General features: G+C 37.0%; 2 protein-coding genes and 1 long non-coding RNA gene across 3 annotated transcripts; all 3 read right to left on the bottom strand.

Moving 5' to 3' along the window:
- Positions 1 to 33,239: 33,239 nt before the first annotated feature.
- LOC142162038 (uncharacterized) lies at positions 33,240 to 34,985 on the bottom strand. The gene is made up of 3 exons (XR_012693720.1): positions 34,729 to 34,985; positions 34,315 to 34,371; positions 33,240 to 33,465 (listed from the first exon to the last, which is right to left on the bottom strand). It is a non-coding gene; the product is annotated as an uncharacterized LOC142162038 (long non-coding RNA).
- Positions 34,986 to 35,613: 628 nt separating this feature from the next.
- On the bottom strand, positions 35,614 to 40,467 carry LOC142164566 (uncharacterized). Its single transcript, XM_075222399.1, has 8 exons — positions 39,132 to 40,467; positions 38,919 to 39,020; positions 38,642 to 38,768; positions 37,402 to 37,657; positions 37,143 to 37,308; positions 36,494 to 36,977; positions 36,085 to 36,259; positions 35,614 to 35,997 (listed from the first exon to the last, which is right to left on the bottom strand). The coding sequence occupies exons 1-8, from the start codon at positions 40,465 to 40,467 to the stop codon at positions 35,614 to 35,616; spliced, it is 3,030 nt and encodes a 1,009-aa protein (XP_075078500.1).
- A 5,918-nt stretch (positions 40,468 to 46,385) lies between these two features.
- LOC107796030 (delta(8)-fatty-acid desaturase-like) lies at positions 46,386 to 48,491 on the bottom strand. Its single transcript, XM_016618748.2, has one exon. It carries the CDS (start codon positions 48,096 to 48,098, stop codon positions 46,779 to 46,781), a length of 1,320 nt encoding a protein of 439 aa, XP_016474234.1. The 5' UTR covers positions 48,099 to 48,491; the 3' UTR covers positions 46,386 to 46,778.
- Positions 48,492 to 72,089: the final 23,598 nt, after the last annotated feature.

Below are 72,089 nucleotides of genomic sequence, written 5' to 3'. Positions count from 1 at the left end.
GCTAGACTCGGTGGTAGTGCAAGTCTCTAAGCCACCTCTCCAACCCTCTCAAGAATCTCAAAAGGCCCGAAATACCTAGGACTCAACTAGACCTATTTCCCGAACCTCATAACACCCTTCATAGGCGAAAACTAGTGCAAGACTCGCTCCCCATCCATAAATGCAACATCGCGAACATTCCGATCCGTATAACCCGGTGCAAGTCGATCCTGAATCAATTTAACCTTTTCCAAAGCATCTTGAACCAAGTTTGTACCCATTAGCCTAGCCTCTCCTAGCTCGAACCAATCCACTAGAGACCGACACCGTCTACCATATAAAGCCTTATACGGGGTCATCTGAATGCTCGACTAATAGCTGTTATTGTAGGAAAACTCCGCAAGTGGAAATAATTGATCCTAAGAACCCCAAAACTCCATCACACATGTACGGATCATATCCTCCAATATCTGAATAGAGCGTTCGGACTGCCCGTCCGTCTGAGGGTGAAATGATGTGCTCAACTCCACCCGAGTAACTAACTCATGTTGTAAGACCCTCCAGAACTGCAATGTAAACTGCGTACTCTGGTCAGAGATGATGGATATCGGCACGCCATGAAGCCTGACAATCTCTCAGACATAAACTCGAGCCAACTGCTCAGAAAAATAAATACTCATCACTAGGATGAAATGAGCTGACTTGGTCAACCTATCTACAATCACCCAAACTGCATCGAACTTTCTCTGAGTCTGTGGGAGCCCAACAACAAAATCCATAGTGATCCGCTCCCATTTCCACTCCAAAATCTCTAGCTTCTGAAGCAATCCACCTGGTCGTTGATGCTCATACTTCACCTGCTGATAATTTAGGCACCGAGCTACATACTCCACTATGTCCTTCTTCATTCTCCTCCACCAATAATGCTGCCTCGAGTCCTGATACATATTCGCGGAACCTGGATGAATAGAGTACCGCGAACTGTGAGCCTCCTAGAGAATCAACTCTAGCAACACATAAACATTAGTCCCACATAGCCTGCCGTGCTTCTTCAATGCACCGTCATCTCCAATAGTGACCTCTTTAGCATATACATGATGAACTGTGTCCTTAAAGAAAAACAGATAGGGGTCATCATACTAATGCTCCCTGATACGATCATAAAGAGAAGACTGAGAAACCAAACAAGCCAAAACTCAACTCGGTCTAGAAGAATCCAATCCAACAAACTGGTTGGCCAAGGCCTGAACATCCAATGTCAATGGCCTCTACTGTTGGTAGATATGCTAGGCTGCCCAAACTCTCCGCCCTACGACTCAGGGCATCGGCACCACATTGGCCTTCTTGGGATAGTATAGAATGGTGATATCATAGTCCTTAAGCAATTCTGACAACCTCCGTTGATGCAAGTTAAGATCTTTCTATTTGAACATATGTTGCAGACTCCGATGATCGGTGTAGAGCTCACAAGGGACATCATACAAATAGTGCCACCAAATCTTCAAGGCATGAACAATAGCTGCTAACTCAAGGTCGTGGACAAGATAGTTCTTCGCATGCATCTTTAGTTGTCTAGATGCATAGGCAATCACCCTACAGTCCTGCATCAACACCGCATCGAGACCAATACGCAATGCATTACAATTTATAGTATAAGACCTCGAACTTGTTGGCAATACCAATACTAGGGCTTAGTCAAGGCAGTCTTGAGCTTTTGAAAGATCTCCTCACACTCTTCTGTCCACCTAAATGGAGCACCCTTATGGGTCAGCTGAGTCATAGGTGCTGCAATAGATGAGAAACCCTCTACAAATCGACGGTAATACCCCGCCAAATCAAGAACACTCTGGATCTCTATAGCTAAGGACGGTCTGTGCCAACTATGCACTACTTCAACCTTCTTCGGATCCACCTTGATCCCCTCACTCGACACTAATGACCCAAAAATGTCACTGAATCTAGCCAGAACTCACACTTTGAAATTTTGCATTTAACTTCTTTTCTCTCAAGGTCTGGAGCACAGTCCTCCGGTGTTGCCCATGATCCTCCCGACTCCGGGAGTACACCAAAATGTCATCAATAAACACAATGACAAATGAGTCAAGATAGGGCCGGAATACATTGTGCATCAAGTGCATAAATGTTGCTGGGGCGTTGGTCAGCCCAAATGACATCACAAGGAACTCGTAGTGATCATACCGAGTCTTGAAAGCAGTCTTCGGGATATTTGGCACCCGAATCTTCAACTGATGATAGCCTGAACGCAAGTCGATCTTGAAAAACTCTCTGGAACACTGTAACTAATCAAATAGGTCATCAATACGAGGTAATGGATACCTGTTCTTCACTATAACCTTGTTCAACTAGCAATAATCAATACACATACGCATAAAATCATCTTTCTTCTTCACAAACAATATTGGAGCACCCCAATGCGTCACACTGGGCTAAATGATGCCCTTATCAAGCAACTCTTGTAACTGCTCCTTTAAGTACTTCAACTTAGACGGAACCATACGATATGGAGGAATAGAGATGGGCTGAGTGCCCAGTAACAAATGAATACAAAACTCGATATCTCTGTCGAGCGGCATGCCCGGAAGATCTGCTGGAAATACATCTGGATAATCCCTCACTACTGGAACTGACTCCACTGTAGGAGTATTAACACTAAAATCTCTCACATAAGCTAGATATGCATCACACCCCTTCTCAACCATCCACTGAGCCTTTAGAAATGACATGACCCTGCTAGGAACATAATCCAATTCACCCATCCACTCTAACCGTGGCAAACCTGGCATAGCCAATATCACAGTCTTGGCATGACAATCTAGAATAGCATGATAGGGCGACAACCAGTCCATGCCTAAGATCACATCAAAGTCTACCATTCTGAGAAACAATAGATAAACTCTGGTCTCAAAACCACTAAGAACAACTAAACATGACCGATACACACGGTCAATAACAATAGAATCTCTTACAGGTGTAGACACAGAGACAAGAGAACTTAAAGAATCACGGGATACACCTAAATACGGAGCAAAGTAGGATAACACATATAAATAAATGGAGCCTGGATCAAATAAGACTGATGAATCTCTATGACAGATTGGAACAATACCTATAATGATAGAGTCGGACGCAACTGCCTCTGTACGAGAAGGAAGAGTATAATATCTAGCCTGGCCTCCCCTTCTAGAGCGACCTCTACCTGCCCGACCTCCACCTCGAGCTGGCTGAGCAGGTAGAATTGTAGTTGGTGTTGTAACCATAGCCTGAGGACCTGATGGAGCACAAGGAGCCTGATTAGTCTGTGGAGGTGCACCTCTCCTAAGTCTGGGATAATCCCTCATCATATGCCAAGTGTCACCACACTCAAAATAAGCTCTCGGAGGACGTGGCTGCTTGGGCTGGCTCGGGCCAGATCAGCTGGACTGACCGCTGAAAGCACCCCATGTTAGAGGTGCGCTAGACAATGGTGGTGCATAATAGGGAGCCTGGGGCCTAGGAGAGGCCGGAATACCATTGGCGGTTGGAAGTGCTGAATGAACAGGGTGACTCACATAGCCCCAACCTAGATGAGCTGCAATTGGGGCACGAGTACCACTATATATACCAGACACTCGAGACCTCTTAGCCTCTCTCTCCTCTCTCTCCCGAGTCAACATACCCTCCAATCTCCTAGCAATACCTACTACCTGCTGGTATGTAATGTACATCTCCAACTCTCGGGCCATGATAAATTTGATGCTGGGGTTGATCCCCTTGATAAATCGATGGACCCACTCTTGAACAGTAGAAACCAAGGTTGGTGCATGCCTAGCTAAATCACTTAACCTGACCGTATACTCCGACACGGTCATAGAATCTTGGCGCACCTGCTCAAACTCTATGCGCCATACATCTCTCAGACTCTAGGGAACATACTCCCTCAAGAACATATCTGAGAACTGAGTCCAAATGATTGAAGTTGCCTCGATCAGGCCGCTCCCCTAAGCTGCCACCATTGATAGGCCGCTCCCCTAAGCTGGAACACGATGAAAGCAACCCCACTAGACTTTGCAATACCCATAGTACCGAGGATAAGGTGGCACTCCTCAAGAAAACCTTGGGCATCCTCTGACGCCAAGCCACTGAAAGTAGGAGGGTGGTACTTCTTGTACCTCTCGAGCCTAAGCTGCTCCCCATCAAAAACTACAGCCTTAATGTCGGGGTGAACTGGGGCAACCGGCTGTACTGGTATGACCTCTAGAACCTGGTCGACCTGAACCATCTGCTCTCGTGTACGGGCGGCAGGCGTTTGTGCTCCTTCCCTGGCCTGAGATGTGGCAAGAGCAAGTGGGATCAACCCTTCCTGAGCAAAAGTGTCGAACATGCTCAGAAACTAGGCGAGAGTCTCCTGAAGAGCTAGTGCAATAACAGGCATCTCAGAGGCCTGGGCTCCAACTGGAGCTACTAGTGGCTCCTCTATAGCAGCTCGTGCGGGTGCTCTGGCTGTACCACGTGGACGTCCTCAGCCTCTACCCGGCCCCGACCTCTAGCGGCTCTAGCAGGAGGCGTGAGTGTTTGGCCATCTGATCCAGTTGTACGTGTCCTCACCATCTGTGAGAGAATATAAAGACATAAATTTAGAATCTTGAAGTCAACAATTTCGCTCGACAAGGAATCAATGAAGTGAAGCTTTTCCTAACAGTTTCATAGCCTCCCAAAGATAAGTGCAGACGTCTCCGTACTGATTCATGAGACTCTACTAAACCTGCTTGTGAATCATAACACCTATAAACCTAGAGCTCGGATACCAACTTGTCACGACCCAAGTTTCCCTTTGTAGGATGTCAAGACGGCACCTATTCTCTAAGACTAGGTAAGCCTAGCAGATATGCGGAAATAACTGAAATAATGACTAAAACTCAACATCAACAGATATATATATATATATATATATATATATATATATATATATAAATTAAAACTGTCACTCAGCATGTACAAATACAAATCTGCAACTTAGAGTATAAACAACTCCCAAACCCCGGTAGATATAAGTCACAAGCTCTAAAGGAAAATACTAAATATCTCTATACATTAGAGTCTAATGAGGATAAGGAAAAATAGCATAATAAGGATAGAGGGGGACTCCGAGATCTGCAGATGCTAGTAGATATACCTTGAAGTCTCCACGTACGGGCTAACTCACGGATATCTGGTATGGTAGGAAGTTCCCGGATCTGCACAAAAAGTTGTGCAGAAGCGTACTATGAGTACACCACAACGGTACCCAGTAAGTGCCAAGCCTAACCTTGGTAGAGTAGTGACGAGGTTAGGTAAGAGCCCTACTGGAATATAAGAAATAAGGTAGAAGATAAAAGAAAAGATACAATAGAATGGCAAGGAAATGAAACAACAAGAATGTACGTAAAGCAACAACACGGGAATCAAAGAAGACAAATACAACACGTAAGGAAGCAAGAATTTTACAAGTTAAGGAACAACAACACAACAACAAACAATACAACAACTAGAGGAAACAACAACTGCACGGCAGAAATCTCGTGCCAAATAACACTCCGCACGGCAGAAACCTTGTTCCACAATAACAATCCGCACGGCAGAAATATCGTACCAGATAATACTCCGCATGGAAGAAACCTCGTGCCACAATAGCACTTCTTATGGCAGAAACTTTGTGCTACATTAACAATCCGCATGGCAGAAATCTCGTGCCAAATAATACTCCACACTGCAGAAACCGCGTGCCACAATAACAATTCGCACAATAGAAACCTCGTGCCACAATAATAATCCGTACGGCAGAAACCTCGTGCCATAATAACAAACAATCATCTCAACAAAAAATCATGGAAACCAAAACATAACAACTGAAATAATGATATTTCAAGGATGGCAATTTCGAGTAAGGAATCACACAGTTCAATAGTGAATATTTAAACAAGAAAGCAAGTAATTCAACTAAGCATGTAAAATGAGAGCAAACCCTCGATTTTGATATTTAAGTTCTGATGCCCAGTTATTTACACTACACGATCGCGAAATAAACCTCGCAATCGCGAAGAAGAAAGCAAGGCTGCCCCTAGAAATGGTCCACGCGAACGCGGCTGGCACCACGCGAACGCGGAATAAACGAACTCCCAGGACTACACAGTCGCGAACACGCCCACGCGATCGCGAAGCACAACTGTGCTGAACCCTCTGCCTCAACACCTTGTACGCGAACACGATCCTACCTACGCGTTCGCGAAGAACAAGCTTCACCACTGCCGCGACCGCGACCTAACTATACGAAAACGAAGAGCAAAAATCTAGCTGCCCCAAACAAGTATTTGTGATCGTGCACCTACTCACGTGAATAGAAGAAAACCAGAACTGGATACCAGCAAACCTTCAGCAGTCTTCTAAGTCCAATTTTCACCCCGTTAGCTATCCGAAATCCACTTGAGGCCCCGGGGACCTCAACCAAATATACCAACAAGTCCTAAAACATCATACGAACTTAGTCAAGCCTTCAAATCATATCAAACAACGCTAAAATCATGAATTGCGCATCGATTCAAGCCTAATGAACTTTTAAACTTCTAACTTCTACATCTGATGCCGAAACCTATCGAATCAAGTCTGATTGACCTCAAATTTTGCACACAAGTCACATTTGATATTACAGACCTACTACAACTTTCGAAATCGGAATCCGACCCCAATATCAAAAAATTTCACTCCCGATCAAACTTTCCAAAAATCTTCCAACTTTTCAACTTTCGCCAATTAACGCCGAAATGACCTACGGGCCTCCAACTCAACATCCGAAAACTCTCCTAAGACCAAAATCACCATACGGAGCTATTGGAACAATCAAAACTCCATTCCGGAGTAGTCTTCACACAAGTCAAACTACGGTCAACTCTTACAACTTAAACTTCAAACTTAGGGACGATGTGTCACATTTCACTCCGAAACTCTCCTGAACCCGACACCAAGCACCCCGACGAGTCAAGTAACCACAAAATAAAACAGAGGAAGCAATAAATAGGGGATCGGGGCTCATACTCTCACAACGACCGGCCTGGTCGTTGCAATATATATATAAATCTCATGTTATATGTTTTAATTTGATTGAGCTTAAAAATATAAAAAAATAATTTTAAATTTTATGAGCTTAAACTAAAGGTGTGATAGAATTGGCACAATTTAAACATATCTTAGCTAGGTGTCTAATAGGGTAAAGTTAATTGAGTTGAGGTTCTTATGCTGAAAAAATTTGACAACTTTGAGGGCTACCTATTTATGTATTTGGTCTGACGCAAAATAATCAAGATCCCATTTGTGGGAATACACTGAATTTTGTTGTTGTTTGCCTAATATAAAATAAATATAAATATTATAATAGAATCCTTAGAACCTTTAAAACCCTAAAGTCAAGTTCAAATAAACACAAGTCATTACAATTCGTATAAAACGGTAAATAACGAAAAATTTGACTCGTTTCGAGAAAAATGAGTGGTTGTCACCATTTGTTGACTCAGTTTCACGTCAATTAAGATTGCGTTGCCCGGCGTTCCAAATTTCATACAATTCTGTCCATTTGTATAAGTGCGCGCATCATATTACGCGTCATAGTTGCCAAATATTGATGAATTTAAGTTATATACATCACCAATATAAGAAATATTTTACACCAAAAAGCTATCTAAAGAATATTTATAGGTAAGTTTTTATAAAATATGAGATTTGTAATCTTACAAATACAACATATGACATACTACAACAAATAAAAATAACTTGGTGATGTGAATTTTTTTACACTAAATTGTATATAACTTAAACTCAATATTCATGATAAGGACATAAAAATTTCACAATATTGTGAACTTCAACGTGGAGTTTAACGTCTCGTGATCTTCAACTAATTATGCGCTTCAACATTATTGGGAGTAAGCGCAATAGCATATTTTCAATATTCAACGGCTTGATTAAATCAAGCCTTTGCAATTTGAGAATCTCCCCGTTGAATGACCTATCAATACTTAAAGAGGAAGTTTCGATGCCTAGAGAAGATATTTTAAGAGAGAGAAATGTGGCAAGACGGCTGGTCTAAAAATACTTGAATAATTTGACTGGTTTTTAGAGGGAAAAAAGAAAGAAGAAGTGGGTGTCCCCATTTGTTGACTCAGTTTCACATATATTAAGATTAGTAAATTCCATAGGCAGTATGCAACATTTTCCGCGAATTTAGTGTTAGAGGCGCATTTAATGCTACATGTTTTCTTGCCTAAGTAACGTGTTGTAAGACAACAGCATGTGGTGATAAGGTGATTGGCATATTATCGTACATATTTTGGCATGATCCGGATCCGTTATTATTAACTACTAAATTTTTCTGCGCTTCACACGATTATAAAAAATAATAATAAATTTACGAAATGATCTTGTTGCAAAAATCTTTAGATAAAAAAATAATTACAAATAAAAAGATAAATTACATCTTTTGTACATGTCTCTAAAAATTGTATATGCATTTTTCTAAAGTATTCTATGATGCTTACCATATTTTGAAAAAAATAACAGAAAAAGATATGTGATATACTAAGAAACCAAAAGTACGAAACAAATAATCTTGCCATTCCTCTTTTCTTCGCAATATTTTTCATTTTTCCCTTTTCATTTACTTTCCCATTTTCCCATATTTGATAATATTTTGTAGTACTTTAGTAGACCTTTTCTTTGGTTTTCTAGTTACCTTTTTGTTTGTATTTCTTTGGTTATTTGGAAGTAAAAGTTATAAAGTGCACAAATAATTAAAAAAAGAAATCATTAAATGCAATATATGTATGAGCAGATTAAGCACAACACAAATAAAAAGTTTCATAAATTAATTATTATGTATGAAATTGAATTATAAAAGTGAATCACTTCTTTGCGAAAAAAAATACAAATTTTGATAAGGGGGAAGGACCATGTCTGAGCCTCAATATATATCACTCCCTCTGTCTCAATAAGACTGTCTTAGTTACTATTTGGACAGTCAAAATATATTTTTTTTGACCATAAATTTTCAGATACTTTCTAAATATTTTGAGTTGTAAGCTATTGTGACTTGTAATATTTTTTTTGACCTCACTCAGTTTCTAAATATGTAATATTTATTTTAAAAAATATATTAAAGATTCTATGTCTGAAGTCATACCGAACATTAATTAGTTTGACCCTCGTAATCCAAATCCATACAGTTTTTTCGGAACGGAGGGACGATTCTCTATTTTCACTTTCTTGCAAATTCCGGTCTTCCTTGAGTAGTCTCTTCTTTAATTGTAAAGATCTAAATAATTATAAAGACCTCAATAGAATCAAACTAATAGCTCTTCCTCACCTCATTTGTCCAAAATTCTCTTTACCGTCGTCTAACGCCTCTGTATACATTCTGTTGTTTTCTTTTCTTACGTTTCGCCGAGGTTATTCCAAAAAATGAAAAACTTCTCTTTTCCTTCATTTGTATGAATATTCAATACTTCCTCCAAATTCTTTGCAGAATTCTCATTTGTTTTTTGTTATTCATCATGCCCTGCAACAATTGACTAACATCAAATTTAAGCGGAACTTAAATAAGAAAAGAGATTGTAAAAAAAAAACTTGATGGTGTTTCCTATCAATTTAAAATGAGAATTCACCCTTTTAATTTTTGTATATCTTCTTATTTAGTAGAGGAATCACCATTTCTTGTTCTACTCTATCTAAATTTGTATCAGCAGAATTAAAGAACAAACACTAAAATCTAAACCAGTATGAAAAATTCATTAAAAATGAGGAAAACATGTTAGTTTAACAAAAACAAAAATCAGCAAGGGAAGCTTTTCGAGGATAAAATAGATTGAAATATAAAAGTATATGAATAATTCAAAAAGAGTATTAATCAGTTTTCCATTTACCTACTTAGCAAATACCGACGTCGAAAACTCATCGAAATAAGTAGTGAAAATGGACGGAAAAAGGCCCAGTCTCTTCTTTCAATATAAAACATGCCATTAGAAACCAAAAAGAAAGAGAAAAAGGTCAAAACAAATTAAGACGTAGATGAAAGAGTTCTACTTTATATTTACCTCACCGATGAGTAACTGATGTGGCCTTTTGTTTTCGTAATTAAATTGAGCCTTTTAGTTTGTGGCTTTTGAATTTTTAAGCATAAACAGTTACCATCGTAAAGTGATGCCATTTCAGCACAATAAATCAATACGGCTGTTACATTATTTAATCAAATTTAATAAAGGTAGAATACAATAAATCCTTTAATTAGAAAATAAGGGAAAAAATAGAGTAAAACTCAAAAAAAGAGATAAAAGATAAATATATATGGAGGCCATAGAGAGGCGTCACATCATCTTATCTATGCCTAGCTTTATATTATATATAGATATAGATTACTAGCACAAAAAGTGAATTTCATTTGGTTGGAAAAGAAATTAGGCTACAATAGTTTTATGGCAAAGGAGAAATTTTATAATCTTTAAGATGGATATCCCTTGTTGATTATTATTAAACTTGTATTTAAATAAAAAAAAGGCGTAATGGCTTCTGGGCCACTTAAACTTGCACGGATTTTAAAGCAGATACATGAACTTTCGATTTTCCCATTTTAGCACCCCAACTCGATAAAAATACTCATAATAAACCCTTCCCTCAAAGCGTGTATCTCAATTGCCTGACATGAATACCATATCAGATACTAAGACCATTTATTGTTTGACATTTGTAATATCTAGGTCACATCCCTTTAAAAACCAATTTACCAATTTTTAAATTTTTGTCCTCTCTCCTTTCTTCTTCACCCTAGCTCCTCCAAAATCTTCCCTTCCCCAACCACTATTTTCAATGGTAAAAATTCAAATATGATCAATTCATATCCCAATATATATCTTAACCAAACCTTAATCTAGAAATTAGTCCAAACAAGCCATCAGATCTTCTAAAAAAAATAACGAAACCATTCCGACAAGGTTTCCATCGGAAAAAATAGCATCTCGGTGGCACTCGTCAAAATCAAAATTAACAGACCTCCTCGAGCACCTATTACTTCCCACCCCTGAAAATTTCCAGTAATTTCGTAGTCTCAACCGACCAAAGAAGATCGTTGGAAACGCTATCACCACCATACCTGCCGTCAAACTAAGAAAATGAGATAGACCAACCAATGCTAAAATCATTAGTTTGTCGAGAAATGAAGACTAGCCAAGGGATTGTTCAAAGTCACAATGAAAAGAAAGGAGGTGGGGTGGGGGATCGGGAAGCAACTGTGGGGAGAAAGAAATTGAGGAGGGAGGGGGTTGAGGAAGAAGATATGAAAGGGGGTTACAGGGAGGGATTTAGGTTTCAGGATTTTTTTTATTTGTTTGTCTTTTATTTACTTTTTCTTTTTCTTATTCAGATTTAATATTTTTAAGTTCAGTAATTTGAGTGACGCTCTTTTTCTGCGTGATTAATACGCACTTTGACCATGTCAGCTGTGTTGTTGCCACATAAGCATAGTCAAAGATCAAAAGTATTCATTTATAAGTAATCGATTGAGTTGAAGTGTTAAAATGGAAAAATCAAAAGTTCATATATAGGCTTTAAAATCCAGTGAAAGTTTACAAATTATTCAAAACTTGGGTAAATTTCATGGATGATATTCAAACAATCACAAATTACAAATTATTTAAGAGCTTCAAGGGATCCATTTCCCCAATTAAAAATTACTACTAATGCATGTATATATATGTCATGAAGCTTCAGCTATGGCGGTGAGAGGAGATGAAATGAGAGGATGAAGAAGAAAGCAATTACTGCATAGAACAGAAATTATCACTATTGTATTGATCTGAGTATCTAAGCTACTATTCATACAAGTGTCGATTATAACTAACTCAACTTCTAACTATAGTATAGTGTAATACTAACTACTCTACAAACTGTAGTCTAGTTAAATAGGTGGGGCCTATATCTCTCAACACTCCCCCTCAAGCTGAGGGATGAAATACATTCTTCATTCCTAGCTTGCTTAAAAAGTAGTCATGTTATGGTTTGCAGAAAGCCTTTGTCAGCACATATGTTATCTGTTATGTTGTTCCAATATGTTGAGTTTGAATAAGACCTTGTACTAGCTTTTCTCTTACAAAATGACAGTCAATATCTACGTGTTTAGTCCGTTCATGAAATATTGGATGTGCAGCAATCCAAATTGTTGCCTTACTATCGCAGCATAGAGACACATGCAGAGCAATATCCACTCCAAACTCCTTGAAAAGTCCAACCAACCACGCAATTTCAGCTATTGTGGTTGTCATGCTTCTGAACTCTGCCTCAGCTAAACTTCTAGATATTGTCCCTTGCTTCTTTGACTTCTAAGAAATCAGTGCTTCTTCAAATTTAACTATATACCCGGTCTCCTAGACTTAACACATGCCTCCCAATCTGAATCACAATAGGCTATTAGTTTATTGCAGCTTCCAGTTGGCATGAACAAACCATGTCTAGGTGTAGACTTGATGTACTTCATTATTCTTCCAGCAGCTTCCATGTGAGAAGTCATAGGTACATGCATATACTGGCTGAGTACCTGAACAACAAAGGCTATATCTGGCCTTTTCATTGTTAGGTACAGGAGCCTCCCAACTATTCTTTGATAATTTCCCTTCTTTTCAAGTTGCACATCTTCCGAGTCACTGTTTTTTATGGGAATTTAAACCTCGATTTGGGATCGGATTCTGAAACCAATTGCATATCCGGTATCGGGGGTGAATGGGTAATCAGGTTTTGATCCGAACTTCGAGTTTCAACCAAGCGGACCCGGGGTCAGTTTTTGACTTTTGGGGAAAATATTGGGAAACCTATAATTAAGCATTGGAATTGAGTTTTTTAGCATTTATTGATATTATTAAGTTAATTATGACTAGATACAAGCGGATTGGAGGTGGAATTGAGAGGTAAAGCAGTAATTGAGGTTTGATTGTGGCCGTGGAATCTAGGTAAGTGTTGTGGCTAACTTTAGCTTGTGGGATTAGGTATTATTTGCCATATTTGCTACTTATTAGTTGTTGAGTACGACATATAGATGTGGTGACGAGTATCTATACATTTTTGTCGGATCATAGCATGCGAGTGCGTTCTATACTTATGATAGTTGTGTTTCTTTGTAAGTATTATTCCTACTTAAACTAGTTATTGTTCATGTTAACAAGTTTTACTATGTTGTTCCTGGTTTGGCTATTGAGTGAGTATTGGCTCAAGTTGAGATTTCTATTGTGAAATTAAATGATGAAAGAAAGTTGTTTGATTGTGATGTCCTTGCCGGGTTGTTATTGTTTCTGTTGTTGTTATGGTGAGGAAGAGTGATGAAGCATGAAGGATGATGTCGTGCACATTTATATTATTCATATGGTGAGGAAGAGTGATAAAGCACGAAGGGTGATGCCGTGCACATTTATATTATTCATATGGTGAGGAAGAGTGATAAAAACACGAAGGGTGATGTCGTGCACGTTTCTATTATTGATTGCATGGTGAGGATTAAGAGTAAAAGCACGAAGGGTAATGCCGTGCAAATTTCTATTTGTTGTGTTTATTGTTATTATCGGTTCAAAGTGTTTTAGCCATTTAAATTCCTTTACTACTGTGATTCTTTATGTTGGAACCCCCACAGCATGTTGCCCTTTCCCGTTCATTTCTGCTTAACTTTCATTACTGTTATCCTGTTAGTACATTGATTAGCTGCACAAGTTTATGATGTTTGTCGTATCCTAGTTGTATTTCCTTTAAACAAGTATTTGTAGAAACTCTTAGATGTTCGTGAAATTGTGACACCAGATCATTGGGGTAGACTTGTTTTAGAGTTTTGATCTGTTATAAAACTTATGCACTTTATATTTGTTTAGTTGTAGCTATTATTTTCTTTACTGTTTGAGTTAATAATTAATGTGTAGATTTGTATCTATTGGCTTGCCTAGCTTTCAGGAGTAGCCGTCATCACGATCCAGACGGTGGAAAATTCGGGTCGTGACATTTTCAGATGCCTTTCTTGACCAGTACTTACCGTAGGAGATCCGACAGGCCCGAGTTGATCAGTTTTTAGCCCTCAAGCAGGGAAATATGAGTGTTCGGGAGTATAGTCTCCGTTTTGACTCATTGACCAGATATGCACCATCCATAGGTGCTACTATACGGGATAGGATCCACAGGTTTATATATGGGTTGGCCCCAGAGTTGACCGAGGTATGTTCCACCGCTGCATTACAGTATAGTATATCTCCCGAATTCAGGCATTTGCCTAGAATATAGAAAGGGGTAGGCGTCTACAGCAGGGTGCAGAGAGGACTAACTCAGGGCAGCATGAGAGGATAAGATTTGCCAGGTCTCAGGAGCAGTCTCAGGGTAGTTACAGGCCACAGTACTTCGAACGGCCACCTAGACCTCTGCCATATTAGCTATAGGGTTTCAGGTATGACCGTTACACTCAGTTAGGACCAGGTGAGAGCTATCAGGCATTGGGATTACAGCGACAGCAAGGTTCGGGGCAGACATGGCCATTTCTGCTGCGATGTGCCATCTGCGATAGAGGAAACTTGGGCCAATGCCGAGCCGGTTCCGATGCTTGTTATACATGTGGACGTCCAGAGCATATGATGCGAGATTGCCCAAATAGAGATTCTGGAGGTATGGCACAACCAACAAATTTCGCAACAGGATTATCTATATCCGTGCATCCTTCAGGGCGCGGGTCTTAGTCTTCGGCTGGTAAAGGTCGAGGTAGAGGTAGAAGTTCTAGTTTAGGTGGTAACCGGAATCGTAGCTATGTTTTAGCTGGTTGACAGGACCTAGAGTCTTCACCAGACGTTGTGACAGGTATGTTGACCATTTGCTCTCATGATGTTTATCCCTTGATAGACCCAGGATCTACTTTATCGTGTATTACCCCATTTATCGCGAGGAAGTTTGGTATGGTGCCTGAAATACTAAGTGATCCTTTTGCGGTATCTACACCAGTCGGAGAATCAATTATTGCTAGACGGGTTTACCGAGGTTGTACGGTGGCAGTTTGTGGTCGTTAGACCTCTGCCGACCTAGTTGAGCTAGAGATGTTGGATTTTGATGTTATCATGGACATGGACTGGTTAGTAGCTTGTTATGCCACAGTGGATTGTCGAGAAAAGACATCCAGGTTTCATTTTTTGGGTGAGCCAGTCCTTGAATGGGTAGGTAATACAGCGACACCTAGAGGTAGGTTTATTTCTTATCTGAAGGTGAGGAAAATGATCTCAAAGGGTGCATTTATCATATTGTGCGAGTTAAAGATGTAGATGCTGAAATACCTACACTTCAGTCTACTCCAATAGTAAGGGAATACGCGGATGTATTTCCAGATGAACTTCCAGGTATTCCTTCAGAGAGAGATATTGATTTTGGCATCGATGTGCTTCTAGGAACGCAACCAATATCCATTCCTCCGTATATAATGGCACTTGCCGAATTGAAGGAGTTGAAGGAGCAGTTAAAAGATTTGCTGGAGAAAGGTTTCATCTAGCCCAGTATTTCACCTTGGGGTGCACCGGTATTGTTTGTGTGGAAGAAAGACGGCTCGTTAAGGATGTGTATCAATTATAGGCAACTGAACAAGGTAACTATTAAGAATAAGTATCCACTTCCAAGGATAGACGACTTGTTTGATCAGTTGCAGGGAGCTAGATGTTTCTCAAATATAGATTTGAGGTCGGGGTACCACCAGGTTAGAGTTCAGGAGAGAGATATCCCCAAGATAGCTTTCAGGACCCGATATGGCCACTTCGAGTTCCTTGTTATGTCCTTCGGGTTGACGAATGCACCTGCCATATTTATGGACTTGATGAATAGCCTATTCCGGTCATATTTAGATCTGTTCGTGATAGTATTTATGCAAAATCATCTCTCATAACTGAAGTAAAGGAGAGGCAGTACGAGGACCCACAGAGATGAGTTTCTTATTAAACTCAAGAGGTGTATGGGTTGGTTTTCCTCCTGCTAAGCCAAGTTCAGATACCAATTCTAGGGCATATTTTCTTTGACACATTAGAATACCTTCCTGAGACCTTGGGAACTCAATGCCAAGGAAATACTTTAGCTCCCCTAGATCCTTCATTTTGAACTTCTCCTGCAAATCTTTTCTGACCTGCTGGATGAGAAGTAAGTTGCTGCCAGTTACCAACAAATCATCTACATAAACTAGGATGACTACAAGATCAGCTCCTATTCTTTTGGTGAACAGGGAATAATCATAGTGGCTTTGAGCAAAGTCCATGTCTAGAAGTGCCTCTGTTAGCTTAAGATTCTACTGCCTAGGTTCCTGCTTCAATCCATACAAAGACTTATGTAGCTTACACATCTTTTGATTCTCCCCCTAGATTGAAAAGCCATCAGGAACTTGCATGTAGACCTCTTCTAGAAGGTCACCCTGAAGGAATGCATTATGAACATCCATCTGAAAAATGTACCAACTAGATGCAGCAGCTAATGCAACTACAGCCCTCACTGTGACCATCTTGGCCACATGAGAGAATGTTTCTGTATAATCCAGGCCTTCTTGTTAACTGTAGTCTTTGGCTACCAGTCTAGCCTTATATCTTTCCACTTCACCATTAGACTTATACTTAACCTTGAAGACCCTCTTGCACCATATAAGAACTTTCCCTTGAGGAAAATCAACCAAGAACCATGTGTTATTGTCTTGCAATGTTGAAATCTCAGCTTGCATAGCTTCGATCCACTTTGGATAAGCACTTGCTTCTTTGAATGTTCTATGTTTAACAATAACTGAATATGCAGCAAGAGAAGCCCTGTAGTCTGAAGACAGCTGATTGTAAGAGACATGCTGTGGTACAAGATAATGGCAAGTGGTTTTCTTGGACTGGACTACATAATCAGTTAGCCATATGGGAGGTTTAGAAGGCCTAGAAGATCTTATGAGACCTCAGGAGAGACTGAGGGTGCAGAAGGAGGAATAGAAGGGCTTGGAGCAGAATGAGTACCATAGAAAGGACTAGAAGAAGAAGAAGGCACTTGCTGAACACCAAGAGTAGGAAATCTGAGACAGATACAGGTTGGCCAGTACTTTTTTCAACTTGTGCATCTGTGAACTCTACTATAGGAAATAAGGGAGAGGCTCCAAGTTGCATATGCTTAAAAGGAAAAATGTCTTCCTTGAAGACAATATCTCTACTGACAAAGAAGCCTTGGAGTGTAGATCTTAGAGAATATAGCCTTTTTGAGAAGATGAATATCCCATATGGACTGCTGGAATTGCCTTAGGACTGAACTTATCCCCTTTCTGCACTTTTGTGGCATAACATAAGCTACCAAACACTCTGAGATGTTGTATGGAAGGTATCTTCTGAAATAGAGCTTCAAATGGAGACTTGCCTTGAAGAAGTCCAGTAGGCAATCTATTCAGCAGGTACATTGTTGTAGACACATACTCACCCCAAAATCTCAGAGGTATAAAGGCCTGAAATCTGAGAGCTCTAGCCATATCTAATATAGGCATATGCCTTCTCTCCACCACCCCATTTTGTTGGGGGTGTATAAACATAAGAACTTTGATAAAGAATTCCCAGACTTTGCAATAGAGAATGGACTTGATCATTCACAAATTCAGTCCCATTATCAGTTCTAAGGCACTTGACTGTAGTTTTAAACTGATTTGACACCATTGTAAGAAAGTTCTTCAAAACTACAACAGTATTTGCCTTAGCAGTTAGAAGAAAAATCCAGATATATTTAGAGAAATCATCCGCCAAGGTTAAAAAATATCTCTTGTTGTCATGAGTTGATAGTCTATATGGACCCCAAACATCTGCATGAACAAGATCAAAAATAGAAGTAGAACAAATAGTTCTAAGAGGAAAAGAGAGCCTTGATTGCTTTGAAATAGGGCATAAAGTACAATGTTGATTATCAGTTAGATGCAACTCATAAAGATTTTGTAGTTTCTGTAGTACCTTTAGAGGAGCATATCCTAGCCTCCTATGCCACAAAGAGAAATCATTACATGGACTTGTATTATTTAGGCTAACATTTTTATTTGTGCTAACAATGGTATTTACACTTGGGGATATATGATGTTTAGGAGTTTGTCTGTCTGCAGCCTTGAGGATGTAGATTCCAAGTTCTTCTCTACCAATCTCCAGTACCTTCCCACTGAAGAGTTCCTGAAAGACACAAAAGTCAAGAAAGAGTGTCACCAAACACATTAACTCTTTTGTGATTTTAGACATTGAGAGTAAGTTATACTTGAAATCTAAAATGTGAAGTATATTCTGAATTTTCTTATTTCTGAAGATAGAACAGATTCCACTGTGTGTAATAGAAGCTTGTTCACTAGTAGGCAATTGGACTTTATTTTTATCGTTATCTGATACTTCCTCATAGGAGTCCAATAGATTTAAACTATGCACCATGTGATTAGATGCTCATGTGTCTACTATCCAATTATGATCCACCAAAGTAGACATAAAAGCATGTAGTATACCTGTCGTCCCTGTAGTAGCTGAGTTAGCAATAGGTTCAGTATCTTTGCCCTTGTTTAGAATCTGCAGGATTTGCTGGTATTACTCTGGAGTAAAGTACTGAGCTGGAGCAGCACAGTTCAGTTGGTTCCCTTGTGTTTCTGAGGGCAGATTCCCGTAGTTGTTCTCAATATGATTCATATTGTTGTTTATATTGTTTTCTTGAGCATTAAAACCTCCTCCACTTCTCTTGTTCTTGAAATCACTAGGATATTCATGAAGCTTGAAACAATTTTTCTTTGTGTGACCTTTACACTTACAATAGTCATACTGAATTTGTTGATTTGTTGAAGAAATTCTTGGGTTTGTAACCTCCAGAGTAGCCAGTGTTGATATAACCTCCAGAATTGTTAGATCCTCCATTGTGACCACTATTCTGAGCTCTATTACTCATCATAGCAGCAACTTCATTGTTATCATTAGAACCATACACATTTTTTCCAGTAATCCTTTGGCTTTCTATATTGATTATCATGGCATAGGCTTGGTTTAGGTTAGGTAATGGTCGAGTCATTAGCAACTAATTTTTGGCATTCTCATAGGAGTCATTGAGACCTGTGAGAAACTGATAAAGCTTTTGAAGCTGATAGTGTTTTACGTGCTTCTTTGACTCAGGACAACCACATAAAGGTGGAGGAATGAGTGTTTCATACTCATCCCAGAGTTCCCTTAGTCGAGAGAAATACACAGACATAGAGGATACTCTTTGTATTAAGGTAGCAATTTCCTTATGTAGATAAGCTGCTCTAGATGCATTTACTTTGTCAAATCGTTCCCTTAGGTCTTCCCAAACAGTGTAGGCATCAGAGGCATAGATGACAATACTAATCAAGTTTGGTGCCACAGTATTCATAATCCATATTAACACTATTGCATTGCACCTATCCCATAGCTCATGAAGACTAACATCATAGCTACTTTTTGCAGGTGCCTAAGACAAAGCCTAATTTGTTTTAACCATGCAACACGATTTTTAAAGATCTACTCCAAATAGAGTAGTTTTCATAACCTTGTAGCTGAATAGAGATGAGAACATAACCTTGTGTATCGAATGGGTGAATGTACGGAGGATGATGATAATCGACTCAACTGATTGTACAAAGGTCTAGGCGTTGAACTGATTATCAGTAACTTCTTCATTGATCGTAATTGTTGCAAAAATCGAAGGAAAAACTCTGAGAATTCTGAAATTGCAGAGAAGTGAAGCTATTGACAGTCAATCGAGGCTCAATCGAAAAAATCTCCAAACCCTGGCTTGCCAGGAGTGAGATTCAGATTGAGAATTGGCTCAATTGATCAATTTGACTTAGGTAATACAGAAGAGTCTTAAGAAATCCGTCACAGCTGAGCTCTAACACTCGTTTAATCGGGCTCTGATACCATGTCACGAAGCTTCAGCTATGGCGGTGAGAGGACATGAAATGAGAGGAAGAAGAAGAAAGCAGTTACTGCTTAGAACATAAATTATCACTGTTGTATTGATCTGAATATGTAAGTTACTATTTATACAAGTATCGGTTATAACTAACTCAACTGCTAACTATAGTATAGTATAATACTAACTACTCTACTAACTGTACTCTAGTTAACTAGGCGGGCCTATATCTCTCAACACTACTTGTATAGTCTCATGCGCAAACCCGTCTTACTGTTTACATAAAATTCTACATAATTTAGGAAAAAGTCGACTCATTTTGAGAAAAAAGAGGTATACGCAATTCACGAAAAAATTGACTCGTTTTGAGAAAAAAGAGGTATACGTAATTTACGAAAATATCGACTCGTTTTGAGACAAAAGAAGTGGCTGTCACCATATGTTGAATCAGTTTCACAAATGTTAAGAATTTGATATTTTTATGCCCATCTGGATGAATGTGCTCTTCATGTTGCATGTCTTACTTGGCAATTGCCAAATACTGATAAGGAAACAAATTAAGTTGTCTTCTTGCCTGAGTAAAGTGTTGATCTTTAATTTTTGTTCTAATTATTAACGTAACTTTTTTCTTGGATAGCAAAATGAGGTAATTGGTCATTCACCTTACATCATCATTCTAAATATTTTGAAATGAATGATTTCTAATTACTAATATGAAATCACCCATTGAAACAAACAAATACCAAACTATGAATCTTTTTGGTTTTCATTAGTAAATAACCAAATATGAATATACGATAAGTATTATAAAATAATAAAAGAAGAAGAGTATTGCAGAGCAAAGTAGAGAGAGAATTCTTATTGATATGATATGATTTACATTGGAATAGAACCCTCTATTTATAGGGAGATGGTGACTTAACCACCAAGTAATAAACTATAGAAATCTCTCTAAATATAGACACTCACCATAAATAAAATTCTATTTATAACACTCCCCCTTAAATGTCTGTTCAACAGATAATGTGTCTCGTTAAAACCTTAACTAAATAAAACCTAGTGGGAAAAAATCTAATAAAGGAAAAAGAGTACACATATCTAACAATATGCCTTTTGGTTGCCTCGTTAAAACCCTTGCAAGGAAAACCCAGTGGGACAAAATCTTGTAATAGAAAAAGAGTGCAACACGCATTAACTCCCCCTGATGGGAGCATCAATTCACATCTTTAAGCATTTGCATTCCAATCTTGTGCACCATCTTCAAAAGATCTTTAGTAGAAGCTAAGATGTATTGTCTTCATATGATCTTGTTGGAATCGTCAGTTCAATATCTTCACATAGAGGTGAAAACTCTTGCTATCATATTATCATGCTTATAGTTATAGCAAGATACATTTGTGCACAAATTGCACTGAGGAAGTGGTACCTCAAGATCAAGAATTGTAGATACTTCAAGCAACTTAAATCCTTCATGGATTGTCATATAAGTTAAGTCATATAAGTCATATAATAGACTTTAGATGCATATCAAGTTTTTATGTCATGCTAGACATATAAGATATCGAAAACTGATTGCACATACCATTGACTTTATACTTTCAAGTGTTTGAACAACATAGACAAAATTATATATCTTTCATGCGAAACCAATTCTATTCGAATTGTGTCTCTTCCATTTGGCCAATATTTTTGTGTCTGCAAGCGACAGACTTAAGATCCTCATCTATATTTGGCGCTATCATAGATGTCGTCGACGAACATTTTATATCGATTCCAACATTTTTCCATAAAGACAATAACATAGAGATCTCTTCATTCATATATTCAGGTACCTGAATCTTTCATGAGATTTTATGAAGTGTTATGTCATGTGATCTTCTAGATCACTTGCCTCCTTTATTATGATCATTTTGATCATTTGCTCATCTTCTTTATCAAGAAGTTTATTTGAAACCGATTTGTCTATATGGTTTAAGCGTACCAATAGACTTTGTCCTTCTAGGACTTAATAGGAGCATTTGCAATGAGAATATAGTTACTTTTTTTGGACTAGCAAATGTGTCAGCATGCTTTGCAATATATTGCAAATGAATTATCCTTTTATAAACTTCAAGTTCATATTAATTTATTCGAGGATCTAGATATACACATGATAATTCAATCCACGTAACTTTTTCTCAACTATTTAACTATTTATCATGTCTCCCCCTCATGTTAGAAAAACTAACTTATTTCCTCAACTTTGAGAACCCATCTTTGTGCGTTATGGTGTTAATCAAAATATATCCCCCACATCAATAATAATAAGATGAAATTATTTGGTTCCTGACCCTGAACCACTTGTAAGGGAGAATATAATATACTTTCGTATATAACTTATATCAAACTGATATAGATAACTTTGTTCTCATAAGGAATAGTTTAGCTATTAAGTGGAGGCACTCAATAAATTATTTTGCTAAACCAACTGTGATGTAAACTAACTTATCAAGATGAACTTCTTGAATAGAAAATCTAAAAATTATGCTCGAAATTAAACTATTGAGTAAGTTACCTCGCAAAACACCATGATGCGAGTTAATAATAATTGCACATGTAACCATCTCATAGATGCATCTTATGTGGTATACATGGTAGGTAAATGTGCCCATATTCACCTTTGATATTTCCAGCATTCATGGGATTCAATCCCAATTTTAGTTGGTCTATTAATTAATAAGAACAAGCAATGTAAGAGAATTCGTAAAGAACTTTCTAGTTCTTTAATATTTACCCATGTGAATTCTCTATTATTTTTGCATATCATACTTAAATTGATATGGTTAAACCAATTATGCCAACTGAATAAATTATCAATATTGATAAACTTCAGGTTTACACCACAACACGTGCAATTATCAATAAACTTCAAGTTTATTATGATATGGGTTTTTATATCAATAAACTTATACTTTATTGTTGTATTCTTTTGTTTGTGTGATATAAACTGGAGAATAAAGCGGGTAGCTTTTCACATACATATTACCCTGCTACAAGTTGTGGTAATAGAAGATATTAAACTTTTCCTTTATTTATAGGCTCAGTATGACCAACCGCTTTCGCGAATACTTTAGAAACTAAATAAGTTTCTTTGAGACTTACTACAACACAATATCTTATTGATAATCAATTTTATTTCTCCAAAATAGTGGTAATTGGCTCTTCCAGAGCTCTCAATTAATTTTGTACTAACACATATTCATCAACATCCATACAGTCATATATCTCTTTCAAGGAGAAAGTTATACCATTATGGTCATGGTCAAAATTATATGCAAGATATGTTTCTTGCATTATTGTTGTCCTTTAATAATCACATTACCAAAATATTTTGGTGTACAATAGGTACGTGACCAATGATCATTCATGCCATAATAATGACATTATTTTCTTATATCATCTCAAACCTCCTTCTAGAGGTGAGTGTGGTATACTACCACTAGCGCGTTCATATTCTTTGAAGAATGAATATGTATTCATAAATCAGATGTTGTCACATTCACATCATGAATGGACCATAATCATCTATATGTGCTTTATAAAATCTCATGTCAAATCAATGAAAAATATTACTTTCACAAAGTGAAAGATTATTTTGAGAATCCTTATTATTCCCATTATCACAATGATGCCGATTATAATTTCGTCTATTGCCACATCCACATCCATTGATACCTTCATGGTAATAATTTTGTCTTCTTTCAGACTTATCACATACTGCTATCACATTCTCTTAAGGGAATGAGAATGGAGCAAATTCAATTGGACGGGTTTTAATTCTTTGCCCACAATCATAGATGAATTTGATCATGACAAGGCATAGAAACTTTACCACTTTGGGTGGTTATAATTTCTTTCAAACTCAGTTACAATCAAAATTTATCGTCTTTGTTTGTATTTAAAATCAAATTATAGAATGTCAAGAATTTGAAAGAGAAAAGTAAAATACTTACCTTAAATCCGGAATTTAATCATGAAGGAAGTTCATGGAACAATTAACAATCATTATGCTCAATCCCAAAGCTTCTACTCAATTGGTTAGAGTCTCGTGCTAATAACGTGTTATAAAATAATAAAAGAAGAAGAGTATTGCAGAGCAAAGTAGAGAGAGAGGGAATTCTTATTGATACGGGATGATTTACATTGGAAAAGAACCCTCTATTTATAGGGAGAGGGTGACTTAGCCACCAAATAATAAACCCTAGAATCTCTCTAAATATAGACATTCACCATAAATAAAATTCTATTTATAACAATAAGAATGATAAATGCAGAACGGATCTAACCATTAACAACAAACAAACACCTTTATGTATTAATCAAAAGTATAAGATGGAGTGGGTTTTTTTTTTTTAATCTAGTTCTTGCCGGGTCGATCTCGACTTGAATATATAGGTTCGATAGAATGTCGAGCTTTGGCCCAAACCAAAAATATGTCTTAATTTTTTTTATTAATATGTATTCTAAATTCTAAATGTAATTACTAGTACTTGAAGTTGTTGTCCTAAAATTCAGAATACATAAAATTAAAATCCTGTATTTGGATGTAATTGTGCCTGAATTAAATAACCTAAGAGAAAATTTGGACTTTGTGTGTTATTCTTTTTCTAAAGTAGTATCTGGACTTAGTTGATGCTTAGAGAAGAAGGTTCGATGCCTAAAAAAGATATTTTAAGAGAGAGAAATGTACCTAGACCGGGTCTAAAAATAATAGTATTTGAATAATTTGACTTGTTTTTTAAGAAGAAAAAAGAAAGAAGTGGGTGTCACCACTTGTTGACTCAGTTTCACATATAATAAAAGATTAAATAAATTCTGTTGGCATTATGCTACATGCCCCACTTGGCACTTTCCAATTGTAAAATATTGAAAGCAAACTAATAGCCTGTTTGGCCAAACTTCTAAAATTAACTTACTTTGAAAAGTGATTTTCTCAAAAGTACTTTTAAAAAAGTGTTTTTGGTGAGAAGTAGTTTGTGTTTGACTAATTAATTAAAAAAACACTTTTGAGCAGTAATTAGTGTTTGGCCAAGCTTTTGAAAACTGTTTCTAAGTGTATTTTTTTCAAAAGTGTTTCTCAGAAAAGTGCTTTTGGAGAGAAGCTATTTTCTACTGCTTCTTCTCCTGAAAAGTACTTTTTTTCCTTCCAAAAACTTGGTCAAACACCTTAATTTTTGACCAAGAGTACCTTTGTCTAAAAAAAACACTTTTGACCCAAAAAAAACTTGGCTAAAGAGGCTGCTATAAGTAAGTTTTCTTGCTCTCCTAAAGTTCAAAGTAACGTGGGGTGTTCGGTATATTTATTTATTATATAAAATTTGGCATAACCTACGATTATAAATTATGAATTGTCAACAATGGTCTAAGAGGTAGTACTGAGTTAAACTACTAAATATTGGCATGGAAGTCAGCCGTTTGGTTGGAGGATTTCCTTTCCAAATTAGGTTAGAATAGTTTTAAAGGAAAATTTTATTCATCAATCTTAAGATAGACATGCCTTATTTTATTATTGTCAAACTAGTTTTTTAAATACTACACCTGAATAAAGTCAAATGACATTATGCTAAAAGAACTCTTGACAAAACTAGAAGGTTTATTTATTTATACATAAAATATTCGCTTGACAAAAATTTGTGGGTTCAATGCTAACTCCTGCCACATTTTTTTTCCACTTCTTTTTTGTTATCGATAGGGAGTAATAAAAGAATAAAACTCTCAATTTTTGAAAATAGGCATGAACATAACACCAAACTAAGGCAGTATTGTAGAGTAATTGAGGGAGTTAAAATGGAGCAAGCCTGTCTTAGTTTGAGATCGGATCTTGTTTTATGAAAAAAGAAGGCCAAATACATAGACAACCTCTCAGAGTCCATATTTTTTTACTTAGACATATTTATCCAAAAAGTTTACCGATTGAACACTCGAAGATAGTTAAAAGTGTATAACTAAAGACCAAAATGATAATCTCTGAGAAAATGAAGTGTGTGATTTTCACACACCGACCAATGAATTAATAATTGACACGTGGAAAATAACTTTTTTTAAAAAAACCCTATTTTCAATTTAATTTAACTCGAGAAGACTCCTCTTCCACTTCGAAGGGAAATTCCCTCCCATTATAAGGGTTGATAAACCGGTAGTGATATACAAACCAAACTGGAAAAATCGCATCAAACCAAAAAGTTAAATTAAATCAATTAAAAAATTCGACTAGATTTAGATTGATTTAGTTTGATATTAATTAAAAAAAACGAAATCGACATATAAATATATGGTTTTTATATATACATTTAAGATTTTATATATAATTTTCTTTAAAAAATATCTAGAAATATTTGGGATTCTCTTGCGGGATATAATATTTAATAGAATATGAAATGCTCTATATTTATTAACCTTAAATAATGAATTGTGTGATCACTTTCTTATCAACTGTTACTAAAATGCGTCAATCTCTTTGTTCTTCTATATTCATATCATATTTTAAGATCTATTAAATTCTTATATCGTTTTCAAATGTGAAGTGATTATTATTATTATTATTATTATTATTATTATTATTATTATTATTATTATTATTATTATTATTATTATTATTATTATTATTATTATTATTATTTAGGTATCATATTGATTTTTATGTTTAATTACTAAATTTAGTTAACCTTAAAAGTGTATATCAACAAAAAATTATTGTCAAACGACAGTATGTGTTACTAAGAAAACTCTCCCATAAGAATATTTTAATAGATAATATGTCTGTCAATTTTTTTTATATTTTTACTAAACATATATTTACTTATAAAAAATTAACAAAGCAAGATTGAAATAATATTCAAGTAACAAAAAATCCGACAAAACCGAATCAATCCAAATTGATATAATTGATTTGGTTTAGTTTTGATAAAAATCGAACCAACCTGATCCATGTACACCCCTGAATACAAGTATGTGAGCATCAAATTTCTTTGTTGTTGGCCGGTTCCTAATTATTCTCTTCGAGTGTTAGAGACTTCTTTACATGCCAAAAGCTATTGATGTCTAACGATATAATATATGCATATAACATATCAACATCGCTTTGATATTCCAAAACCCTTTTGCGCAAATGACCTATTTGTTCAATTCGCCATGCTTGTACTTCATTTGGAACTCCTTTATAACCTTAGTCTATATGGAATTATTAACAGCAAGAGAGTTGAACCTCCTCAACTATTAGCTACTTCCCGATTTACACCTTAAATTATTCTACTTAGCATTTTTTTTAGCATTTTCTTACTTCAACTTGATGGTAGGCTAGGAATTCTCACGTTTTCTGCACTCTAATTACTGTACTTTAGTTGTGTTTGAGCATAACCGAAAGTACTTTGTACTTTTGGCGCGTGTTATACTGTGTAGGATGTGATTCCAAGTTGAGTAGCGGTTCCGGAGCTAAAATGGATGAAATAGAGATTCGAAGTCTGAGTAGAAGTTCATTCAATTAAATCGAGATTGTGTTCGGGGTTCGAGGACCAAGTATGGATGTCAAAAAGTGGAGAAAGAGCTGAAATGCAGCAAATACACTACCGTGCCGCATGGGGCGTCGTCAGGGGGCGACACGGCAGTGGAAATGTTCAAAAGAGGGAATTTGGCGAGGCCTTCAATAATCCCATATACGCGAGACGCAGGGCAGCGCGCCTATGTAAAAGTTCGCCTAGTTTTCCCAATTCAGCTTAGAGAGTGTGTTAGTCCAGTTTCGCCCATACTCGATATAAATATACTATAAATACGATTTTTGAAGGGGGTTTGACCTAGAAACGATTATGAGAGTTTTGGAGGGGTTGCTCTGATGGTAAGCAACCTCCACTTCCAACCAAGAGGTTGTGAGTTCGAGTCTCCCCAAGAGCAAGGTGGGAAGTTTTTGGCGGGAAGGATGACGGGGTCTATTTGGAATCAGCCTCTCTACCCCAAGGTAGAGGTAAGGTCTGCGTACATACTACCCTCCCCAGACCCTACTAAGTGGGATTATACTGGGTTGTTGTTGTTGTTGTTGTTGGAGAGCGGCTAAGGCATGGAAACACAAGAATTCATCAATTTTCTCACGAATGATCGATCCAATACGCGAGTTTGTATAGTGAAAGTTAGTTTGGATGATTTTTATATTTCTTAACCATTATGTGACGACTTCCTCCGTTGCTATGGAATAGTTACCTTAGAGTTTAACATGATTTAGTGACTTGGATGTTATTCATGAATTTTATTATTATTTAATTACTTGAATTTATTGGAGGAGCTTTAACTCTAGTTGTGATTTTATTCGTTATTTTGTTTAATTGAAAGAGAAACATAATATTGAATATTGTTACAACACATCCTTAATTTTAATTGGTAGTTCTTTAAATAATCAAAAGAACTTTGTGATCTACTATTTAAAGTAAGATTGAAAAATATTTGCGAGAAGTTTCTCTTAGATTATTTCTACTAACAAATTCTTGTATATTTTCACCACGCTTCACATTAGTTTATTTGAAAGGTTTAGGTATAATCGAAAGAGAAATCTGATCAGAAGAATAAGCTAATAACCTATTGATTTCATGAGAATTAATAGCACACTAAGAGTGAATTTTAACAATATCAATTCAAGGTAGTAGTCTTGACCAATCATGTCATGCCCCTCAATTCTCATATGGATAATAACCCAAGTTTGGTCTAGTCTCTAGTTCATATGATCAATTTTAACTTGCTTTTAATTTAGTTTGTAAATTGTAGTTAGTAATTATTTCAAATCAAACTGTTGATCATTATGGATAATGTTTAAATCAGAAATTACTTGAACATTATGCAATCCAATTCATTTACTTGAACATTATGTAATCCAATCCATGTAGAAACGATAAATAGTCTATAATATCTTTTGACTAGCAAGCTTAATTTTTATACATCATTTTTGCGCTTGTCGCAACTCTCTACATTTTGTTCAAAAACTTCTACCCTTAAGTTAGTCTGTTAAATCCAATAGAAACCTTTCGAAGTGATTGAAAAACAGATCAAGGGGTCCGCTCCTTATGTAATATCCCATATAAATGCAATGAATAGGGGGAAAACAAAACAACAAAAAAAAAACAAAAAAAAAAAAACAAAGGTAGACAACAGCTAATGGGGCAGAAAAATCTAAAAACCCATCCAAGCTCAACTGGAAACTTCCCTTTTGGAATGGAGGCTAGTTCTTTTCGTTATTACAGCTAGGGGTGTTCAAACCGAACCGGAAAATCGAACCAAACCGAAAAATCAAATCAAACCGATTAAAAAACTCGATTAGGTTTGGTTTGACTTGATTTGGTATGGAGTAAAAAAACCCGAACCAAACCGACATATAAATATATAAATGTTATTTATATTTTTAAGACTTTATAGTAAATTTTCTTTAAAAAATATAGAAATATTTGGGATCCTCTCATGTATTAACCTTGAAAGTATAAATTAACGAAAAATTATTGTTAGACGACTAAGAAAATAACTATTATGTGTTGCTAAAAAAATTCTCCCATTAGAATACTTTAATAGATCATATGTTTGTCGATTTTTTCCATATTTACTAAATATATATTCATTTATTAAAGCTTTATCTATAATTTTAACAAAGTAAGATTGAAATAATATTCATGTAACAAAAAGATCCGAAAACCCGAAAAACCCGACAAAACCGAACCAATCCAAACCGATATAGTTGGTTTGGTTTAATTTTGATAAAAATCGAACCAACCTGGTCCATGTACGCCCCTAAATACAGCCTCGCACTCTTATCCATGGTTTTGTGCTCGAAACAAATACAGTAATTAGTGTAAGAAATTGGTTGCAGTAGCATCTAAAAATTTTAATAGTAGATTTTTTAATTTGATTTTTCCTTCAAAGATACTAAAGTTTGTAGAAAAAAGAAAAAAAGTTACAAAATTTTTATGAAGAAAATTTAAAAAGACTGTCTATTTTTTAACAGTAAAAATATTTTAGAACTTTAAATTAAACTATTAAAATCTGTTAGGACCCGGTGGCACTAAACACTACTGCACAGCGGAATAAAATAAATGATCAACGAAACCAAAAATAAATGACACAATATTTAACGTGGTTCACCTAAAACGTTTAGGCTACGTCCACAAATCCGACACCAACTTCCACTAAAACATTTAGCAGGCATACAAAGAGAGACTTCTCCAATAATTTGGAGGTACAACAATTCTTGAGCTCTACCCAAAATAGTGGCGCACACAAAAGTGTTTTCCGAAAAATACCCGACTAGTATTCTACTCACTATTTTGTCACTCCCCTGTTAGGAAACATTCCTAAAGGAACTATATCTCTCTCCCTCTCAAACTCTTTCTTCTTGAGTTTTTTTTTGGTGTGTTATATAATGAAATGGAAGGGGGTATTTATAGTTTTGAGATAGGGACCAAAAGTGCAAATCTCACCTACCAAGAAGGATCAATTTGCAATACTACCATCTCACCTACCAAGAAGGATCAATTTGCAATATTCCCATCTCACCTACCACTCATTGCATCATTGCTTATCTCACTAAGGAGAGTTGCATCATTGCTTACCTCTCCCATACATCACCATAATTGTTGGAAAAACTAACAATTCTCCCCCTTCCAACTATATGGTGGATCCACTATCCCTGCAGCTTCTCTACAGAACTCAAACTTCCCTTTCGGTAAAGTCTTGGTCAACATGTCCGATCCATTTTCGTCTGTATGGATCTTTTCAAGCCGCAACATCCTCTTCTCCAACACATCCCTGATCCAATTATATCTCACATCAATATGTTTGGATCTGGAATGGAATGAGGCATTCTTCGCAAGGTGGATAGCACTTTGACTATCACAAAATAACTGATAACCGTCTTGCGAAAATCCAAGTTCAGTTAAGAACTTCTTCATCCATATCAATTCTTTGCAAGCCTCCGTTGCTGCGATGAATTCAGCTTCAGTAGTTCATAATGCAACACATTTTTGCAACTTTGATTGTCATGACACAGCTCCCCCTGAAAAGTTAATCAAGTATCCTGAAGTTGATTTTCTAGAATCAACATCTCCGGCCATATCTGCATCAGTATAGCCAACCAACACAGGGTTGTCTTCTCCAAAACATAAGCATAGTTTGGAGGTTCCTCGAAGATACCTGAGAATCCACTTAACAGCATCCCAATGTTCTTTTCCTGGATTAGAAAGAAATCTACTTACCACTCCTATAGCGTGAGCGATATCTGGCCGTGTACAAACCATGGCATACATCAAACTTCCTACTGCTGAAGCATATGGAATCCGCTCCATCTTTCTTCTCTCATCATCTGTTGACGGGCTTTGCTTGGTGCTTAATCTAAAGTAGTTAGCAAGAGGACAGCTAACTGCTTTAGTTTTCTCCATGTTGAACCGTTGAAGTACCTTCTCGATGTACTTCTCCTGAGACAACCATAACTTCTTGGCTTCTCGGTCTCGCATAATCCTCATCCCAAGGATCTGTTTTGCTGGCCCCAAGTCTTTCATGGCGAAGAACTTGCTTAGCTGTTCTTTTAAGCTATTAATTCTGGAAACATTCCGGCCAACAATCAACATATCATCCACATAGAGCAATAGGATGATGAAATCATCGTCAGAAAACTTCTGAGCGAACACACAATGGTCTGAAGTTGTCTTCTTGTAGCCGTGTTGCCCCATCACCGACTCGAACTTCTTGTACCACTGCCTTGGTGCCTGTTTTAAGCCATAGAGGCTTTTCCTCAATCTACAAACGCAGTCCTCTTTCCCCTTTTGCTGGAAACCGTCTGGTTGCTCCATGTATATCTCCTCTTCCAAATCACCATGTAGGAAGGCGGTTTTTACATCCATCTGCTCAACCTCCAGGTTGAGGCTTGCTGCTAATCCCAGCACCGTGCGTATTGAGGTCATTTTCACAACTGGTGAGAATATTTCATCAAAGTCAATGCCTTTCCTTTGATTGAAACCTTTGACGACCAATCTTGCTTTGAATCTCGGAAGGGAATCGTGTTCATCATGCTTCATCTTGAACACCCACTTATTCTTTAAAGCTCTCTTGCCTTTCGGCAACTTCACCAACTCAAACGTCTTGTTCTCATGCAAGGATTTCATCTCGTCTTGCATGGCTTCTATCTACTTCTCCTTATGTTCATCATCAATAGCTTCTTCAAAGCTGTCGGGTTCTCCCCTGTCAGTGAGTAACACATACTCATGTGGAGAATATCTGGTAGACTGTTGCACAACTCTTCCAGATCTTGTGTGATAAGGAGGGTTATTGAGGATTGGTGGTTGAGGTTGATCCTCCTCGTCTGCATCATCATCACCATTGTCCTCGTTACCTTCAGTATCTGCTGGTTCATCTTTATTAGGAAGATCAGAGGCTTCAGGTTGATTATCCTGAACATCATCTCCAACTTGTCTCGGCACCACTGTTGGAGGCAACTCAAACTCAGCAGAATCATCAGTGGACTTCTCTACTTTGTCAATGTCTTCAATTGTTTGGTCCTCAACGAACACGACATCTCGACTCTTGACGAGCTTCTTCTGCACCGGATCATAGAACTTATAGCCAAGCATGTCTTGACCATAGTCGATGAATACACACTCCCTTGTCTTGACATCAAGTTTGCTCCTTTCATCTTTCGGAACATGGACATAGGCTTTGCAGCCAAATACCCGTAATTGATCATAAGAGATATCTCTTCCTGACCAAATCTTTTCTGGAGCCTCGTACTGAAGAGGGACACAGGGTGAATGGTTCAGCACATAGGCTGCTGTAACTAGAGCTTCACCCCAGAAAGCCTTTGGTAACTTTGAATGAGAGAGTAAACATCTGGTTCTCTCGATCAAAGTTTTGTTCATCCTCTCAGCCAAGCCATTCAACTGGGGAGTTTTAGGAGGTGTGAACTAATGTCGAATACCATGATCTTTACAGTAAGCATCAAATTGACCCTGGTATTCACCGCCATTGTCTGTCCGGATGCACTTCAACTTCTTACCAGTCTCTCTTTCCACCAAGGTCAGAAACTGTTTGAAAACTTGAAACACTTTGTCACACCCCAACATTGGGAGGTATGGCTGGCACCCGATGCCCGAAGGCCCGAGCGAACCAACCATGAGATATGATCTGAAATATAATAACCTGCAGGCAGAAGAGCCCAACACGACATATATATATATATATATAAAAAAAACTAGGCCAACAAGGCTGTAACAACAGTATAACAACTATCCAGGAGGCCGATAGGGCCATACGAAAAATATATATATACAATGACCGCTAGTCTACAAGCCTCTAAGAGTGTAAGACAATCTCAACAGGGCGGGACAAAGCCCCCGACATGCCCAAAACCACACATATACATCTGTAATAGTACATATGGACTCAAAGTCAACAACTCCGAAGAAGTGGAGTGCGAAACCCAACGCTGATCCTGGGGGTCCTACTGAGGAGGCACGCCACTCTGTCTATTCGAACCTGTGGGCATGAACACAGAGCATAAAAATGCGTCAGTACGAAATATGTACTGAATATGTAGGGCGACAAGTGTAACATGAAAAATATAATTAACAATAGAAGAGACATAGAGATAATTTGAATTCTGAAACTAGCCTCGGTAGGAAACTAAAATTCAACATGGATATAAATGTATGCTCGTGACACCGTCGTTCACTATCGCTACTTATAATATATCACATTATATAATAATAAATCCCTCTGTGGGGCTATAATATCCATAACATACCCGGCCATAATAAAGGCTTGGTAGAATCGTACCCGGCCACGTGGAGCTCGGTAATCCCAACTGATCAGTGGTTACACAATATGTGTCATACCCGGCCGTCTATAGTGCGGCTCGGTAATGAAAGTAAATACATACATGTACTAAATCATGAATTATATAGGTGCAATGCGAAACCAACCTTAAAAGACGTATTCTAAGAAGAGTCGAAGTGGCCTATCATCATTATTCCTCAACTATCATGGTTGTTGCTAAAATATATAATTTTTCAACTACGAGCCAACAAGTACTAAGAACATGAGAGTTATGTATTATGAATACCTTTGAAGTAAGTGTTCCTTATTCATGATTTATATGAATGTCGAAATGAGAACGAGTAAAAAGGCTCTAGTTCTTTTTAAGCAAGGAACAAGGAAATCCGAGAATTCATAGATATCCTCTAGAGTAAGCAATCTATGAGAAAAGATGAGGTCTAAGCATCTTTATAAGCTGAAGTTGAAATAACTCGAATCCGACGAGACAATTCGATAAACGTTTATTCGAATTCTAGTCATGCCGAAAAGTATAGCGAAAGCCCCACATACCTTGTCGATGGGGTTATATACTGTTTCCAAGACCTCAAAAGCCTTAGGAATGATTTCCTACATAATACAAACCATTAAAAAATCAAATTCAAGCTCATAGCTTAAATAATTCTTCATTTAGACATTTACGCGAACAACTTGTGGCCATGAATTTGTAGACTCTTTTGTAGATTAATTTCCCCCCAACACACCACCAAATTTTTCTTTACTACATCTCCTCATCAACAGAATTCCATCCATGTCTTCACAGATCAAAACAACACAATAAAACCATATAGAACAGCCCCAACAATCAAGCCATATTAATAGAGGTTTCTTAAGAAAAATCAAGAATATTTCTATAGAGGTTTCAAATATTTCTTAAGAATTCTTATGGTAGAAGTTTACAAAGATCAAAGAGAAGTTAAATCATACCTTACGTGACCAGAATTACTCAAAATTCGAAATTACTTCAAGGCGGAGTCTTGCTATGAAAAGTGAAACACCGAAGAATTCACGATTCCGAAGCTACCATGGTGTTCTCCATCTTGAGGATGACTAAATTGTTGTTATGCTTGGCTAGATGGATGGGAGAAGTTTGAGAGAAAATCCCTAGGTTTTTGGTTCTGTTTTGGAGAGGATAAAACGCAGGGGTTCTGTTTTAAAAATTGACTTAAATAAGGAAATTTTGACTAAACCCGACTAGGCACACTGCTCCCGTAACAGTGTGCACCCCTGTACGAAAATGTTAATATCTCTCTACTCCGAAGTCGTATTAATGAACGGTTTGTTGCGTTGGAAATTAGACTCATAGACCTTCGATTCGGTAGGTAGAACATACCATAAATCCCAGTATATTGAGAGAAACGCTCATCAACATTTTATCCAAATTCCAGTAAAATTTAAACCCGTAACTTGCGCGCGATCTTTGTCGAATTTTTAATCACAACTCAAATGACTTCCAATCTTAATGTATAACTATCACATCATTTAAATATTTCATAGAAATTATCTTCCTATCGAATTAGCCCATTTACAGCATGATAACGCCGAATACACAAGGTGTAACATTCTCCCATCCTTAAGAACATTCGTCCTCGAATGTTAACGGTTAACCTAACTTCTGAATTTTTTTTTAAAAAAAAATTTCGCCAGAGTTTCCCCTATAAATAGAAATATCCAAAACCTGTCATCAGCCCAAACATACATATCTAAGGCCACACAGGGCTACACATCATAATAATAACATCAACTTGGCCTCACACGACCATTTACTTATACAATAATGATAATAAGAAGGTTAGCCATAACTTAATTACCTCAACTGTCACTGGTTGATATATGTGCAACACCTGCCATATTTGTCTCAAGCATATCGCCTGAAGACTCAAATAAATGGGGGTATCTGGACTTCATGTCCTCCTCGGCCTCCCATGTCATTTCCTCTACATTATTGCTCCTCCAAAGTACTTTTACTGAGGCTACCTCTTTAGTCCGTAGCTTACGGATTTGACGGTCAAGAATGGCAACAGGTATTTCTTCATATGACAAGTTCTCAGAAACTTCAATATCCTCGATAGGGCTGATGCAAGAAGGATCACCTAAGAATTTCCGAAGCATGGAAATGTGAAATACCGGATGGATTGCTTCTAATTCTGGTGGCAGGTCAAGTTTGTAGGCTACTCGCCCAATTCTCTGAACAATCTGATATGGCCCAACATATCTAGGGCTGAGTTTTCCTTTCTTACCAAATCTCATTACACCCTTCATAGGCGACACTTTCAAGAATACCCAGTCTCCCACAGCAAATTCCAAGTCTCGACGTCGGTTATCTGAATATGATTTCTGTCGACTTTGAGCTGTACGCAACCTTTCCTGGATCAACTTTACCTTTTCTACAGCTTGCTGTACCAATTCAGGTCCTAGCAACTTTGTCTCGCCAACATCAAACCAGCCAATAGGAGATCTGCATTTCCTCCCATATAGTGCCTCATAAGGTGCCATCTGAATACCTGCATGATAACTGTTATTGTAGGCAAACTCAAGCGGTAAATGATCTTCCCAACTTCCCTTGAAGTCTAAGACACAAGCTCGCAACATATCTTCGAGTGTCTGAATAGTGCATTCGGCTTGTCCGTCGGTCTGCGGATGAAATGCTGTACTAAGGTTAACAAGAGTACCCAAACCTTCTTGAAAAGACCTCCAGAAATTAGCTGTAAATTGGGCACCTCTGTCAAATATAATAGAAAACGGAACTCCATGTAGCCGAACTATTTCCTTGATATACAGGCTCGCATAGTCTTCAGCTGAATAGGTGGTCCTAACTGGGAGAAAGTGAGCTGATTTCGTCAGCCTATCCACAATGACCCAAATAGAATTGAACTTACGGCGAGAATTGGGCAATCCTGTAATGAAATCCATATTAATCGATTCCCATTTCCAAGCTGGAATCTCAATATTTTGAAGTAGCCCTCCAGGTTTCTGGTGTTCAGATTTAACCTGCTGGCAGTTAGGACACTGAGCCACAAATGTGGCTATATCTTTCTTCATGTCGTTCCACCAGTATAGCTGACGAAGATCGTGATACATTTTGGTTGAACCAGGATGAACTGAGTACCGAGACTGGTGCATCTCTGTCATAATTTGCTTACGAAGCTCCCCAACATTAGGTACACACCATCGACCTTTATATTTTAGAATTCCATTATCAGATTACTCGAACAACTGCTTCTTCTGAAAAGGGATACTCTCTTTAATTTTGAGTAACTCCGGATCCTCAAATTGATGCATTTCTACCTCAGCTACCAGTGATGACCCCGCAATATTTTGGACTACTACACCCTGGTCACCTGTATCATGTAGCCGTACACTCAGGTTAGCCAATTGATATATCTCTTTAGTCATTTCTAATTTCCCAGCTTTTACATGCTTCAAGCTGCCCATGGATTTGCGACTCAATGCATCAGCTACCACATTCGCTTTGCCCGGATGGTACAAAATATCCACATCATAGTCCTTCAGCAATTCAAGTCATCTTCTTTGTCTCAAGTTCAAGTCTTTCTGCTTAAATATATATTGTAAACTTTTGTGATCTGTATAGATATCCACATGAACACCATAAAGATAATGACGCCATATTTTCAAGGCAAATATAACGGCTGCTAACTCAATATCGTGAGTCGGATAATTGTATTCGTGCTTCCGCAACTGCCTTGAAGCATATGCAATAACTTTTCCATGTTGCATTAGAACACATCCCAATCCAACCCTGGATGCATCACAATATACCACATAACCTTCAGATCCTTCAGGAAGTGCTAGAACAGGTGCTGATGTTAAGCGTTTCTTCAACTCATAAAAGCTCCTTTCACATGCATCAGACCATTGGAACTTAACGGCTTTGTGTGTCAATTTTGTCATGGGAGCAGCAATAGAAGAGAAGTTCTCAACAAATCTCCGATAATAACCAGCTAAGCCCAAGAAACTACGAACTTCCGTAGGAGTTGTGGGTCTAGGCCAGTTTTGTACTGCTTCAATTTTCTGACCATCTACCTTAATACCTTTATCGGAAACGATATGCCCAAGGAAAACCACTGAATTCAACCAAAATTCACATTTGGAGAATTTAGCATATAATTTCTGATTTTTCAAAGTCTGCAACACCACACGCAAATGATCCTCATGTTCTGCTTCTGATTGAGAATATACCAGAATATCATCAATGAAAACAATTACAAATATATCTAGAAATGGCTTGAAAACCCGATTCATTAAATCCATAAAAGCTGCTGGCGCATTAGTAAGACCGAAAGACATCACAAGAAATTCATAATGGCCATATCTAGTTCGGAAAGCCGTTTTCGGAATATCTCTCTCCTTAACTCGCAATTGGTGATAGCCGGATCGAAGGTCAATCTTTGAGAAATATTTGGCACCTTGCAACTGATCAAACAAATCATCAATTCTGGGTAAAGGGTACTTGTTTTTGATAGTCACTTTGTTGAGCTGGCGATAGTCAATACACATTCTTAACGAACCATCCTTCTTACGAACAAACAATACTGGTGCACCCCAGGGAGATGTGCTGGGCCTGATAAAGCCCTTATTTAGAAGATCCTTCAACTGGGCTTTCAATTCTTTTAACTCAGCAGGAGCCATTCTGTATGGAGGAATAGATATTGGTTGAGTATCTGGAAGCATATCAATAGCAAAGTCGATTTCTCTTTCTGGAGGAAGACCAGGAAGTTCATCAGGAAATACATCAGGAAATTCATTCACGACGGGAACCGATTGAAGGGTTGGAGATTTCACCTCCATATCATGCACTCGTACCAAATGATAGATGTACCCTTTCAAAATCATCCTTCGAGCTTTAAGGTAAGAAATAAACTTTCCCTTAGGCGCTGCAGCATCACCTTTCCATTCAATAATAGGCTCACTTGGAAAATTAAAACGAACAATCTTTGTCGAGCAATCTACATTGGCATAACAAGAAGCCAACCAATCCATACCCATAATGATATCAAAATCAACCATTTCTAGCTCATGCAAATCAGCTAACGTATGGCGGTCATGAATCTTCACGTCACAACTTCGATATACCCGTCTAACTACAACAGACTCACCCATTGGCGTAGATACCTCAAAGGACTTTTGCAACAATTCAGGCTCTCTATCCCATTTACTAGCAACTAAGGGGGAGATATACGACAATGTAGAACCAGGATCTATCAAGGCATACATATCGATAGAAAAGACGGATAGTATACCTGTAACCACGTCCGGAGATGACTCTAAATCCTGACGACTCGATAAAGCATATATGCGATTCTACTGACCTCCTGAACCAGAAGCTCCAAATCTTCCCCTACCCCTGCCAGCTGATGTCTGCATACTCTGTCTAGGAGGACGTACCGAGGAAGAAGAAGCCCCTGCAGATGCCGTCGGCTGAGCCATACCCCCTCCACCTGTCATCGGACAATGTCTCATAATATGACCTGGCTGTCCACATGTATAACATGCATCAGAACCCTGGCGACATGGTCCAAAATGATTTCGGCCACATCGATCACATCTAAGAAACTGAGGCCTCATCTGACTGAACTCGCCTCTAAACTGTGGACCTGGGGTCCGTGAACTCTGACCTGGACCAGAATAAGTGGTCCGATCCTGGCGCTGTCCCTGAAACTGTGGCGGTGCACTAGCTGCCGGATAAGACTGGCGCCGGGGAAACTGTGGCCTAAATCCACCTCGAAACTCTCCTATGTTACCTGCGAACCGCGCCCTCTTCTGTTGCCCTCTATCATGCTCTCGATTGGCTCGTTGTTGCCTCTTGCGATCCTCTAGACCCTGTGCATATGCTTGAATACGGGCAATATCCATTCCTTGATTTAGAGAAGCTGTAGTGCACTCATTTATCAAGTGTGCCCCCAAACCACTAACAAACTGGTGTACCCGATCACTCATATCAGCAACAATCGTAGGAGCATACCTAGCCAAAGAGTTGAACTGCATGCTATATTCCCGAACGCTCATATTACCCTGTTCTAAGTGTAAGAACCTATCTCGTCGGGCTCTTCGAAGCTCGATTGACAAATATTGCTGTAAAAATGCCTCAGAGAACTCCTTCCATGTCACTGGTGGCACATTAGGCCCCCGAGTTTGCTTCCAAGTCTCATACCATGTCACAGCAACATCACGTAGTCTATAAGAAGTAAACTCCACTGACTCAACATCCGTGGCATGTATAATTTGTAAGGTCCGTTGCATAATATCCAGAAAATCCTGTGGGTCAGCATTATGATCAACCCCTGTAAATACTGGAGGATCCAAGTTGATAAAGTCTCGAACTCTCGCACTCACGGACCTATCAGCAATACCGAAGGTCTGGTGTTGGGCCTGGGAGGCCACTATTCGAGTCAACAATTGTACAGCACTCCGCATGTCTAGGTCCTGATCAGGAACAACTGGGAGATGACCTGGAGGTATGTTAGCTCCTCTACGCTCTTCCGGGGGTGGTGGGGGTACTGCCCCGGAAGCCTGAGAATCAACCTCATTCTGTGGCTCATGTTGATCTACATTAGCAGGTGGCACCTGACTTGTGCCCTCTCCCGCCTCCTCATCCAACCTCTGAATAAATTTCATAGCCACTTGTCGTCTCCTAGTGTTAGGCATCACTGAGAAGGTAAACAAAAAGAGAATTAGGAATGAACACTTATGATTAGGCTCTATTGCACGATCTAGATCAAGAAGAAAGTAATAATCCTAAATGCCCAATAGCCTCATGTTTATAAGTGTGGTGCACAACACACCATAAACAAGACTCTACTAGACACGGCTTGTAGACTCCCTAGGACTGACCTGCTCTGATACCAAGTTTGTCACACCCCAACATTGGGAGGTGTGGCTGGCACCCGATGCCCGAAGGCCCGAGCGAACCAACCATGAGATATGATCTGAAATATAATAACCTGCAGGCAGAAGAGCCCAACACGACATATATATATATATAAAAACTAGGCCAACAAGGCTGTAACAACAGTATAACAGCTATCCAGAAGGTCGATAGGGCGATACGAAAAATATATATATACAATGACCGCTAGTCTGCAAGCCTCTAAGAGTGTAAGACAATCTCAACAGGGCGGGACAAAGCCCCCGACATGCCCAAAACCACACATATACATCTGTAATAGTACCTATGGACTCAAAGTCAGCAACTCCGAAGAAGTGGAGTGCGAAACCCAACGCTGATCCTGGGGGTCCTACTGAGGAGGCACGCCACTCTGTCTATTCGAACCTGTGGGCATGAACACAGAGCATAAAAATGCGTCAGTACGAAATATGTACTGAATATGTAGGGCGACAAGTGTAACATGAAAAATGTAATTAACAATAGAAGAGACATAGAGATAATTTGAATTCTGAAACTAGCCTCGGTAGGAAACTAAAATTCAACATGGATATAAATGTATGCTCGTGACACCGTCGTTCACTATCGCTACTTATAATATATCACATTATATAATAATAAATCCCTCTGTGGGGCTATAATATCCATAACATACCCGGCCATAATAAAGGCTCGGTAGAATCGTACCCGGCCACGTGGAGCTCGGTAATCCCAACTGATCAGTGGTTATACAATATGTGTCATACCCGGCCGTCTATAGTGCGGCTCGGTAATGAAAGTAAATACATACATGTACTAAATCATGAATTATATAGGTGCAATGCGAAACCAACCTTAAAAGACGTATTCTAAGAAGAGTCGAAGTGGCCTATCATCATTATTCCTCAACTATCATGGTTGTTGCTAAAATATATAATTTTTCAACTACGAGCCAACAAGTACTAAGAACATGAGAGTTATGTATTATGAATACCTTTGAAGTAAGTGTTCCTTATTCATGATTTATATGAATGTCGAAATGAGAACGAGTAAAAAGGCTCTAGTTCTTTTTAAGCAAGGAACAAGGAAATCCGAAAATTCATAGATATCCTCTAGAGTAAGCAATCTATGAGAAAAGATCAGGTCTAAGCATCTTTATAAGCTGAAGGTGAAATAACTCGAATCCGACGAGACAATTCGATAAACGTTTATTCGAATTCTAGTCATGCCGAAAAGTATAGCGAAAGCCCCACATACCTTGTCGATGGGGTTATATACTGTTTCCAAGACCTCAAAAGCCTTAGGAATGATTTCCTACATAATACAAACCATTAAAAAATCAAATTCAAGCTCATAGCTTAAATAATTCTTCATTTAGACATTTACGCGAACAACTTGTGGCCATGAATTTGTAGACTCTTTTGTAGATTAATTTCCCCCCAACACACCACCAAATTTTTCTTTACTACATCTCCTCATCAACAGAATTCCATCCATGTCTTCACAGATCAAAACAACACAATAAAACCATATAGAACAGCCCCAACAATCAAGCCATATTAATAGAGGTTTCTTAAGAAAAATCAAGAATATTTCTATAGAGGTTTCAAATATTTCTTAAGAATTCTTATGGTAGAAGTTTACAAAGATCAAAGAGAAGTTAAATCATACCTTACGTGACCAGAATTACTCAAAATTCGAAATTACTTCAAGGCGGAGTCTTGCTATGAAAAGTGAAACACCGAAGAATTCACGATTCCGAAGCTACCATGGTGTTCTCCATCTTGAGGATGACTAAATTGTTGTTATGCTTGGCTAGATGGATGGGAGAAGTTTGAGAGAAAATCCCTAGGTTTTTGGTTCTGTTTTGGAGAGGATAAAACGCAGGGGTTCTGTTTTAAAAATTGACTTAAATAAGGAAATTTTGACTAAACCCGACTAGGCACACTGTTCCCGTAACAGTGTGCACCCCTGTACGAAAATGTTAATATCTCTCTACTCCGAAGTCGTATTAATGAACGGTTTGTTGCTTTGGAAACTAGACTCATAGACCTTCGATTCGGTAGGTAGAACACACCATAACTCCCAGTATATTGAGAGAAACGCTCATCAACATTTTATCCAAATTCCAGTAAAATTTAAACCCGTAACTTGCGCGCGATCTTTGTCGAATTTTTAATCACAACTCAAATGACTTCCAATCTTAATGTATAACTATCACATCATTTAAATATTTCATAGAAATTATCTTCCTATCGAATTAGCCCATTTACAGCATGATAACGCCGAATACACAAGGTGTAACACACTTGATCCTTGGTCTTCAGCGTGTATACCCATGTCTTTCGTGAATGATCATCAATAAAGGTCACGAAATATCGAGCACCACCGAGGCACTTCTTGAAAGGCCCACATACATCTGAGTGTACCAGATCCAACACATTTTGCCTTCTGGAAGGAGGGAATCTTTTGAACGAAACTCTGCTTTGTTTCCCAGCTAAACAGTCAGCACACTTCTTCAACTGGATCTGGTTTAGACCTGGTAAGGCGTTCTTCTTTACCAAACACGCCATTGACTTCTCACTCATGTGGCCAAGACGTCTATGCCACAACTTGATATTGCTATCATTCTCCGCAACATTTATAACTTGTTGGGAGATGCTCGCCTGGGTCACGTACAACTTTGACTGCTTCGTGCCCCGCGCCACCACCAATGAGCCCTTCGTGAGCTTCCATTGGCCATTATGGAAGGTATTGCAGTAACCTTCCTCATCGAGCTTGTCTACGGAGATCAGATTCAGGCGCATATCTGGAACATGCCTGACATCTCTTAAAAGTAGCTTCATCCCATTCATGGTCTCTAGGCAAACATCACCTTTGCCTACAACTGTTGAGAAATTGGCATTTCCCATCTTTACACGACCAAAGTCTCCAGGTGTGTAAGATGAGAAGAGTTCTCTCCGTGGCGTCGCATGAATGGTAGCCCCACTATCAATCACCCAGGTCATCTCTTGGGTTGTCAGATTGATAATGTCGTCATCGTAGACAACGTTGAACTCACCAAAGGAGTTCGTTTCATCATCACTGCTTTCTTCGGGCTTCACCTTTTTGCCTTTGTTCTTCTTCTGGCCATTCTGGAACTGTCGGCAAAATCTTTTGATATGCCCCTTCTTTTTGCAGTAATGGCACTCAACATTTGCAAATTTGTTGGATTTACCTCTGCTCTTATCTCTGTTACTCTGGCTCTTATTTTGACTTCTCCCCCTGGTCGTAACAGCCAACACCTCTGACTGTGAAGAAGATGTTCCTTGTGATCGGCGTCTCATTTCTTCATTCAGAATGCCACTCTTGACTGTCTCCATGTTTACCACACCGTTGGGTGCAGAATTGGTGATTGAAACCTTCAAGGTTTCCCATGACTCTGGGAGTGTTGCCAGCACCATAAGAGCAAGTACCTCGTCATCGAACTTTATGCCCATTCCCGACAACTGGTCGACAATCCCTTGTATTTCATTAAGGTGATCTGCCACAGTTGTCCCTTCTACATATTTTACTTGCATTAATTTTGTCAAGTAAAATAATTTGTTGTTACCTGTTTTAGAGGCATACAACTCTTCGAGCTTGTCCCATAACGACCTTGCATGTGTCACACCAGAAATGTGGTTGTACACATTGTCTTCAACAAATTGCCGTATGTAGCCGCACACTTGGTTGTGCTCAAATTCCCAGTCCTCGTCTGACTTATCTTCAGGTTTCTGAGAACTGAACACCGGTAGGTGCATCTTTGTCACGAACAGGAGATCCTTCATCTTGTTTCTCCATAAGTGATAATTTGTGCCATTCAGGTTGACCATCTTGCTTGTCCTCGCCTCCATTTAGATCAGAATTTGACAGACTTCTGCAATCTAAAAAAAATTCCGACGGTGAATAGTAACCGTGGATATGAATAGTGCCCGTATGGATGAATAGTACTCGTACGTATGAATAGTACCGTACGTATGAATAGTACTCTAACCAAAGCTCTGATGCCACTTGTTAGGACCCGGTGGCACTAAACACTACTGCACAGCGGAATAAAATAAATGATCAACGAAACCAAAAATAAATGACACAATATTTAACGTGGTTCACCTAAAACGTTTAGGCTACGTCCACAAATCCGACACCAACTTCCACTAAAACATTTAGCAGGCATACAAAGAGAGACTTCCCCAATAATTTGGAGGTACAACAATTCTTGAGCTCTACCCAAAATAGTGGCGCACACAAAAGTGTTTCCCGAAAAATACCCGACTAGTATTCTACTCACTATTTTGTCACTCCCCTGTTAGGAAACATTCTTAAAGGAACTATATCTCTCTCCCTCTCAAACTCTTTCTTCTTGAGTTTTTTTTTAGTGTGTTATACAATGAAATGGAAGGGGGTATTTATAGTTTTGAGATAGGGACCAAAAGTGCAAATCTCACCTACCAAGAAGGATCAATTTGCAATACTACCATCTCACCTACCAAGAAGGATCAATTTGCAATATCCCATCTCACCTACCACTCATTGCATCATTGCTTATCTCACTAAGGAGAGTTGCATCATTGCTTACCTCTCCCATACATCACCATAATTGTTGGAAAAACTAACAAAATCAACACAAGGATTTAATGAGGTTCGGCCAAGCCTAATCCTCGAGGCAAAAGCAGAGAGAGTTCTCCACTATGAATGAGAAAAGAAGCTAAAATCAATATAAATAATAATATACTATTAGATGTATGTTGTAAACTTACGGCTTATTTGGATAGTTCTTATATATTGTTATTTTAAATACGACGTTTGTTTTAATTTTTATTTAAATTTTATTGTATCGTATCGTTAAATCTGTCGTTACGTAACGAGAAATGTGTCACTTTATGTAATGACTGATTTGGTGTGGCCGCGTTGTTACCTAGTCTTTTTCTCTCATTTCACCCTTCATTATTATTAAATAATTTTATTTTATCATTTACCCTACCTTTTTATATAATAATTTACCCCGTATTATAATTTTCCTTTATAATATTGCAAGTTTATTGCTAGTGTGTAATATCATAAAACAACGGCAAATGATATAATCTATCCAAACATTATATTCATCAAACGATACAGTACAGTACAATACAATATAATACGATACATTATAAAATGATATGTAACAACCATCCAAATAAGGGGTTAATGGCTTTATCTCTTGTAAAAATACTACACTATAAACAAGTACGAAAAAAGAAAGGCGACACTAACTTCTTGCATATATTTGTGTGTATGTGTTTTAAGACACTTATTAAGAGTTGGTTTTAGGCCACTAATTTAATTAAGCGCCCTTTGGCGGTACATGTTGACAAGAAATAAGCTGGAAGTCAGTTTTTTATCGACACTAACTTCTGGAAGTCAGTTTTTTTACGTGTGAAAGACTTAACTTTACAAGTACTAAGATATAACAAGGAGGGATTATGGTATGGTCCAAAGAATTATAATGATCAAACTGGCTATAATTCTTCAATGGACATATGTTAAAGACACGTTTACTCCCTTTCTAAATAACTTTGTATGTACACGCTCCAAAACTAGTTTTTCAACTCCAATTTTTCTTGTGTTATAATATTTGTAACTCACATTGGTAGTAAACTTAAATTCTCCAATGGGATAATGAATATAATGAAATACAATACTGTTAGACAAATTTGGTCATGAAATGTGCCCATAAATTTTAAAAGTTTCCGTGAATTACAATGTTTATAGCTAGAAGTCTCATCCCTTGACCAAAGGAAAATCTGGTCATACTAACGAGAAACCATAGAAAGAGGCAAATATTTATAAATATATTGATATGAACTATATAAAGTCCAAATATATGCTCCTAAATCATGTTTTCTTTTTCATTAAACATATGCTGAAACAATTTTAAGGATGTTCCTGAAACAGAAATCACAACGCGCAAGCTGCTAAGACAGCATAGACATTCCCTCTTTGTTCCAATCCAGCAACAAAAATTCAAACAGACATTATTCAGTTGTAATGACAATAAACAGTCTTACGAAGATCTTCAATACCGTGCCCAAAATTATTAGCCATGAGTATTAACAGCTTCCCATAGCAAACTTCTAGCCTGCATTGCCGCTACCCTGAGTGTCCTTATTGTCCACCTATTGGCCTCAAAGAAAGACAAACTCCTGTAGGGCAAATTGTGCTTTTTACATAGCTCTTGTACAATAGGAGAAATTTTCCTCAGTTGGCACCTAGGCAACCTTGGAAATAAATGATGCTCAAGCTGGAATTGCAATCCTCCAAAGAACCAATCCATCTGAGGAGAACAAGCAATGTCAATAGTCCCGGCTGTTTGTTTCTCGAACCAATCGTTCCCCTTGGGTTGTCCAACATAAACATCGGCAGCAAAATGGTTCAGACAGAATTGAACGTGTTGAATCCCTGTCACAGCAAAGCTTATGAGGACAAATAACACCCTTTCTGTCCAATTAGGCAAGGTGGAAACAAGAAGCGGAAACCAAGTCCAGAAAACCATGATCCCCAATATGTTCATAAGTCTATTAGTCACTTTTCTCCTTGAGAACAATAGCAACAATGTCTGGATAAACAGATTGACCCTGGAAACACAGACGATCGGATAGAATGTAAAATGCTGATAGCTGACGAAGAATTTAGCCAGGGAATCGAATGTGAGCTCTCTTCCATAGAAGGTAGAGTTCAATGATTTAAACAGACTAGTAGAGACAGCAAAAACAGGCAAGTGCTGAAGATCAGGGTCATAATCCAGACTATTGCAGGCGACATGATGGGCATTATGTGTCCAATTCCACCAAGCAATACTAATCCCAGTGATGCAATTCCCTGCTAGAATTTGTACCAATTTGTTGAAACCACGACTTGTCATGATTAAATAATGACCAGAATCATGACCCAAGTAAGAAACCTGCATCCAAGCCAACCCCAATAACCCCCCACAGAGCATGCGAATCCAGAAACTATTACTATAAAGAACACCATAAACAGTCAAGAAAAGCAAAAAAGCTACAAAACATAAGGAATAAATCACCCCATGACCTTTCTTTTCAAACAAACCAGCTTTAGCAAACTCAGAACAGAGTTTCCTATAATCTTTAGATACCTCAGATACCTCGTAATCCTCCAAATAATAGCCAGTAAAGAACTTGTCAAGATATTTCCAAGCAGTACCTGGATGGAAAGCAATGAATGCATCAGTTGCTTCTTGACCAGCCAGATTAAGAATAGGGATATCTCCACCTGGATGTTCCTTTATCCAATTTGTCGCATTGTAAACTTTCCCCTGTATAGAGATCCACAAATCATCTGCTTTGTTATGCTTCTTTAACTCCTCAGCGGTAATGTACTTCTTATCATCAGCCATTTTAACAAACACCTAGAAATCTTTCTTTCTCTATGTATAAACAAACAACCAAACTACAGATCTATAAAAGAAGAATGATAAAATGCAGTACAGATCTAACCATTAACAAAAGTATAAAATGGGACGGTTCTTTCTGAATAAGCTCTATTTGTTGTCTGATAGTTTAGGTTAGAAAGGAAAGAAAAAAAAGAGAAAACTGAAGTTTATGCTCTTGTTCTTGTACTGGAGTTACTTTCTATGCAATGAGAAGATATTTTTGAGTGCAAATGCGGTGGTCTCCAAAATTTAATTTTTTTCAAAGTGCCAAGTTAATACTGAATTATTATAAATAGTAAAAAGAAATGGGGGAGTAACTGATAGCGGCCAATTAAAGTGGAATTACCATTAAAGATTTTGGCGAAATGAATTTTAAACAAATTTAAATTAAAGTATGGAGTGATTTTAAGAAAAAGGAGTAGGTGTCAAGTACATGTTGACTCATTTTCACATGCTAGCTGTCTCCACAAGCTGACTCGCTTTCACATCTGATGACGTGGCACTATTTCACTCTTTCAGAATTAGATTCTCTTGTCTGTCGTGGAGCCCTATGTGCCAAGTGTTAGTGCTAGTCTTTAAAGGAAACCAACTTGGGTGTTCCTTACTTTTACCTCTTTTTTTGGAAGGAATTTTTCAAATTCGTTCCTCTTCGTATTCCTCTAGATAAACCGATAACAAATAATCGATTTGATTTATCGATAAATCGATTCGAATGTACACCCCTAAAAAAGAGTCCATGTTTATCATCGATTATTGTTATTTAAAATTACTTAAATTGATGCTCCCTCCGGATAAGGAAAAAAAAAGATACTTTTTCCTAAGAATAATTCTAATATTTAAAAAATAAAATTCAACGCTGCATGAAATTACTCAACTTCAAATGATATATAAGCAAATTTAACCCTTTTTCCTTACTTTTGTTTTGATATTTAGCTAGGTGCTTGAACAATATTAGGTTGGAGTGATAAAAACTACGTATTTAAGGTTAAGTTGAGAAAGATTATTTAAAAGTTAAAGTAGCGTTAATTTTATTTGAAAAAGAAGGACAGAAAAGTAATGTTTTGACGTGATCACGGAATAAATAACTATACTCAGTAATATGGAAATCAAGTCTCATCTGTTAGATTATTTTTATAGAGATATTTTCCAAGTGCGTGTGAAGACTTGGTGCAGGTAAACCGAGTCAAGGGGCATGATTAAAGCGATACATTGCGAAAAAACAGAGTGCGATTTCATGCAATTTCTACTCTACCCACCCCCTTACACACAAGCATATTTTTGATGTATGTGCAAAACTTTTATCAATAGAAGAAATAATGGGAAATAACCAATTTCTCTATTCACCAAACTTGTAATCCTTTTTACTAAACATCTAATATCTTGAACCGATCATTAGTTCTTAATTTGAATTTGCACAACTTAAAGCCATTTAAAGGTGAAGTACCCCTTATACGATTTTATTTTTATTTATAGGACTTGAATTCGAAACTTTTAACTAAGGGAGAATATCCCATTCATGCTACCACACCACTTAATAACAAGCATTTTTACCTTTTTAGAACTCTATTACAAATACCTATCTCTTCAAAATAGCATATGTACATTTGGTAGGTAGAGATATCATTCGGGGACACATTATTCTACCCAGATTTCACTTGTAGAATTAAATTGAGTTTGTTGTTTTACGAATACCTACCTCCTAAAGGTAGCACGTCGAAAATTTAAGTTCAGAGTTAAGCGCAAAATAAAGTCATTATAAACTACAATAACCCATAAAGTACTACTAGTAGTTATTTTCTACCCACTTTTCTCACTTCGCTTCAATTCGCTAGACTTTATTATAAACTACTACTTTCGTCAAGGTAGCCGTTAAACCAATGAAAATTGTTGTATCAATTCTTTATTTCTTTTCTTTCTTATTTTTTAACTAATATTTCTCCAATTTCCTTTTCTTACTAAACAGAAATACTTTTTTACAATTAAAAGGTTTTTCCAATGACACGAAATATAAGAACTTTTTCTTTCTTATCTAACTGAATAATCACATGGATTGCACGAAAGGGTGTATAAAGAGATAATTAGGAAAAAAACTACTAAAAGAAGGGGACGCCAAAGTTAGTATATTATACATGACTTAAGAAGACATGCCAAAGTTAGTATACCTTTTGTTATGCACGAAAGGGTGTATAACGAGATTATTATTAGAAAAAAAAATACTTAAAAAAGACATGCCAAAGTTAGTAGTATACCATAGTCCATATACATGACTTAAAATGAATTAGTAAAGAAAAATTAAACACTATGACTAATTTGTAATATTTAACTATTTACTCTTATGTCTTTTAAAGCAATATCTCTGTATTAATGCATTTTGTATTTTCATAGTCATCGTCTTTCCACCAAATCAAATTGTCCCATTACTTCGAGTTATTAACTCGTGATAATTACTCTTTTTTATGCAACTTGTGATAGTTACTACTTACTAAGAATCAGATATTTGGCTCATACTAATTTTACACACGGGCAATAATAGAACTTAAAATGGTAAAAGTGCTCTTATATGGGTCTTTTGATTTAGAAAAAAGTTAGACATATACATTGTAATACAAGGATTAATAGTGCACGAATTAATAATACAATAACTATAATTTAAGGACTAATTTTTATCGAACATTTGATTTTTTTTTAAAAACAAAAAACAAATATGGGATATAGATGATAAATTTTTGTATTATATGTTTATGTCTAAACATAATAAAATTGAAAGCGTGAATGCGTGATGATGATTGTTTGAGGAAAAAGCAACGAGTAATTTGTCATTTTGTAATTAATCTATTATCGTTATTCAATGCTATATTAGGTATAAATTAAATAATATATCCATTGGCGTATTAAATTATAAGTGAAAATGCAAGTCTCAAAATACAATCAAACACGGAATATTTAAAGCAGTGTAATGTTTGAAACAGATTTGTTTTTTTGCTGATATTATATATTGCTTACGATGTAATTTTCCAAGCTTAAGTCTACCAAAATATTAGATTTGACATATCATTTTCCTTTTTTCTGTTTGTTTGTAATAGGCTTCTTATGCAATATTGTTGTATGTAATTGTTTTTCTTTATTAAATATGAAAGGTAAGAATGACGCCGGTATCATTTAATGTTTGTCATCGATAAAATTAAGGTGGTTTTTTGGCTCTTTACAAACTTGTTTTTAATTTTATGATCTTATCTTCTTCTTTTTTACATATGAAAAATTTATGTTTACACGTAAGAGATCTGTCTTTTACACATAAAAAATTTAAAAATATTATTTTATTAAATTTAAAATTATAAAAAAGTATGTCATACAAATAACACTAAAAAGTTAATGTATAAAATGTCAAAATTCTGTAGCATCTCAAAATACTATTTTAAAAGTAGATGAAAGATGAGAGACCACTTCTTTTTAGTCTTTACTAACTGCAAAAAGGCGTGCAACAAACCAGTGCCTGAAAATGTCATGTTAGTGTTTGGAGATATACACTTGGCCTTCATAAAATTGAAGGGGTCTACAAAAAAAAATTTTAGCGGCCCTTAAATTAGACGATTTTATATTAAAATTGAAATTCGGGAATTTTTGTTATAAATAAGAGAGTATTTATTACTCCACCATTATAATTATTTGGTTACAAAGCGGTTTATAATATTCTAAATGATTTAATGAGTGGTCCAAAAAATTATAAATTTCGTCAAAAATTCTTACACCACCCATGAGGGAAGAATGTCTTTTTTTAACAATCAGATGGTGACATTGAAACTTGATATATGAAGTAACCAAGAAAATGACATAAATATTGGTCCCTTAAGCACTTTTAGTCCTTAAAGTTTGCTAAAAGTGATATTTTTTTTATTTGTTAAATATTTAACAAAGAATGTTAAAGTTAACGACAGCTGTGAAGTTTTTTTTTTTTTTTTTTTTTAAAAAAAAACTAGAAATGCTACGACAGTCCCCCAAATATTAGAAACTGCAACGTTAAAAGTTGCACACCACACTAGAAATAGACCGACAAAAAATTGGTAAAACTACATCTCACAAAGTCATGCCAGATTCGAGAAAGAAATAATAATAAAAAATCGAATTATACCTTCAAATGTGAGATCATTTTAAATCCTTCTTTTTTCCATAAAATAACAACAATTAAAAATCTAGTGGGGTTTTGGGAGGATAGTATGTATGCAAACTTTACGCCTACCTTTTTTTCATAGTTTTTACTAAATTTAACAAAATAGATTTTATTAAATATTTAATAACAATAATAAATATTCACTTTTAACATATTTAACTGACCAAATTACTCAAAAATATATTTATAGGATCATTTTAAATCTATTCCAATTATAAAGGGACCATTGTTATCTTTTTCTCTAAAGTAACCATAAGAGACCAAACTAGTGGCCAGAGAAGAGAGAATAAAAGGTTGTGCCAAGAGTAATCTCGAAAAGAATATGCCATATCAATAATTGAAAATAGGAATAACATCATAGTAATAGTCATTGAGAATCGAAACAATACTTACCAAATAGTCACCAAAAATAGATAAGACTAGTAAATTTCATAAATGATCATAAACTTATATTGTTTTTTAATTTATTTTAGTCACACGATCTTGTTTTATCACATAAAAAATCACAAGAAACTCACCAGGATAACAAAAAAGTCACAGTGGCTAAAAGTGTAACTTTCTGATGCACAGAAAAATATTTTTGTTAGTTTAAATAGCCATATAATCAGCATATTTCACATTTTAATTAATTAATTTAATGAAGACCCAACCCCTGCATGAAAAAAACACTGACCCTACAATATCCAAAATCCATCAGGTAATATAGAAATTAAAGCAATATAACCCAAACATTTTCACAAAATATTCGATATTATGATTTAAGGGACCATCACAATGCTGAATCTTTAAGGACCACCACAATGCTGAATCTTTAAGGACCACCACAATGGTTTCGGTGCACTTGCTGGCGAGGGCGAGGGCGATTTGCAGTCATACCCTATATTTATGTCACCTTTTAATTTATACTCTATTTTTAAAAATTACAATATTTTTGGTGCATTTGTTGGTGAGGGCGATTTGCAGCCATACCCTATATTTATGTCACCTTTTAATCTATACCCTATTTTTAAAAACTATTGATTTCGTAACCAACTAACAAAAAATTCCGTAATAATATGACCATTATATCCCCTCCAAAATATATAAAATATGCATCACGCATACCAGATTCAAATTTCAGATCGCCTCCGTCTCTCCTCAGATCGCCTCCGTCTCTCCTCAGATCGCCTCCGTCTCTCCTCAGATCGCCTCTTGCAAACCAAATTTAAACCAGATTCAAATTCCAAATTCAAAATTACAAAATACATTGTAAGTATTCAAATTCATCTTCAGAATTCAAAATAGTTTTTGAAACTGATTGATTTTATGATATATGTTTTCTGATTGATTGATTGAAGTTGTTTGAAGGATGAAACATGAACTCTTCACTGATATGCTGAATTTGCATTCTAAATCTGTTTCACGTTGAATTCTAACATTCTAATCCAACAAATTCAAATATGCTGAAGTTTTTCACTGCATAATATGCTGAAATTTTTGGTTTATTTGCTAAACAAGCTGAGTTTTAACATATGCTGAAGTATATGTCTAGTTTCAGCATAGGTGTTGAAGTTTTTTAGTTAATATTTAAAAACTTCAGTAGAACGAGCGGAAGTTTTCCTCCCACATTGGGTAAAAAAAATAAAACATAAATTAAAATTACATATTGCACAAAAACTTTAGCATAGGTGCTGAAGTTTTTTAGCTAATCTTTAAAAACTTCAGCAAAACGAGCTGAAGTTTTCCTCTTACACTGGGTAAAAAAAAATAAAACATAAATTAAAATTACATATTGCACAAAAACTTCAGCATAGGTGCTGAAGTTTTTTAGTTAATCTTTAAAAACTTTAGCAAAACGAGCTGGAGTTTTCCTCCTGCACTGGGTAAAAAAAATAAAACATAAATTAAAATTACATATTGCACAAAAAATTCAGCATAGGTACTGAAGTTTTTTAGTTAATCTTTAAAAACTCTAGCAAAACTAGCTGAAGTTTTCCTCCTACACTGGGTAAAAAATAAAAACATAAATTATAATTTAATATTGAACAAAAACTTCAGCTCGTTTTGCTGAAGTTTTCAAGAATGAACTAAAAAACTTCAGCATTTTCCTGAAGTTTTTAAAGATGAACTAAAAAACTTCAGCATAGGTGCACTATGTATTTTATTATGATTAAGTTTTCCGGAATATGTAAAATATTTTTTTATATAATTTTTAGTATGCTGAAGTTTTTTTAGTTCATCTGCTAAAACATGCTTAATATTTTGTCCTGCAATATGTAATTTTTGGATAAGTTTTTGTTAATTCCTCTGTTATTTTCTAAGTTTAAAGGATTAATATTAAAAAAATGCACAAAAACATTAATACAAAAACATCATTTTTCATTAAATAAAATAAAAAATAAATTAAAATTACATATTGCACAAAAACTTCAGCAATGCTGAAGTTTTTTTGGTTCATTCTTGAAAACTTCAGCAATGGGAGCTGAAGTTTTCCTCCTACACTATGTATTTTATTATGATTTTTTGGAAAAATTTCATACCAAAAAATGCTTAACTTTCGGATGAGTTTTTGTTAATTCCTACTGAAGTTATTTAGTTCATTTCGTCTGTTATTTTTCGAGTTTGAAGAGAATTAATATTAAAAAAAGGCACAAAAATCTTAAAATAAAAACAGAACATTTCATTAAACATTAAAAAGATAAATTAAAAATACATAAAAAACAAATAACATTATAATCCTTTAACTAAAAGGATTATACAAAAAAAGAAAAACTAATCGTCCATATCATCATCATCATCATCGTCACTGCCAGATGGACGAGCATCTTCATCACCAAGACTATCAAATTTCACCAGCATCCCAATCCTATCAAGCTTGTTGTTGATTTCTTCCAGCTCCCTGTCGTACTTGTCTATGAGCTCATCCAGTTTTAGCTCAAAAGCCTCTATAATGTCTTGTTTAATTTCGTCAACTATTTGCCTTATTACAGCATCCATTTTTCTCCGTTTTGTATTTTATCTGCTAAAATATATGTGTTTGAGTGAATAAACTGACAAGGTATAGCGTGCTTATATAGGTGAAAAAAACTTCTGAATGGTATATGAGGCAAAGAGGAATTTTAAACATTGTCTAACGAAAAACGTGCATGAATGTGATAAGAATGCAATTATTACACTAACACATACCCCCAACGCAATATAATTACTGTTTTAATTGTGTTGGTTACGTTTACTCCTGTATACTATGCAATTAATGCTGAAACATGCTGAAGTTTATTTAATTCATTTGGTAAACTTCAGTCCAATGTGCTGAAGTTATTTAGTTCATTTCTAAAACTTCAGCACTTAATAAGCTGAAGTTTTTGTCCTGCATTCAATAGTTTTTGTCGTAAAGCTTTTTTAAAAAACTTTAGCCCAATGTGCTGAAGTTATTTAGTACATTTCTAAAAATTTCAGCACTTGATAAGCTGAAGTTTTTGTCCGAAATTCAACAGTTTTTGTTGTAAAGCTTTTTCAAAAAACTTCAGCCTAGTGTGGTGAAGTTATTTAGTTCATTTCTAAAATTTCAGTACTTAATAAGCTGAAATTTTTGTCCCTCGATTCATTAATCCTGTCATACATCTTTTTTCAAAAAATTTCAGCAGAAGATGTTTAAGTGACTAAGTTCATTTGTAAAAAATTTAGGACAAATAACCTAAAAGTTTTGCTCCTGCACTATGTAATTTTCTTCTGCATGCTGAAGTTAAATTTAGTGTATGCTCAAGTCTTGTCCTCCATTAATCACCTTCTTCATGAGTTTTTTTTTTCGAAAACTTCACTATAAACAAGCTGAAAATGTTCTAGTACATTTGCTCAACTTCAGGTTCAATGTGCTTAGATTTTTTATGAACTTCATAATTAAATTTCTGTTCACTTTCCTAATACTTGTCACTAAACATGCTTCTGCAGAATGAGTTCGATTTGCGATGTTATTACTTTCAATGGGAGGTGGACCCTTGATTTCAAATACTTGGATCACGATACAAAACTTGTTCTACTTAATAAGCAAATATCATTCAATACTTTCCTGAAGAAAGTTAGTGAAGTTACAAATATTGATTCAAGCAGATATTCACTAAAAGTATGGTTTGATATCAAACTAAATACAAGAAAAAGAATGCTTGTAACTTCAGATGAAGAACTCAGTACCTGTATACATTTGCTTACAATTGATTCAACCTACAAGAATTGCCATTTCGTCATCGAAAAAATACAACATTCAGAATCTGCAGCCTTCAAACAATCTCTTGCATATGCAATAGATTCAGAACCTTTTGCTGGTTATCAACATGAAGTAGGACAACCAATAATGGAAGTAGACAACGAGCAATAACCTTCTAACATTACAGCTGCTTCAGAATATATAATGCTGCAATAATTACCCACTCCTCAAATAAATTCATACCAGTTTATCGATGACCAAGAAGAAGAAGGACATCTAATAATGCAAATTGACAACCAACACACAATCCAATAAAGTTTTTTGTTACCTTCTGCAATGATAAACAACAACGAAGATGAAGTAAACATGGACCTTATACCGATAACATATTGTGTCGAGTAATTCATTCTCATCAAATTCCGTTGTAGAACGGTTAGAATGACTCTGGGTACGAGATGATTCACCAATAAAAGGAGTTCGATTCGCTTCTTTTGATCGACTCCGACTACGTGGTGATTCGCCAATAACAAAAGTTCGATTTGCTTCTTTTGATCGACTCAGACTACGTGGTGATTCATCAATAACAGGAGTTTGATTCAGTTCTTTTGATCGACTCAGACTACGTGGTGATTCACCAGTTGAAGGAACCACATTAAATACCTTTGAACGAATCTGGCTGCATGGTAATTGTCTAATTAAAGGCATTGAATTCAATTCCTCTTCTGCAGGAATTATATCCAATACCCTAAAGTTGAGATAATTCTGTTTAATACAAAAAAGTATATTATGAGGGGAAAAAAACTAATACGTCAACATATAAACACAAAGACAAACAAACAAAATAAAAAATTAACTTACATCATGACTACTGAAGAAATCAAAAAGTTCGTTATAATTAGGCTCTCCCACACATACATAACGTAACATCCTGGGAACCTGAGGGGTACCAAGGTACTCATCCTCTCTTATATACTTCTCCCGAATATCTGGGAAGCGCTCATAGAACCAAGCACATAACGAATATGGAAATCCACCAACTTTATACTTAGTTGAATGAAATTTGTTTTGCTTGTCCAATGCATGTTTCAGTGAGTAAATGAGCTTCTCATAAGCCACATTACCCCAATGATATTCAGCACAAACCCTATCATCTTCAACAATAACTGCATACTCCTCCAGCACAGATGACTCAGTCTTTTTCCCAAACAAAATAGACTCTACAACAAGAATTTTTATAAGCTTCACAGCATCATCATCACTCTCGCATACGTGACTGTGATTCACATCATTCTTTGGAATTTCATTCCGAGTCATAAAATCTCGAATATCCTTCAAGGTCACTCCAATGGACTTACCAAAATAGTGCTTCAGAATATTGCCCTCTCGATTAATTGGTTTTTCAACATTATGTGCTGTGATCCGCAAACCGCACATAATGTGAAAGTCTTCAAGGGTGAAGGAAACATCATGGCCAAAAATCTTGAAACTAATGGAGTCTCGATCATTGGTGAATATTTGAGAAAGACATAAACAATGAACCAACTTCATGCTGCATTTGAAATTCTTCATAGCCATAATGTATCGAAATGTACCATTATTAAGCTTATCCCGCTGTGTAGGAGTCAAGAAACTTGCAATTAAACTCTTTAAATCATGGTTTCCCTTCCAGTAACCCTTACAGTTAAACCAATCTCGAAACTCAAAATATCTTTGCCATGTTCTTGTAGGTGAAGGAGCAGGGACATAAGGACCTGAGGGGTATTATAGGTTGTTTAGGTGCATTAGCTGCTTTGCGTGCTTTAGCTGCATTAGGATCTTTAGGTGCTTTAGGTGCCATTTGTTCAAAAAAAGTAAAAGATATAAAAAATAACATCAGGACATTATAAAAAAAATCAGTTAAAACTTCAACTCTAAGAAGGCTGAAGTTCGACAGTTACAAAATAAAAGCTTCAGCTTTAGAGCTGAAGTTCGACAGTTACAAAACAAAACTTTAGCTCTAGAGCTGAAGTTCACCAATTACAAAAACAAAAACTTCAGCTCTAGAGCTGAAATTCGCCAGTTATAAAACAAAAACTTCAGCTCTAGAGCTGAAGTTCACCAGTTACAAAAACAAAAACTTTAGCTCCTAAAGCTGAAGTTCACCAGTTACAAAACAAAACATTCAGCAAAAAATATGCTGTAGTTTTTACAAAAAACAAAGCATAAATTCAAATCCAAAAATAATGCTGAAGTTCATAAAAAATATAACAAAAAAATACAAAACATGAGACGAAACTTCAGCTCCTATCTAAGGTATCATTAAACTATTATAAACTTTACACTTTAATAGTATCATCTATTTAACTCTCAAAATTTTTAAAAATTTCGACGTCTAATCACTGAAGAATTTATAGAATTTCCATCAACAACACAAACATACGTTCAAAAAATCTAAAAACACAATCGTAAAAGTAAAACTAATGCACTTATCAAACTAAACCCTAAGAAACTATTTTATCATAAATACATGACTATCAAAACCAAAATCAGAAATTAAATCATAAAAATTATTACTAAAATAAAACCCAGTAAATTAATGCAATGTACCTGTGATTAAATCGTAATGTTAGTGGAGAACAATAACAATGACGACTAGCAGTTGAAAAATCAAAAACAACGACGAAAACCATTTGATTTCAGAGAAGAACAAATCAAAAAATGCGAATAGCGGGAGAGAGAGACAGAGACAGTAGAGGACTAGTGTATACTTGGAGAGAAAGTAATCTTTTAATAAAGAAGGGCAAAATAATCTTTTTAAAAGGTTTTTAACAAAAAACGGTTACGTGTGCAAACAGAAAACAAAGCGGCTACAGGTTAAAAAGGGGCGTCTAAATAGGGCGCCCCATGCAATTTTTACTGCTGGTGATGCTAATATTTAAAAACCTAACGTCAATTAATGTTTGCATCTAATAGCCTCTTTAAGTTTGTTTTTGGAATTTGAAATTTCACTAAAGTTTGATTTGAAGATGAAGTTGTATTTGATTATAACTTTTGTAATGTATTTGGATGTACTTTTCTCAAAACCCACGAACATGATTTACACCCTACAATTCGTAAAAACTATCTTCACTCCAACTTAACTATCCTAACCAGAAACAAATAACTAAACCTGCTTAATGTTTAATTGCACACGTATTTTTTTAATAAAAAAGTTAGTGAAAGTCGATAAGATCGATTTATTTTTCTGAAAATGAAAGAAAATTTGACAATCACAATGTAGAATTTTGTTGGTGAAGGTTTCTCCTCTCATTACTTTGATCTTTTTACTATTTTGAACTTAGTTATAGTTTCTCTTGACTATAGGCAATAACAAGGAGAAGTGGGTGTTTGATGGTAAACTAGGTATTTAATTAATTCTAGTGGGTGGATGGGGTCCTTAAATAAATTCGAAAAAGTTGGGATAAATTTAAAAATCTAAAAGTTCCAAAGTTATAGATTTTTAGCAAAAAACTGGTTCAAAGGAATTTTTTTCAAATTGGATTTGAATTTTTTTAAAATTCTCATATCCAAACATTATTTAGAAAAAAAATTGGAAAAAAGAAAAAAATATTTATGTCCAAACGGGCCCTTAGCATCTTATGTCCAAAATATTTTTGAATGTAATATTTTCATCGCGAAACATAAATTTATAAGTAAAAATCTATTAAAATTGTAATAAGTAATATATATGAACCCATAATATGAAAATATAATGGGATCAATATTAAAACTTTAAAATTAAACTCACAAAACATAAATCTTGAATCTGCATCCGCCTACTTGTACATATAAGAATGCTGCTGAAACTTTACCTTCAGTATGACAATGAGGATAAACCGATCTATCTGTATATAAATCCCACTGAGACAACCAAGTTTAAACTGGTTGCTTTAATTTTATTTTGCCTTGTAGTATTTTTTTAATATCTTATATCTATCATTTCCTGGTCAAATGTTCAGATGGGTTGTATGGAAATTGGTCTAATATATAAAATGGGGAAGGGGCTTTCATTTCATCTTAGCTAATATGGGTGCTACTCAGAGGTTTTTCTGGCACAACATTTTAGGCCTTAGCCCTCCCAAAAATGTGGCCTAAATTTGATCAACGAAAATTATCAGTATGTCCGCTCATAAGTAAATTGCTATAAAAATTGGTCAATTCATAAATTATTATTCATATTAGTCAGATGCTATCAATATTAGCCAATTAGCAACATGTAGCAAAACAAGTTAAATTTTTGCTTTTTTTTGAGCGGGTGCTGTTGGAATAGATCGGATACTTCTTAAGGAGTTTGAATCTAAATTTTGAGAAGATTTGGTGGAGTTTTGAGTTGTTTTGAATTGGAAATCAAAATAGAAGATGAATATGAAAAAAAATATGTGTATCATACTGTGTATCATTTGTGTATAACATATATATCATATGTGTATAATATGTATATAACATGTATATCTGTGTGTGATATACATGCGTGATACTTGTTTGATACATGTGTCGTCAGAAGAATTTTTTAAACTTGATTTTGACTACAAATTTGATACTAAATCAGTCCAAATCACTTCCAATCTTGATTAAGTCTTGTATATTGTCTCATCTATATGCTTTCAACGAATTCCAACCATACCCATTGAAACAAAACCTTTTTTTGCCTAATTTTTTAAAATATTATATTCATTGATAATGAATTTTGACTCCAAACTAGTGTAATTCACCTTCAAAATTTCTCAAATTTTATATGTTGTCTCATCTATGTGTTTTGAACGCATCACAATAATGCTCATTGAAAAAAAAATTGCCTTTATTTTTTAAATGTTGTATATCATTTGTACATTTTTTGGGGTTATTTTTGGTAGCATGACTAATATGGCTTGTTGTTAGTAAATAGTGTCTTTTTTTGGTACATTTCTATAAGATTTCCTTTGATCAAAGACCATACTTTTTCACTTTAGACAACGTTATTCGGGGATGGCCTAAATTAGTGTAAGCTTTTTCCTAAGGCCACGTTTTTCAAGTGTACTTTAGAAACAAATTTTTAAAGTGTGGCGTATAATATATAAAGGCCAAAATCTCTCACCAAAGACTACCCCAAAAAGCATTGCCAAAAGTACTTTTGGCAATATTTATCAAGCGTCGTCTAAAATTAGTGTGGTTTTAGGCCAAATTTGATAGTGTAGTCTTTTATTAGCTAAACAAATGAAATGATCATTTATGAGATTTACTCCGTGATTATACAGGTCTTACAATGTAAATTACATAAAAGATGAGAAAATTGACAGAAGCTGATTGCAGAAATGACACCCGGTAGCCATTTTAAAGGGTTGATATTTAAGAATTAGCCAGCACATCCTAAATTTCAGTTTTTTAGTTTGATTTTTCAATACAAAAATATCCTAAATTATCCTGAAGTTAAGATTTTTAATTTAAAATTTTAGGACAAAACAAATACTGATTAATCTCTAAATAGCATCCCTCAGAATGGCTATATGTGCACTTGCCCCAAGATTGATTCAACAAGGTAAAAGAAGAATTGCTTACAGAAAAATCTGATTAGGTTATCCTATACTATTAACAAGATAAGTAAATATACTGGGTAGTATTAAATATAGGAATATTTATATTTTTCTCGTAAATATTTTATGAAACCGCACTTTGATTAATTTCATCGGCTATATACTACTCTTCTATTATGAAAGAGGTGATGTAATATGGTATTACCAGATTAGACTATTTTATGTTAGTTAGAGGTTAAATGGTAGTTAGTGAAGTGTATAAATAGGGGTTGTTTGTATAGCGCTTTAGCAGTTCATAATAGAATATCATTTTTCATTTCGTCTTCCTTTGCTCATCTTCCTCCTTCCTCTCTTCTAACTAGGATTTGCTCCTCCAGATCCATAGATTTAACATGGTATCAGAGCAGCTAGATCAGGAATTTCTGATCTCGTTTATTGATCCACATTGCTAATTGATGAATTTTGTGAGTTTAGAGAATCAATCGAAAAATGAAATCCTCGTTAATTGAAGCAGAGTAGCCATGGGATACGCTGTTGAAAACACCCTGACTAATGTCGCCACAGGTGTAGATGCAAGTGTTGGTGGTAATACTCAAGCTAACGAGGAATTTGGAGTCGATTTACCTCACAATCACCCACTGTATCTTGGACCTGTTGATACAAGTGGAGCTCAACTGATCTTGATTCAACTAATAAGTATGGATAACTATACTATATGGAATCATTCTATGAGGATAGCTTTGCGAGGAAGAAATAAGTTAGGACTTGTAGAAGGAACATAGAAAGAGGAAAAATTTCGTGAAAATCTGTGAGAATAGTGAGAGAGGTGCAATACAATTGTACTTTCATGGTTGATGAATGGAGTAATTCCACAACTTGTTGGAGGAGTAGTGTTTGGAGCTAGTGCACAAGCTGTTTGGGAAGATCTAAGAGATAAATTCGATAAGGTAGATGGCTTTAGGTCTTTCAATCTGCACAAAGAGATTGCAACATTATATCAGGGCACTTCCTCTGTTTCTGTCTATTACACTAAAATGAAGGACCTTTGGGATGAATTTGAGGTATTTACCACCTCCTTGTGATTGTGAGAAATCTAGGGTTAATGTTGCCTTCATGAAGAGACAAAAGTTGTATCAATTCCTTATGGGATTAAATGACTCATATGCTCAAGCAAGGAGTCAAATTCCGTTGATGTACCCTTTACCTATAGTCAATTAGGCATTCTCGGTGATCATGAGTGATGAAAATCAAAAGTCTATAGCTGCTATAGCATGGAGTCTGGGATTAACATCACCTACTTTGAATGAGAACTATGAGTCAACTGCCCTATACTCAGCTAGGTCTGGTGGATTTCAAACCAACTTTCAACCTAATAGTTAGCATCCCAACAATCCTCAACAGCTTGGGAGTTACTCAAAGTAGAAAAAGACCTACACCGAATACTGTGATTTTTGCAAAAAGAAGGGGCATGACAGAGAATTGCTGGAAGAACATTTGTTATCCACAAGGGTCTAAGCCTAAGAATGTCACGACCCAATTCCATTATAGGCCGTGATGGTGTCACGACCCAATTCCATTATAGGTCGTGATGGTGCCCAACACCATTGTTAGGCAAGTCAACACTGATCAACTAGTGATTTTCCGTTTTAGATAAATTTGTAAACAATAGCTTTTTCCTTATTTAAAAAAAGATTTAGAAGTTTGCAATTTTAACTTAAATAAATGGAAGCAATTAGTGTGAAACGTAATCATGTAAGCAAATCCAAAACCATAAGTCTACTAGTGTGTATGCCAAAATCTGGTGTCATAAGTATGTGGGCAATCTAGTAGAGTATACAAAACAATGCTAGCCTACTGTCTGAAAGAAAATAGACAGAGAATAAAAGCATAAGAGAGACTCCAATTGCTGCAGAATGGCTCAAAAGGGCATCTCACTGGGAAGTCTCGAGCTGGGGAATCAATCTACGAGCCAGGAAATACAGAAGTGTAGCGTGAGTACATAAAAATATGTACCTAGTAAGTATCTAGTATAACCTCGAAGAAGTAGTGACGATGGGTCGACTTCGACACTCACTAGGGCCAACAATATAATAATGTGTGATTCTAAATAAGCATGATACACAGAACTAACAATATACTCAGAATAAGAAATAACTGTACAGTTCTTTCATCATATCTAAGAAACCAAAACATTTCCTTCATTTTTAAACAAATGATCTCTAAAACAGTAAATTTATACCAATTATGAAAAGGGCTAACAGTTCTATTATCACACAAAAATTCCACTGAGGACGTTCGGCCCGATCCAACATAAAAATGTAAAATGTGCACTACCGAAGGTAGAACGGCATGAACCATAGATGTGTCTATTAACCTGCCGATGTGAACAACCCACTCCCATGAGAGTAGTGGAAATAGTCACCCGCTTGCGGAATATACTTGCGACGCGATTAAATATAAATATAATGTAATTTTCTCAATTCTTTCCAAAATAATAATTTACTTGAAACCTTTGAAATCTTAAACTCCTCAACTTAGTTCCATTAAATGCAAATCAACGAATATGTTCAAATAACGATACCCACAAAGCATGATGTAAGCCTAGAACTTCCCGGACATAACAAGAATAGTAGCTACGTACGGACTTTTGTTACTTCGTGCATACGTAGCCCCCACAAGTAATCATATATTAATTAAATTCACCTATGGGAAAATTTTCCTCTTACAAGGTTAGCAAAGAGACTTACCTCGTCTCAAAGCCTACTTCTAAACTCAAGAATGCGCTCAGATCCTCAAACCAGAGCCGAACAATCCAAAACTATCCAAATAGTGTAAAACCAATCATTATAGGTTCAAAAGTTCATAGTCTAACTATTAAAGTGATTACCCAACCCCAAAGGTAAGATTCCTAAAATTCACCCCCGGGCCCACGTACCCGAATTCCGGAAATTTTCGTAGAAAGTTGTTATCCATGACCTAAGGAGTATAAATATATGATTATCTCTAAGTTTCATTGTCAATTTCGTGGTAAAAATCTCATTCTTGTCAAACCCTAGGTTTTTCATCTAACCCATGATTTCTGCCAATTTTCATATTGAAATCTACCCAAAATCTATGTATTGAACTCACAATAGATAGAAATTACTTACCTCCAAAAGCTAGGTGGAAATCCCTCTCAAGAAGCTCCAATAATCGCCCAAAGAATGAGAGAAAATAAGTAAAAATGGCTTAAGTCCCGTATTAATTGAACCTCACTGCCCCAACAATTTTCGCACCTATGGTGCAAAGGCCGCACCTGTGGATCTGCTTCTGCCAATCAGGTGTCCGCTTCTACGGAATTGGCTAGGCCGACTGGGGTCACTTCTGCGGACGGGCACCCGCTCCTTCGGTCCCACTTCTGCGAAAAAGGAGCCGCATTTGCGGAAACTGGGCTCCTCTTCTTGGGCTGCATCTGCGACGCATTGTCCGCACCTGCGAGCTCGCAGCTGCGGCTGACCAACCGCAGGAGCGGTTATGACAATAGCTGGAGCTTCAGCTCTTGCTCCAAACTTTCAACTTGGTCCGGGTCTCGTCCGAGTGATGCTCGGGGTCCGGGCCCTAATCGAACGTACCAACAAGTTCGGTATCATAAAACGGACTTGTTCGAACTTTTGGAATGCCCGAAACCACATTAAAATTAAGAATCACACCCTAAAACTAATTGAATCAAACTTAAGAACTTCAAGTTTTTCAATTTACTTCCAATGCGCCGAAACATATTTATACTACTCGGAATGACACCAAATTTTACGTGCAAGTCTTAAATGACATTACGGAACTATTTCTAGTTTCGGAATTCCGTTTAGACCTCGATATCATCAAAACCCGCTCTAAACCAAATTTAAAGAACTTCAAAGTTCTTCAAGAACCAACTTTCACTATTAGGCGCCAAAACACTCCCGGGTCATCCAAAATCCAATCCGAACATACACCCAAGTCCAAAATCATCGTACAAACCTATTGGAACCATCACATCCTGATTCCGAGGTCGTTTACTCAAAATATTGACCGAAGTCAAACTTGGCCTTTTAAGCCAACCTTAAGGAACCAAGTGTTCCGATTTCAACCCAAACTCTCTCAAATCTCGAACCAACCATCCCCGTAAGTCATAAATGAGTAAAAGCAAGTACATGAAGTCTTATTTAGTAGAACGGGGTTCTAGAAAGCAAAACGACCGATCGGGTCGTTACATTCTCCACCTCTTAAACAAACGTTCGTCCTCGAATGGGTTTAGATTCATACCTGGAGTGCTGAATAAGTATGGATATCTGCTCAGCATGTCCTCCTCGGACTTCCAGGTCGCCTTCTCAACTGGTAGGCCCCTCCATTGAACCTTTTCCACAGAAATCCTCTTGGATCTCAATTGGCGATCCTATCTAGCAACATTAGTAACTAGCTCCTCCTCATAAACCAAGCTCTCATCTAGCTGAATAGTGCTGAAGTCTAGCACATGTGACAAGTCGGCGTGGTATCTCCGGAGCATAGATACGTGAAAAACTAGATGAACCCCTGATAGGCTAGAAGGTAAAGCAACCTCATAAGCAACCTCCCCAACTCGCCTCAACACCTCAAATGGGCATATAAAACTTGGGCTCAACTTGCCCTTCTTTCCGAATCTCATAATACCCTTCATCGGTGAGACTTTCAAGAGAACCTTCTCGCTGACCATAATTGATACATCACGCGCCTTCTGTTCAGCGTAGCTCTTCTGTCTGGACTGTGCTGCACGAAGTCGCTACTGGATCAACTTTACCTTTTCCAAGGCATCCTTTACCAAATCTGGACCATATAACTTAGCTTCGTTAGGCTCAAACCACCCGTGGGGGAACAACATCGCCGACCATATAAAGCCTCAAATAGAGCCATCTCGATGCTGGACTGATAACTGTTATTGTAAGCAAACTTGGCAAAAGGCAAGAACTGATCCCATTGACCTCTAAAGTCAATCACACATGCTCTTAGCATGTCATCCAATGTCTGAACTGTCTGCTCTAACTGCCCGTCGGACTGTGGATGAAATGTTGTGCTGAGCTCTACACAGGTCCCCAACTTACTCTGTATGGCTCTCCAGAAATGTGAAGTGAACTGAGGGCCTCTATTTGATATGATGGAAATTGCACACCGTGCAACCGAACTATATCCCAAATATAAATCTGAGCCAACTTCTCTGAAGTATAGGTAGTCCCAACCCGAATGAAGTGTGCCGACTTGGTCAACCTGTCGAAAATGACCCAAACTGCATCAAACTTCTGCAAGGTCCGCGACAATCCAACTACAAAATCCATAGTGATGAGCTCCCATTTCCACTCAGTTATAGTCATCTGCTAAAGTAGGCCACCTGGCCTCTGGTGCTCATACTTGACCTGCTGGCAATTTAGGCACCTAGCGACATACTCCACTATATCTTTCTTCTTCCGCCGCCACCAATAATGTTGTTTTAGGTCACAATACATATTCGTAGCATCTGGATGAATATAATACCATGAACTGTGCCTCATCTAGAATCCTCTCCCTCAAGCTATCAACATTAAGAATGCATAGGCGACCCTAGAGCCGCAGAGCACCAGCTCGCCAATAGAAACCTCCTTGGCACCACCCTATAGTACCGTCTCTCTGAGAACTGCCAAATGCGGATCATCAAACTGCCGAGCCTTGATCTGCCCCAATAATGAAGACTGGGCAACAACAGATGCAAAAACTTGGTTGGGCTCTGAAATGTCCAACCTCACAAGTCTGTTAGCCAAGGACTGAATGTCCAAAGCTAGTGGCCTCTCCTCTGCTGAAAGGAATGCCAAGCTACCCATACTCTCTGCCTTCCTGCTTAAGGCATCCACGACCACATTTGCCTTGCTCGGATGATAAAGAATGGTGATGTCATAATCCTTCAGTAACTCAAGCCATCTACGCTGCCTCAATTTGAGATCCCTTTGCTTGAACAAATGTTGTAAGCTGCGATGATCAATATAAACTTCACATGACACCCCATACAGATAGTGCCTCCATATCTTAAGAGCATGAACAATCGTGGCTAACTCTAGGTCGTGCACGAGGTAATTTTTCTCATGAATCTTCAGTTGACGTGAAGCATATGCAATAACTCGCCCTTCCTACATCAACACAACCCAAGACAATACGTGAAGCATCGCAATAAACTGTATACATCCCTAAACCGTAAGGCAACACTAGAACTGCTGTTGTGGTCAAAGCTTCCTTGAGCTTCTGAAAGCTCACCTCACAATCATCAGACCAACGTAATGGAGCATCCTTATAAGTCAATCTAGTCAAAGGTGACGTAATAGATAAAAGCCCTACACAAACCGGTGATAATAACCTGCTAAACCTAGGAAACTCCTGATCTTAGTCACTAAAGCGGGATGAGGACAACTCTGAACTGCCTCAATATTCTTGGGATCCACCTTAATACCTTATCCCGACACAACATGTTCCAAGAATGCCACAGACTCTAGCCAAAACTCACACTTGGAGAACTTAGCATATAGCTTGTGTTCTCGCAATGTCTGAAGCACCACTCTCAAATGCTGCTCGTGCTCCCCCAGTCTATGTGAGTAGATCAAAATGTCATCGATGAAGACAATGACAAACAAATCAATATAAGGGCTAAACACCCTGTTCATCAAATCTATAAATGCCGCTGGGGTATTAGTCAAGCCGAATGACATCACCAGAAACTCATAATGGCCATATCTAGTACGGAAGGCAGTCTTCGGAACATCTGAGTCCCGAAACTTCAACTGATGGTACCTGGATCACAAGCCATCTTAGAAAAAACCCTAGCACTCTGAAGCTGGCCAAACAAATCATCAATACGCGACAACGGGTACTTGTTCTTGATGGTAACTATGTTCAACTGGTGGTAATCAATGCACATCTGCATAGTCCCGTCTTTCTTCTTCACAAATAACACTGGTGCACCCCAAGGTGATACACTTGGTCTTACAAACCCCTTTGATAACAACTCCTCAAGCTGCTTTTTCAAATCCTTCAACTCTTTCGGAGTCATACGGTACGATGTGGTAGATATAGTCTGGGTACCTGATAAGTGGGGATTTTAACCATTATATTCTCTCTTTTTACTTGCGTTTTGGGCTTAAAATGAGTAAAGGTATTCCCAAAAACTAACATAATATGCTTTCTTGCAGGGATTGTTCACATTGAGCTAAAATGGCCATGATCAACTCATAAAGGAGTCAAAATATGAACAAAGGTCAAGACTAGGCCAAGATTGTAGAACGCGGACTGCGATAGAAAAATGCGGTTGCGAAAGTGTCACCATGGACGTGGTCATGAATTCGCGAACCGCGAGAAGGAGAATCAGAGAGGTGGATTTTTGGGCACAGACATAAACACGAACCGCGCCACAAATTGGCGGCGGCAAAAATACTACTACGGCCGCAATTGGAATTTCACTGATCGCGTTTGCTAAGGTTCAGAGAGCTCACTAAAAAGGGCAAAGATGTTAAGCGCGGACCGCATTAAAAATTCACGGCCGCAGAAGACTCTCACGCGGACGCAGTGACAATTACACACTCCGCAAAACAAGTTCCAGCCCAGTCTTAGATGTAAAGAAATGCAGACCGCACTCAATATTACACAACCGCGAAAGCAAAAGTGCGGCCGCGGTCAGAATTACGCGACAACAAAACCTCCACAGGGGCATTTTTTCCGGGAATTTTAGCCTAGTATAAATAGATCTTTTTCACATTTTTAGGTTATGTTATGTTTTGCTGAACACATGAGACGACTTGTTTTTCCTATTTGGGTAATTTTGTACAAGATTTACCTTATAACTTTAGATTTTCATCTTTTAATTTAGCATTATGGATTTTATCTTCTCTTTATCTTTGATTTCTACTATTTTCATAAGTAGCTAAACCCATAGGTAGGGTTGTGACCCAACCCTAGTGTGGGTATTTGATGGGTCTTGAATTTTAGGGCTTGAATGTGTATATGTTAGTGATTTTTAGCCTAATTCTTGCTAGAACTATTGAATTAGTGGTTGCAAACATTGATTTATGCCTTTATAATTTAGTCTCTACTTGAGAAAGATGGACTAAGTCTACGAAAACTAGGCTAACAAGGAATTAGGGTGAACTCAAGAAATTGATAGCCCCAATTAAAGGGTTAAACCTAGAGATAGTAATACCCGACTTGAGCTAAAGTCATCTTAATTGCATGAATACCCATTTGGACTTGAGAAAGCCAAATTGGGCAAAATACTCAAACTACCGAGAGTGAGTACCCGAGTGTGATAGCTATATTACGACCCCAATTAATCACATGATTGTCCTAGATTCTTGTTACCCATTAGATATCCACCTAGGCGGAAGTCACTATCCTAGTCCCCTTAAATCTTTGAAAACAACCAACAAAAGCATTGTACTTAGGTTCAAATACTGCTTGTTATAGAATAGAAATAGAAGTAGAAAACAAACCAACCATTTGTGGAGGTGCAATTAAGAGCAAAACCCGTATCTCTACTCGGATATAAACCTAAATCCAAACTAATTAACTCCATGTGGATTCGATCCTGACCTTTGTTGGGTAAAACTGCATCGACCATCCGTGCTACTTAATAGTAGTGCAGGTGTGGAACTGATCAAATTTTGGCTCCGTTGCCAGGGAGTTAAACGGTTTTAGCTATATCTCCGAGTATATGTGTGTTTTGTTTTTCTTTCCTTCCGTTTTTCTAATTTGTTTGTAGATTGCTTTTAGGTACAGGCTCTTAACAATGATGCTCCCAGAAATTTTCCATTGGGGGAGGAGGTAGATGATGATAATGTGGATGAGATTCAACCTGAACCACAAGCACAAAGGAGAGGCCGACCGCCTTATGATAATATTCCAAACCCCCCACCTCCAGCAAGGGCAACACACCGGGTGTTGCCCAATGAAGCATACACAAGTGCAATAGTCCCACTCCGAATTAGGGCGGGCAACTTCCAAATAAAAATGTCATGCTTACACTCTTGGAACATAGGGGTTTATTCCCTGGAGCTCCACACCAAAATGCCTACAAGCATCTAATGGGTTTTGTTGATACATGCTGGGGGAGCAAGCAAACTAACATTTCTGACAATGCATTGAGATTAAGGCTTTTCTCATTTTCTCTAAGGGGGAAGGCTTTGGATTGGCTTAAAAGGTTGCCCAACCATTCCATCACCACTTGGGATGAGTTGGCCGAGAAATTCATAGCAAAGTTCTTCTCGCTGGGACATATGGCGGCACTGAGAGATGAGATCATTGCCTTTAAACAAGAGACAAATGAACCACTTCATGAGATTTGGGAAAGATATTGGACGATAGTTAAAGAATGTCCGAACAATGACATGACCGAAGCCATGATCCAACAAACATTCTACCGTGGCATCAACACTACCAAGTAGTGTGTAGTTAACTAACTCGCCGGGGGAAACTGCATGAACACACCTTATGCTGAGGCGTTTGATATACTTGATGAGATGGAGGATACTTCCTCGATGTGGCAAAGTCGAGCTAATGTGACACAAGGTGATCCCAATGTCATTCACCTACACAAAGAGCTCCACAACCACGACCAAGTAATAGTTGAGATAACTACAACCATGAACTAGTGGGCTAAAGCTCATTTGCAACAAGTTCAAGGGCCAAAATAAGTGAATGCCATGGAAGGGGTAAATATGATGGTCAACAAGAGGAGGCAATGAGGTCAACAAGTTCAAGGAAATCCGGATCAATTTGAGCAGAGCGGTAGTGGTTAAAATCAAGATGATATGTATGATGATGAAAGTGAAGAGGTTTAGTATGTGAACAACTACCAAGGACAATAGGGCAATGCTCCGAATCAACAACAGTAGAGATCCCAAGGAAATTGGGGAAATCAAAATCAACAAGGAAATTGAAATAATGGCAACAACAACAACCAAAGTAACTGGGGGAACAACAATCAAAATTAGGGAAACCAAGGTAACTAAGGCAACTGGGGTGGCAATAACAATAGCAATTGGGGAGGCAATAACAACCAAAGGGGTTGGAATAACAAT

The sequence above is a fragment of the Nicotiana tabacum genome, chromosome 1 (genome assembly GCF_000715075.1).
Source record: "Nicotiana tabacum cultivar K326 chromosome 1, ASM71507v2, whole genome shotgun sequence".
Classification (NCBI taxonomy): Eukaryota; Viridiplantae; Streptophyta; class Magnoliopsida; order Solanales; family Solanaceae; genus Nicotiana; species Nicotiana tabacum.
This window is presented reverse-complemented; position numbering and strand designations above follow the sequence as displayed.

Coding starts and splice junctions, on each gene's coding strand:
- LOC142164566 (XM_075222399.1), bottom strand. CDS start 40,467: ATGCCTAACACTAGGAGACGACAAGTGGCTATGAAATTTATTCAGAGG. Junction 39,021..39,131: donor TGGAGCTTCTGGTTCAGGAG/GTCAGTAGAATC, acceptor ATGCCTTGATAG/ATCCTGGTTCTACATTGTCG. Junction 35,998..36,084: donor AATTTGCTGTGGGAGACTGG/GTATTCTTGAAA, acceptor GGGCCATATCAG/ATTGTTCAGAGAATTGGGCG.
- LOC107796030 (XM_016618748.2), bottom strand. CDS start 48,098: ATGGCTGATGATAAGAAGTACATTACCGCTGAGGAGTTAAAGAAGCAT.